Here is a 72,089-nt window from a genome sequence, read left to right as displayed (position 1 = left end):
GCCATTTTGCTCCTTCTCACCCCACCCAACAAAGTAAAAAGAGATCTGGGAAAAAAAAAAAAAACTGATTTTGTTTACATTCAAATTCATGAACAAAGGGTTTGGCCTTTAATCTCATAAAGTCACAATGTTTGCTTGAAAGGACAGCTCCTCACACACAGAACAGGCTGGTTTAAAAAAAAAAAAATGAGTAGTTAGGAGGGCAACAGGACCCTTTTTTGAAGTAAGAAAGATGGACCAAAGAGGTAGGTTTGTACAGCTCTGAGTCCACTATTTTTTCCTCTCTTTTTATCTCTTTTTATTTTTCTCTCCAACACTATAAATCAGTTTTCTGAAAAAAATATTAACAACATATCTGGCAATGAGGCTGATGACATTTTCATGCTCACCTTTGTATATTGTTGCTATCATATAGTATATTCTCAGCATTGTCTGTGGGCTCATTTGTTTCCTAATTTATTTGGAGAACAGAAAAACTGCAAATATTAAAGGTAAAATTAAAGTAAAAATGAAAACTGGGCTGAAAGGCGTTATCTTTGGCTTGGTGATGCTAGCAGATAGACAAGATAAAATGTCAGATTAATAATACAGTACTTCAAAGGGCAGCAACTTATTTGAGGGGTTAGGAAGCAAAGTCCATTCTTTTTTCTCATAGTTTGTGGGGAAAAAACAAAAAAATCAGATTTACTGGGAGCACATGTAGCGTTTCTCCACATTGCCTGTGAAATGGAGACACCCGAAGAGAGGGAAGAATGGGCTGACACAGGGGACATTGCTTCAGGTGGCCACACGTCCCAGGGATGCCACAGAGGTCTGGTTTTAGAGGGACATAACACCACACTCTAAGTGTTATGAAAGAAAAAGCTCAATTGCATCCAGGAACAGGTGGTCAACCCCTCTCAAAATAGCACCACTTCAGTGTTGAATTTCACGTCTGAAACAACTGGCTCACTGTGTTAATAAATGGATAAACCGGTGTGATTAGAGAGGCTGCATCCCCAGGACACATTTAGTACAAGGCCAAGGCCCTTTGTTTTCGTCACGCAGTGTGCCATTTTAGATACCAGCCCTAATTGGGGATTGACTGGCAGCATTAACGATAAAACAATATTCCAAGCCGAGCTCATGACTTGCAATAACTGAATACCATTTGTGGGATAGCTCTGGGAATCTCCAGTGTGAACACAAAGTCCTGTAGTTTTCTCATTTAATTAAATTTAAATCTATGGGGACCGACAGCGCACATCTCGGGCTTATGCTTTATTTTACTTGTTCTTTGCAGCTTAATGTCACTATAAAGTAGTTTTAAATCAACGTGCAGTCTTAACTGGAAATGAAGCTGACACCTAGTTACCTTTAAATAAGGATTTTTACTAATTGCAACACTGAGTATAAGAAAAATGTCTAAGATGACATGTAGTAATAAAACACTGAGCAGTAGCACAGAGTTCAAAGACACTTTATCATTTCCTCTTATGGGTCACTTGCAGTTGTGGTTGCCTGGAATTTTTTACTGGAAGGGTTCACTTTCACTTGGTTTTAATGTTGCAAAACAAATCGTTAAGGGGAATTTCCTACATCATGCTGAAAGTTGGCCTTTCGGGGGTGATCATCTGGCTTCTAAAATACCTCAGACTTTTGTAAGTTAAAGGGGAAACTCTTCTCAGTGCTGTTTTATGAGCAGACACCACTCCTAGGCATTGGAATGAGTTATAAGTACAGATATAGATACAGATATAACTATATCAATAAAAACATACCCAGAGCTCATGATTCAATACTTCTTTGAGCCGGTTTCAGCTGAACCATGTTCCTGACCAGAAGTCATGTAACTCTACAAAATTAGTCAAGTTGCATTAATGCAACATTGATCAGAAATAGTGTTAATTGCTAAATCTAGGACCATATAAATTTGTATTTCTGGGCATGGGAAGCTAGCATGGAGTTGTTTCATGTAATACTATCATTTTTAATGTAGTGAAACCCTCCAAAAAAATTCTCCCAAATCCAAATTTGGCTCCATAACAAGCTTCTAAAATCCCAGTATGCACATAGACACTTGCTAGAAATCAAGACAAGATGCTAACACATCTGACAGTTCATTTCCACTCTCCATGCCATCCCCTCTCTCACCTCCTATTTACTAATTACACTGCTCATGATCAAAACGAACTCTCCACTGCAGCACTTGATTAGGGCTTTTCCTGCCATAGTAATTTCCCATTGGCAGACCCACTGCGGTAAGAGGCACGAAAAACAACAAGGGGCTATTCCTGGTTCCCCTGATCACCTGAAAATTGTGGGAAACTCCTGATGGGAGTCAAAGAGAGATATAGAATATTGAACATGGAGGGGGGCAACTGAGAATAAAGGTGGTGAACAAGAACAAAGAGCAGCAAAACCTGGTAAGAGAAGAAGTAAGCGGAGAGGAAAAGTGGAAATTTACAGCTGATGAAATAAGGGAGGGGTGGTAGAGATAAAGATGAAATGGAGAGAGGGAGAAAGGAGGCAGCAATGTTGCTTTGCAGAGATATAATTCCCAAACACTTAAAAAGAAGAGAAAATATCTGCAGATATACAAGGTAGAACAGACCTTTATAAGGTCTAATTAGAGGCAACTGGAGCAGGCAAGTTATTTAGCCACTGCAATATGCACTTCCACAAAAACTAGGATTTATTCCTGATTTTGAGCATTCTTATTTGTTTAGCAAATAGCTATGATCTGTCTGCCAATCCACATCACCCTTCACCGCAGGTTCACAGACAAGATAACAGCTTTCCACTTTTCGTTTCCTCGTGTTAAATTGTCAGCAAAGCGCACATCCTCCCCTCTTCCCAGCCTCCTGTCAAGTCATGCATTACTTCGTTCTTTTTTCCACCTCCGCCCCTGGTGCGTTATAGGCTGGTAGCTCAAGTATTAAATGGAGAAGCAGCGATCTGGTTATAAACAAGATAAAGGGAAGGATTAAAATTTTTTTTCCCCTATATCTCAGGCACTACTTTAACTTGTAAAGGAGAGATTGGACTCCCCCTTCTTTCTCCATCGACTTAGGAATAACCACCTCATTTTGAAGAATATGCACAAAATAATGGCAATTCATCCATTAAAAAAGATTAGACACAATATTTAATGACTATATTTGCTAGAGAGTAGTGAGAATCATATCAGTTGAAGGTGGGAGAATATGGTGGAAAATTAATAAATTACACTATAATAAAAGGTGATGTCAAAGAGCAAACAAAGACCTTACAAGCTAAGGAGTGCTTGAACTGAGTGCTTTTGTGGGCAATGTTGCTGTTCTTTCAATAAAGATTTTCTATTTTTGGCATAAAATATAAACCGATGTCACAACAGAAACAAAATGATGCACATCTGATGTAAAACACAAAACAACCTCTTTCTCTATGGGCTGACTGCTTCTCAAATATTACTTAGCATCAAAAAACACAACATCAGAATTTAATACCTGCCTACAGAGAGATTCACCTCGTCTCTGCTCTCCCAGCTGATTAATACCTATATACAGTCTGAGCATCGCTCTGCACTGTCCATTTTATCCTCCAAAAGCAGCCACGATGAGGTAACAGCACATATTTGATACCTGATCATCACAAAAATATGAGAACACTTATCTAGTGAAATTCCCAACAAAGAGAGTGTCAAGCTAATAATATCTAGATGGTAACAACACGGTTTGTTCTGTGTGAACACATTCTTCTATGATGCATCCAATATTAAGAAGAAATCATTCTAATCATGTAAAAACAAACAAAACCTGCTCCAGGACACCATTTATAAAAAAAGTTTGGTCCAAAATAGTATAACACAAAGATGGCATAATGTACTGACGTTTGCAGTTCTACTCTGACTCTCTTGGGAAAGACTAATATACTGACATTGCTGCCCATAATTCACACATTTTCGATAGCAGTAGAAATGAATGGACTCTGTAAGGAGTTTTAGGATTTACAAAAATATAGTTTTGTCAGCCTTCTTTGGAGGCTTAGATAAGATATTTTATGAAGAAAATCGTAAGATACTTAAATACAGAGAAAAATTACTTGATCAGATCTATTTCTTTCTTTAGTTTCAGAAATAGGATGTATTTTTTTTAGGTAGTGTATTTAGGGCATCTCACCTCTCATCCTTTCTCTCCTGTGTGCCGTTATCTTTCGTGAGGATGATCTGCCACAGCAACCTCTTCTTCAGACCTTCCCTCAAAGTTCAGTGCATTGTAGGGCTAGTTCAGAAAAAGTGTTTATCCTCTGTCTTTTCTAAAAGGGAGTCCAAGAGACAATCCAATTATTAGAAGTATATAATGAGTGTGTGCTTGTATCTGAAGACTTGCATTTTTTGAACAGTATTCATATCAGGGACAACCAAGTTTTCTATGAAGAGCAAAATACAATTTTAAAAACAGAGGTTAAAAAATAATTAGGTCATTCTTAGAAGACAGCTGATGGTATTTAGCGTCAACCTTGACCACCTTCTCATTTCCATCTTACAGGCCTGTTAGGGAGCTGGCATATGTTGGAGCTGACAAAAACGAAGGTTAATACCCAACAATAATGGCTGGAGATGGCTTGGAAAGCAAGCAAAATGATACATAATGCCATGAATAATGTACATAGCAAATTCCACCCACTGGGCTGAAAATGCAGGTGACTTCAAAAGACTCAAAAAGTGCAGTTGAACATTTTGCTGCAAATTGAACATTTACTTTTAAACTAGGTACTAGTTTGGAGATACAGAAACTATGTTTGCTGCCTCACAAATATAATGGGTTTCCACTGCATCCAGATTTTGCTGTGTCTTCTGAACTGAACAGTATGATAGACATGTTTGTCATTTTCTTTTTCTAGGGCAAGAAAACAGCAATAAAAAACATTGCCACTTTTCCTATTATATCAAATTCAAGGTTTCATAACATCAGTTTGCAATAATAAAAAACGAATCTAGTATCCAAGCACCAAAGCCAAATATGAACACGTTATATTACTTTCAAAAACATTCTCCTTATAAACCATTGCCAATTAAATCTCAATATATTTGCTAATTTCAGAAACAAGAAAATATTGTTTCACATTGCTTATTTGTGTGTGTACACATTTCTTCTCTTAAAAGTTGATTTGTAATTACTGTGAGTTTTATAGCAATTTGGAGGTAAGATACAGCGGCAACTTTGTACATCTTTGTATAAACCTTTTTTCAGGTGCAGCATCTGTTGCTGTAGCTGAGCTTTAAGTACATACATATTTTCAGGTAATGTTTTCTCATCCGTAGCAAGGCTTAATTTGTTTTCATGTTCCAGATCTCTCGCATTATTTAAAATATCAGATGATTGCATAGCTAATTTTGCAGTTAACAACTGGCCTTCCTACCCTTTGTGAACGCAAAAGCTGCATTTCCATTCTTGCAAAAAGCCTCGCGCTAATCTCATCCGAACTTCTCAATGATGCTGTGGAGAAGTTGTGCTGCTTGGTTTGGTCTCTTGCACAGAATGTCTTAAAATAAATAAAAAAATAAGGTAATAGGACCTTACAATCTGATCATTAACATTTAATAGCCTTTAAAATGTTTTCCTTCCTACAGAGGATGTAAAACTCTATTCTGTAATGAACAACAAAGGAAGCGTGATGAAGATACAAGAAAAGAAGGAGTTTCCAGAGATGGTACCTACATCAGAGATCTACTCAATTCAACATTTAATTGCTAATTCAACGTCTAATTGCTCAGCATCACGTTATGTACTTGTGTGCGAAATACTGCAGTCAGTTCAAATGGCTTTCGCAAAGGCTTCTTAATGGCGCAGTTCCCTTCCTAGCAGTCTCACTAAATCTAATTATTACAGATGCCATCTGGAACACCAAACAGATATGAGCAGCCTCCCACCACCCACAAGATGTTCAGCTGCTTTCTGAGCAGTCCCAGGACCTTTTTCTGGACACCGCTGGGTGCCTACGAGGCCACCAATGCAAACAGCCAACATGGCAAATATATCAGCTTATTATTACCTGTCCAAGATGGTACAAAGCAAAGCCCCCCTTAGTCCTTCCTCTGTGGGGTCTGGAGGGGGGCGTCACCTCCATGACACGGTGCGTGACCCACCATGGCTATCAAATGAAACTTTAATAAGCACTATTTTCTCTCCATTATCATGGGTAGAATATTATGTCCCCATAAAAAAATCGCAGAGTAAGATCCAGGTTCGCACTGGTCAGCCAATTTATATTATAAATTAGATATGCTAAAACATTTTAAAACTTAGGATGGCTTGGATGGTTTTGGGTCTGTTTCAAGGAGGATTATGCAACCCCCTGCAAGCAGGCAACATTCCTAGGTGCTGTGTTACACCTTCCAAATATTAGAAAGCATTTAAGAGGAGCACAAACCATAAGCGTTACAGGTAAAGGAAGGCAAAAAAATGTTCACAATTTGCTGAGCATCAGTATGTTTAGATATATCTGGTAGTCTCTGTGTAGCAATTTATGCTACAGCAACCGCAGCATATAAACTGGTTTTGTATCCAATTTAAAAACATGAATGTTCCATCCTTACCCTAGAGCTTAAAGACAATTTACAGAAGTAGGGCAGTATGAAGTATTGCTACAATAAACCGTTGTTTTACTTCCCTTTTATAGCAAAAATTAGGGGAACACTGCAACTATTGTCAAGTCTTAAAATATGTTTGCAATAAAATAGAAGCCAGTGGGTTTCTTTAATTTCAAAGGTTTTCTTCATTATTCAAAGGCCTCTTTAAATCTTTCATAGATTCAGATGCAATTTTTTAAAAGAAACACATAATCCTTTGGGAATTAATATAAGTCTCTTGCTACTGCAAAAAAATGGGCATTGATGTTGCTTCTATATTTTTCTCATGGAAGGAGAAGGCATTTTAATCCTTCAAACAGTTTCTTATTGGTTCCCTTACACTGGCAGAAGTTTGAATAGATTATAAATTCTTCTAGAATCAAGGAAGAAACACCTTATATGTGGTCATCATGAATTAATTTGAAATTTACTGTTGGCTCAAACAAGAGCTCTACATTTTGATTCATAGAAAGTTACCATCTCTTTCATCATATAAAATTTCTTTTTTAAAGAGTGACTATCCAGGATACACTGAGTTTGTATAGCCAAGAACAATCACTTTCATTGTTGTTTTCAGTGAATAAAAAGAATTAACTAAATGTTGAATAATACATATATATGTTGAGTTACCATCTTTTCCTTACCTCCCCTCCATGAGAGAAAGACTAAGCAGGTCTAAAATGTTCAGGATAGACTTTTTAAATTATCAATAAGCAGCTCTTCGCTGAATGATTAGTCCCTCTGAAAGCAACAGAAATACCAGAGGATTAGTGTACAGGACTGAGACTGGCAAACTTCAAATCCTTAGACCCTTTGGGGAGCAGCACCGCAGGTTTAACAAGCCTGGATTTGGTGGCTTGGACACATCACAGACACAGGTGATGGCTGTAGGTGGAAAGAAATCTCCCTTATTGGCATTAAAATCTGTGCGTGCAATTACAAATTCATCTCCTGCTTCTTGTGTGATGATGAGGAATGGAGAGAAGGTATTTTCAAGCTGTGTAAACTAAAATAATGGAGGGACTTATGAATCTAAGAGTGGATTTAGTCAAAACAACCCTGTAACTCCCTCAGCTCACATGGGAGTCACCCTGCAAAGAGCCAAGGGGATAGATGTCTCTTCCATAGTCTGCAAACCCTGAGCCAAATGGTCCTTAGACAAAGAAGCAATTCCGACCTACTTTTTGGCAAGCACAAGTGCTCCACACATAGAATCAGAGAACATGGAACAGCTGTTGATGTCCTTGCGTGAAGCACTTGAAAGAATGAGCTGTAAACAGAGAGATGAAAAGGAGAGAAGAGAGGAAAAAAAACAGTATAGGAGTTGACAGATATTTGGATTTTAGTGAAGCATTTGACACTGTGTCATGAAATCTTAATTGAAAAATTAATTCAAGTCAGCTTGGCTGGAGACAATTGTGTGTGGATTGAATATTGGCTAAAAGACAAATGAAAAAATTTATCATGAACAGCTGTGTAACAAGATGGTTGGAAATGTCCAGTGGGGTGATTGTTAGTCTGGGTTTACTTTGTATCTTCATTAATGATTTAGAAAAAAATACATAAATAAGACCTTAATGAAATGCACAGATTAGGCTCATTCTAGATTTGAAATGTCAATAAGGACAGTGAAATACAAAGGGAAGGATAAGAAACATGGATGGAGCATGGCCAAAAAAGATTCATCAATAGAGTACAAATATTTTCTTGCAAACAAAAACCATACAGCCAATCAGAAGATGCACCATTAGAATAAACAATGTAGGAAACTGAACAGTAGTGATGGATAAGAGTGTTGGAGGATGTTACAAGAATTATAAAAAATATAAGAATTATAAAAAATTTTATTAAAAATAAAAATTAGTATTAAAAAAATAAAATGCAAGTTTAAGATCCAGTGCCCTTTGCATCCAATGGAAGTTCAGCCATGGACTTTAAAGGATTTTGGACATGGATGGCTGTCACAAAACAAGGATTTTCTGCAACCTTGTCATGGTCATTGCATGCAACTATGAGAAATGCTCTCCCAGAAATATGTTAAATTGGAAGGAAATCAGAGAAGAGACAGAATAAAAAAAAAAAAAAAAAATGAAGGTTTTTTTGAGAACTGAAGTGGGAAGAAAAATGAGGAAAATTAAGCTGTTATAATTTGGCCAAATAGTGAATAAGCAGAAACACAATAACAGCTTTCAAGTGTCTGAAGACATAAGCTCATAGAAAGGATAATAATTATTCACTTTGTTATATGAAAGTACAATTTTAACAGGTAAGGGATTTTAACAGGTAAGGGATGAAAGACATTTGATATAAATATCAGGAAATGCAGCATATTAAACTGTTGAATAATAGAAGAGTTGGAAGTCATATGGTTTGGGATTTTTAAAAATCAAATTGAGTGCCAGCTATTGAAATGCAGAGAGTAAGCTTTTCTATTCCCCACGATGCTATGAAATATATCTGTCTTAAAACGACTCATAACTTCTTCCAGCCTCTTCCTGTGCAGTTTCCATATGTTTTCAAGCAGGAGATGCAGAAATAGCATAGGATAAATTGTTCTCAATAATGAATAAATGCTCTTCATATCTTTTCATCACGAAATCTTCTCTTCTACTTTCACCCCTCTCTGATTAAGATTACAGTCTTTTCTCAAATCTAGTATTCGTGCCAATATCTTAAAACTGCTTTGCTCTGCTTGGAGGCAAACAAGGCTTCACTGTGATAGAAAATGGGGATCTTTGCAGCAATAACCCAAAGTTTTGTTAGTAATTTTTTACCATGATTTGTCTTAAGTTACTCTGTCTTCTACTGGAAATAATATCTACAGGTGATACAATAATAAGACTTATTTTCAGAGATTTTTTCTTCTCTAGCCATATTATTTTCTTTTTTTGTTTTGTTTTTAAAATTATTGATAACACTAAAGACCATTAGTAAATTTGTTCATTTGCATGTGCCCACTCATTCACATAACAACAAATTCAACTCAAAAATATTAAGCAAAGAGAAGCTGACTTTTATTCCATAAGACAGTTCATGATAGGAGAGGCAGCTATTTCTATTCAGCAATTTCTACCATTTTCCACCCTCTGTATTTTGGTTCTACCAAATATCAGAAGCAAAGACAAATTTTAGATTAAAAATAAGGGAATTTTTTCTTCCATTATGAAAGAGGCAATTCAAAATGCAGATAAATATTTGTAAACTTGGGAAATAACAGTTCTTACTTAGTATAATTGATCACAAGTTCATTCCTTTTTATATCAGCGTGACTATTTACACTAGTGGAGGATCTACACCGCATCACATCTCAGTATGTGTTAAAGTACAGGACTTCACTCACAATAATACCATTTTTAATCACCAGCAGTAGACTTAGGCAACATTAAACCACTATTTTTAGACTTTACATACTACTACAGTCTACAGCAAAACAAATTAAAAAACAGCTCCTGGCCATTTCTGACAGGAGTCTGTCTTGATTTGATAATAATGTAAAATGAATTGTGGGTTAAGGAAATACTGGGGAAGGCTTGCCGCGTCTAAGTGTAAATCACATATATTATCATATAGACAAATGTTTTCTACATCTGCAATGTCAGAGATATGTATGCTTAGAAAATTGACATATCCTGCACTGCAGGAACAAGGATCATAGATAACAAGCTGAATATATAGTGTTAGTATAATGCTGAGAGAAAGAGCAAGGACATGACCCCTGAAGGCACAAGGACAAGAAGAAGAAAAAGCAGGGAAGCGGTGGCACATGCCCATGCAGCATCGGGGAGACAATGATCGCAATGATCTGTTTAATTCCGCCGCCTAGTTTCCAAACTGATAATGAAAATGTTCAGAAAAAGGATGGCAGGATGGCTGGAAAACATGTTTTATAGAAACAAAGTTACAAAACTGAATGCACTTGGTGAATCCAAGCATAGTTTAGGAGATGACCTTCTTGGCTTGAAGTCAAGGAAACACCGATGTGAAAAAACATCTAATAGTAAGTTATTAAAACCAATTAATCTTCTGATCCTTATACAAACTATGGTAGTATCCTTGACATCAGTGAAGTCTTGATATTATGTGAGTCAGGTTAAGTTAGTAGTGGGAGGTTTCTGCGCTGTAGTTTATCCTCAGATAATTTCAGTCAGTGACTGCTCTGATTTGCACTTGTCTGATAAAATATTCAGAAACAGTCCCAACTCAGACTCAAATAAAATTCAGGCTTGGATATGTGGACAAATTATAAATTCCTGAAACTAAACAGTTTAAGGCTCGTTAAGATGAAGAATTAACTCAAAATGAAAGGCAAAAAAACCCACACCATAAACTGTAAAATACTCTGACATTCTTCAAAACTGAAATTCTGTATTTCTATGCACTTGTATTACGCACTTAAAAGAAAGAATATGTTTTATTCCTTGCCAGGTCTGCTCTTCTACTTGGAAAACATTTATTCTGTTTCTTGTTTACACTGAATTTAGAATTAACTTGGCTGTTTTTGTTGAGCAAAACCAACCCTGACTTGTAATAGGCATCATTTTATCATGCCAAAATATCTTGTGTAAAAACATAATGTGAACACAGTTCTTGGAATTAAGCTAGTTAATAATTACTATGCAAACAGGTCAAGGATCAAAAGTGCCAGCAAAGTCTTGCGAAGCATCTGTAAATTATATTTCTAAATTACAATACTGAAAATCAAAGCTACCTCAATATATATAGAATAAGCCTGATATCCACAGGTGAAATATCACAGTCTCAGTGAACATTTTTCAGACTAATAATCAGAATAAGTAACTCCAGCAACCTTCTATAAAATAATACTGTGTTGGCAAAAGTGAAGTATTTCTTAGGTGCAATAATATTTATTTTGCGTATTACATAAACCAAGTTATGTTTTCTAAATACTGTAAAAACAAACAGAAAGCCCAACTCAGATGCTCCAATCTGGTTTACTTATGAGTTTGTCATCCTGAAAACCATTTTCCCTAAGAGCACAGGTCAATCACACACCTGCTGCACCCACCAGCTTCACCCAGACCTCTGCTCATGGGAGGTTCTTTTGCTATGCTTTAGCTCTTTTCAGCACAATATTATTGAAAACTAAAAATACACGTGTATCTTTACACCTTAAATATACATACCTTTAACATCCCAGAACAATGGTGTCACTGAAGATCTAAAACAGGAAGATCAGCTGATAGCAACTAGAAGACACACCCAGCACCCTCTCCTTCAAATGGCCACTTGTTACCACCACAATTACTGGCGTTTCCAGTTAATCACTAGCATTAGCCTAATTAGCTAAACATGATTCAGGTGTGGCTGTGCCTACTTGTGCTGCAAACACCCATTTGTAGCTTATCACTGAATGAAAAGTGGCTCCAGTCTCTCCCAGTAGTATAGGTTGAGCTTTTTAAGATGCTTAATGTCTCAGTTAATGGATTCAAGAGCAAAACATCAACCTGCTCTTTGACCTGTGAATTATTGTGTGAGCTGCTGGGGTAGGTCGAAGGTTATACCCAGCTTAACTTCTTTGTGTTGCTTTAGGCGGCCAAAACTCCGGACATAAACGGCTCAGACTTAAGAGTTTCTAATGCGGATGGCAAATACATCCAGGACTGAGGATACAATCAAATGACAACATTGTGGATTTGCTGAGAACTGAACAGCAGAGTTACTTCAACTTGAATTCTTTTTCAGGTATTTTTATTTCTGGAGAAAAAATTGAGGGTATTTATACCATTAGAATACTCACAGAAAATACCATTTAAAACAAAACAAAAAACAGTTTTACTTTTCATCAGAAAACTGGAAGTGGAAAAGGAAGCAGTTCAATGCCACAGCCGCTATATGACCAGAATTACAAAGCCATCTCTCAGTCCTGAGAAATGAATAGACATCCCACAATCATGCAGCAAAGTAATACCAAGCATGAAAATTGAATAAATGACTTAGATGGCTACTCCAACATTACATCAGGTTTTAATGCTTCTTTATTTCTGATAAGAGCAACGTGGAATTTAGCACATTTCGCTCAAATGACAAATCGACCTTGTGAATTAAAACTGCGAAAAATTAAAGAAAAAAACATTAGATCTGCGTCTACTTGTTATGGATCTTGGAAAGAATTTCAAAGCAAACAAAAAACTCCAGTCCTATCAGCAGCTATAAAAACATGCGATAATAGGCAAAAGTCTCTGCAAAGTGGGAAACACACAGATGTGTAAACAAAGCTGGGCAGAAATGTGTTTTCTTCAGCTGTTTACCAAAGTGTCATTAATTCAGTACTTTATTTACATATAAAAAGCAGCATACCTTGTGAGTCATGTGGTGTTCCTGGCTCTTTCACCTGAAGCTTATCTGACACCAGGGTAAAGAGCAATTGTGGATATTAGTAGTTTGGCTACTTGGCAGTTGGTTCTTGGCCTGAAAAACAAGAAAGAAGTAGCAAGACAGGAAAATCAGCTTTTGAGGTTAGTCCTTTTTTTTGTTTCCCTTTCAGGTGAAAGAGCGTTAAAAACGGGAGGGGTGGAAGCACTGATTTAAGCAGACAGGTTAGAATAAATAATCAAATACGTGCTGCTTCCCCCTCCCCCCGTTTCTGTGCTAATTTGTCGTCGATGTCATGGGTCTGACATTTTAGGGGTAAATGATGAAAGCAGCACTGGGGGGGCTCCAGGTGCTTTGCTGTCCTTTGGTCCTGGACTCTGGACTGTCTGCTCTGTAAAGATTGTCCCTGGCAATGGACCAGAGGAGCTGCCGGGTGCTCAAACCTGCAAATCCCACAGCGTGGGGCTGGGAAAATGAACTGAATTGCACCTGAAGCCTGAAAGATGGTGCTAGATGTACCTTGCCCTGTGCTTTGAGCTGTGCAAAGGATGGAGAAATTATGTTAAGCTGGAAACTGTGGGTTCTCCTCTGTGCAACCCTGAGAGAGAATTAACTATTTACTGATGGCTAAAACCAGCCTGTTGTCATTCCTTTCTATACTCTTTATTGTTGAAAATGCAAAAATGTGCCATAGGCGAATGTTAAATATGTTGCAATACTTTACTACTATATTTTACAGATAAATAATCTCATCTTGGACAACCACAAAGAGGTTACAGACACCTCAGTGTCACACGGGGGGGCACCCAGTGATTCTTGCAACTTGGAGAAGCAAATGCAAGGAGGTTATTTGTACCCAGCTTACATGGGGTCGCCCCTGCGCAAAGGGGACTGATGTAGGAATTAGCAGAAAAAGACATCATTTAAAATCTGTCATGGTCAAAGAAATAAATGTCAGCCCTAGAACCGCACAGTAATATTGGAGTGAGAATTAGCATCAGGTTGAGTAAACTGAATGAGATAAAATTATGCATCAGTGTGGAATGAAACTGCATGTACTCTTTCCTCTTTAAAGTGTTATCAGGACATCAAGGTGAAATTAAAATGTTTTAAATGTCAGTTGCTTGCATCTCTGGGGTCCCACTGGGAACTTTCCAATCATCAAAAATCCAGCCATAATAAATGCACTTAAAATTACACCGCAGTTTGCAGCCGTTTCTCTCTAGCTGACAATGCTGTCAGATGTCTTTTGTGCAAAGCATGCTATAAACAGAAGAAATAGAGCAAACACTTCCCAGCTGATTTCCTGCTAGTCTGCTTGCACACAACAGTTGGCAATAAGGTTGATACTTCAAAGGTATTTCTCTTGGCACTGCAGATTAGCAAAACCCGGATACTGAAGTTTACCATCGATTGACGGTGCTTTTCCAAAGAGTTGTTTTTTTCTACTGGGATGGCTGTGGACTTTGTGGGCTGGGGAAGCTCCTCCAGCACAAGGCGGTGGTTTGCAGCTGATCCTTGGTCGCAGCTCACCAGGGCGCTGCTGATATCCTGGAGCTTTCGCAGTTACAAATTACAGTTATTAATGTTATGTGGCTGACAGCTCGCTGCTTGAAGCCCAGAGAAGTGGCTGTTCCTTCCTTGGCTTCCTCAGCACACACGAGTTGTGCTCAGCTCCTTCCCTTCTCCCCTGCCTGTTGTCTCTCGGATGGCACCTGCAGCAACAAGAGACGGGCTGTGGCACAAATGAAGTTAATAGTTAGCTGATATAGTGGTGAGGGCGATGCTGCAGGTAATCAAGCTGATTAATAAGTGTGATCCTGCAGCAGTGGTTAGTTAAATCTTTGCATCCTTCCTGCTGGGATTGATCTCATTGCACAGATTTGCTTGTGGACTGTCAGCGTTTGTGTTCAGGTCTTTGGATCCAGGAGAAGTCAGACTGCGCGGGGCTCCCTGGGCTCTTTGTCTTTTGAAACTTTGTGTGAACATCTCTGCACTTCTACCTTAACTTGCATACTTGTTTTAGCGAGCAAGAGCAGTAAATCATTGCATTTCTAAGAATTCTGGAAGATAAAGTTCCCAGGTTTTCTTAGTTGTACAACCTTTAGTAAGTCTTTCATTTCTACACGTGTTTTTCTTTGGCAGAACTATGAGTGTTATACAGCAACTTTCCTTCCATGTTTTTAAAGTGGCTGGTTTTAATTGGGCTGTATTTTCCCCTGAAAATCTTTTCAGTCCATATGGAATTACACAAAGCAGGTTGTTGAAGAGATAAATTATCTGAAGAAGTTTCCACGGAGCGGGGGGTGTGTATTGTGGGTGCGTGCTGTGGGCAGGGAATGCGGTGGTCTCCCATCTCCAGCCAAAGCAGTTTATTTGTACCAAGCAGAGGGGAATAGTGTTGCAAAGCTGCAGTGAGAACAAAAACAGGAGAAAAAGAAATAGTCTGGGTACCAAACACCTCCTGTCTCAGGGCAATGCAAAGAGGCATCGTTCACAGACCATCTAGTGATGATGCTGAATTACCACCTCACTTACTAATAACACACAAGGTCTTGATATTCCTGTCTCGCTCCACGTCTTCCCAGCCCTACTTTGCACAACCTGCCCTGCTTTTATTTCCTTTGCTGTTTTATCCCTGTTCCCAGAGTTTCTCTGATTCAAGAAGTTATCTTTCCTCATTTTTTTCCCAACCCAAAACAAAGCTGCAAAATAGACGGGGTTGTTGAACCCAGAGGGAAGAACCCAGTGTGCTATAAACCCAGTGAAGAAGGCAGAAGCAATGACTCTGAATAGTCCAGTGCCCTTCTCTTTCTGTGTAGAATAATTACTTTTCCAAAAGTATTTATTTCTCTTTTTTTTATATCTTGGCTCTATCTCTTTTGATGGGCCACTCTCCACCAGACTGATTTCAAAGAAACAAGATGAAGTTTTAGAACGGTGATAGGCTGGGGAATATAAAGTGCAGATTGTATTTTCAAATAAGCACATCATTCTGCAATGCTGAAAACATTGTGGATTCAGTTTCTTTTTTCAAATAAGACTGTAATAACACAGTTACCAGCACACAGTTTACTGCTGTTGTTGATGACTTCTGGACCTGAGATAGCGAGCCCTGTACCGGATCAGAGTAGCCAGGGAAACACAGCAGAATAGCTGGAAAGCAGAATTTACATCTCAGAGGACTTCCCAATATTCCTGTATTTTTGTTTATCTCAAACTATCATGCAAGCTTATTTGGTTTTGTAATGTCAAATCAAACCAAGTCACGCACCTAGGGACAAACAGTAGAATTCAACAGCTCTGGTTAATCTACAATAGTTTCATCGGAGTAGCTGTATGGAAATAAGACATGAAAAATAACATATTGATGTACTTGCTAATAATGAGGAACATATTTCTGATCCCTTTGCGTCAAGAGTGATGCTTTCAAATAGGGACAGGGTGGACAAGGTTTACTTGAATGATGAGGGGAAAGTAAATTCTTTGCTAAACCCAAAAAGCCAGACTGAAACAGGTTGGCTTAGCTTAGAAAAATGACATAGCTGATGCAGTTGTTTCCTTCATATAAGTTTAACCACACAGAAATATCCAAGTAGGGGAAACATAATAGGAAATTGTAATGCTCATAATACAAATAATTTTGGATACATTTATTCAGGAAATGGGATCAAGATTTATAATCACAAGTGACTGAGATTGTTTAATGTTCTTCTAATAGGAGTAAAGTGGGCAAGATTATGCTAAAAGATTGTGCTTAATAAAGTAATGAATTAAATAACAAAATTTCCTATAACAGAAGAGATCTGGACATGATGAGTACAAAGTGTTAAGAAATTTTGCTATACAAAAAAACATGTTGTGAAACAACATGTTTAAAAGGAAAAAAAATGGGCAGAAGCTGAGCGCCTGCTCCAGCAAACAGATGCTTTTGGGATTTTTACAGTTAATAGACTTTCCAGCTCAATTAAACTGTGTTCTTATCAGCTAAGTATAACACTGAGGAATCTAAAGAAATTGAGATGCTAAATTTCTAACAAAATAAACCAGTACCCTCAGCCTTACCTTAATCCGTGTATTTGAGAACAAGGGTAAGGAAAAGGAGATACTGAAAAAAATTGTAGATGTCCTTAGCAATACAAATAGAATTCAGGGGTACTTTCTGAACTCCTTTGTAGGTGGATAGCAACTGTTGATTTCCATCAGTTCCTCCACAGGGACCATTAAGACTTAACAACTGCTAATCTTATATTGAGAATAGAAGGCGAGTGTTTTGTATGAGCCACACACAACCTGAAATAAAATACAGTTATTGACTTTATTTCTACATGATACTCAAAAGGGAAACTGTACCATATAAGCTGGAGAGGCTTCCAATCACATTTTTAGAAAAAAAACACCTATATTTTAGGTATATAATAGGCATCATTATTCATGATGCAAATGAAAATATTACATAGTCATGTATATCAATACAAGTTGGCGTAAGGCAACTGATTTTTCTGAGATCATCGCTTCATCAACTGACAATGGAAATTAAATGTTCAACTTTGTTTTCTGCCAATTCCTCCTGCCATGATGCCTAATTATGAAATACACCACCAAGACAAGTTTTTGGCTGAACTGACTGTTAATCAATTTATGCTCTGAGTATTCATTATACTCAGTATTTTTATCTTGATATATGTGCACAGGATAATTGAGTCAGATTTCTCTAATCATTGTGACCGTGGCAGCTTTTCAGCTTTTGAGATGTTGCACAGTTGAAAGACTTTTGCTGGTTTTGCTGGTGAAAAAAAGGGCAGAACCAGGTGTAAAACTGCTTTTACACTTTTCAAAGGTTTTGCTGCCTCGAAGACATTTCAGTTGCGCTTCTTCAGAATGTTTTCCACGTTTTCTGTGATGTGATTGAAAGTGAATTCAAAATCAGGAGGATGTGAAATAACAGCAAACTTTTTAACTGCACTTTATTTTTTTGCTACCGGTCGTCTGCAACACAGTGACCACTTTTGGCTGCTTTTGAAAAAATAAGCAGAGATTTTTACTGAGTTCTTGTTTAGATGATGATGATGATTATGATGATTATTAGTAAGATTTAAACAACCATCTCTGAATCCGTTAGTGTCTGTGTTGGTAGACTCGTTAATCTTCATCTGCATGAAACTTCATCTACCATTTCTTCCTATGGGGAGAGGCTGAGGGAGCTGGGCTTGTTTAGTCTGGAGAAGAGGAGGCTTAGAGGTGAGCTCAGCACTCTCTAGAACTACCCGAAGGGCAGTTCTAGCCAGGTGGGGATTGGGCTCTTCTCCCAGGCATCAGCAATAGGACAAGGGGCCATGGGCTTCAACTCTGCCAGGGGACATTTAGGCTGGAGATTAGAAAGCAATTCTGTGCAGAGAGAGTGGTCAGGATTGGAATGGCTGCCCAGGGAGGTGCTGGACTCACCGGCCCTGGAGGTTTTTAAACTGAGATTGGCCATGGCACTTGGTGCCATGATCTAGTCAATGGACTGGAGTTGGACCAAGGGTTGGACTTGATCTCTGAGGTCTTTTCCAACACAGTCCATTCTGTGATTCTGTTATTCCAGTTGGCTACACTTACTGGAAAATGAAATCTATACTGTTTACTTCCATGCTGAACATCTGCATACATCCATGATATAACGTAAACCTTTAAGATGGAGTTTACTTGAAATTTTTGGTACTGAATGCTATTCATTCAGACATAATACCAATGATTTCCACAGAAGCAGCATGGTTCCCACATTTTTTTCAATATACAAGGGAAAAATAAATTTTATCTACTTTGCAGAGCTCCAGACTTACTGGCTGGTTTAAAAGAAAAGAAATGTCTTTGTTCTGATTTATGAGCAATCACAAGTAACACAGACTCTCCCCTTGGGATATTTCTACTGAAGTGTAACCACATTGAGATCAAGTTTCCTCTGATAGTCTTGTGGGTGCTGTTACAATTAAAACACACAGACTTGGGAGCCCAATCCAAAGTGAGCAAACAGGAGTATTTGTTGCAATAGAGAAGTGGAGATTATTTGCTGGGTAAGCCAGTACTTTTTTGCATTATGCCAGGGATTTAGAGTTACAAAAGTCAGTCCCAGCAGTAAGACTTGAAGCACTCTGTATTAACCTCTCTGTATGTCAAGAATTAGATCTTTTTCTTCTTTGTTTTCTATATTTCATGAATAGGTTTTAATCTGTGGCCTAAATTTACCTTTTACCCTGTAGTTTTTAAACTTCCATAAGAGGCTTTGGTGATGGGTTGTGTCATAAGCCTTCTAAAATGACAATTGAATGACCTCTTTAGGTTTGCTTTTAACCTTTTTGTTGGCATTGAACAGATCTGTGGGGCAAGATTTTTAACCTTTCCAAGCAGGAGGGATTTTTCCCTATTTCCTGACTTTGTAAATGTTCTGGAGTTTTATATTCACATTTTTCACCTCTTCTAAAACATTGGGCTTGACATAGTAGTGGTTGCTCCTCAGTAATTCAGACAGAAGAAAATCTGCAACATACAATTACCTGACTTCTGAAGGGACACATTCACATCCTAGCTAAACAGAGGTACAGAAGCATTCTATAATAGTGCTACTGTGATTTTTTCAGTAGCTAAAAATCTGGTTGCATCCTTTGGGAGACTATTTTAGGGGAGAAAGTGACTGTGCAGAACATCATCTGCAACTCCGGTGTGATCCACAAGCCAGGATGGTACCAGGTCCCCACTGCGAGCTGAATAACCTGAGTTGTGTTTCTTGTGTTGGATGATTCCTGATCCAGTGTATTCCCACTGAGGTGAATTAAAGGAGTCTTTGCCCCCTCTTATTTCTAAGCACAGCTAAAAGCTGTTTTTCTGGAGTACTTTGAGGGCAGACACAAGACTGTAGCTGTTGCATCCATCAAAGGCAAAGCACAGAATATGGAGAAGCTGCTCCAGCACCAAGCTGAAGAGTTGAAGAGTAGCTGGGGAATTATCCCAAAAGGTTTGACTGTGTATTCTCTTCTAAATATTCCCAAATACTTAATGACATGGGAGTTAATATTAAATTAAATCATCTCGGAGTTATTCTACCTAGGTTTAAAGACTTGGGTTCCTGGTTTTGGTTCTGTGGGCTTTTTGGTAATTTACAGGGGGAGTATAGGAAAGATTTATATCATCTCCCTCTGATAATCAAGGTTTATACCTCCACTTCTTATATTAATTTGAAGAGTATGAAATTAACTGTCTTTTTACAGGGTAAGAAAAACCAGGAATTCTTGTGGGGTGGTCCTGTCCCTCGTGTCACAAAGTTCCTAAAACCGATCTTACCTAATTATCTAGTTTTATGAGGGAAAGTATCAGGATCCAGCTTTGAATCTTAGCCCAGTTTTCTTTATACTACTTGGTGTACAACTAGCAGGTGGTGACTTCAGAAGCAAACTGAAAGCAACTATTTTTCCAGGGCTCATGTACTTATGCAATGGATCTTGTTGCCAGATGTTCCGGATGCAAAATGTTTACAAGGTCACAAAAAGTTCCTGAACAAATTTAAGGAAGAAAAGCCTCTGGGTGGCCATAAGATACAAAAATATCACCTCTGACTGAGGCTTATTTTTTGCTGGCTGGAAAGTTTTACTTTTATCATTATATGTTTAGCCTGCTCTTCCACTTTACTTTTGCAAACTTCCCTGACATTTGTTGGTCTACATTTGGTCTCACTCAGCATGAGGATTCTTATGCATTCTTCTTATGTAACAGTTCTGTTATTTAATGGAAGATGTTATTACTTCTCTGCAGGTAACATATTTCTTTAGTCATACATAGTGGAAAAGTAATTTTGAGTCGCATCACTGATGTGATCAGTCCTGTAGAAAAAGGTCTATCTGTTCTTTTTAGCGGTGATTTACTTAGAAATTCTGTAATGGGGAACCTGAAAGAATTAAATCTATTTAGAAATCAGCAAGAAAATAAAAAGATCAAGTATAAAAGGGTAATCTGACAGATATTCTGAAAAAAATTACGGTTTAGTCCAACATGCCAGAGGTGCTTATAAGGTTCAAAGGGTTAGTCATGCAAGTAGCATTGAGATTCCAGCTGCAAACAAACCTGGTGTCCAGCATCTTCATCAATCTCTGCTTATTCAAGGCATCCTCTGAGGTCTCTCCTCAGTACCCTCCTGATTTTTGAAGTAGTAAATAATTTTGAAAAACTGAAATAGTCTGTGTAGGTGGGGGGAGACGCAATAGTGAAAATAAGCTGCAGTGATAAACATTAATAGATCATTTACTGGAAATTGTACTGAGTGCAACATCAACTCCTGGATCAGCTTTGCAGTGTTTGCATCCTGAGCCTGTGCAGATGGGTTACTTATTTTTATACCTGAATTCCACAGCCAGCAAACACTGCCAGTGGTTTCCAAAGTGAGACAAAGTCCTATGGAAAATCCTGAGCTGTAAAATCAAAAGGAAAATGAGTCTGAGGCTTGTTTTCTTTCTGGTTTTCTGGGATTTTAGGGTCTTCCCAGCCGAAGACCAGCCATGGGATGAGCACAGTAACGTAGCTCTGTGGTGATGTGTGTTGCTTAAGGGCAACAGCACAACCTGGTGGTTTATGGTTATTCTAATGCATCACATCAAGTATCTGCACAAGAAAACACAGGACTTTCCCTTCCCCAGAAACCAGTTTATTGCCTGTAGAGAACTGATCCTGTTTTTCATTAAATCATTTGTAAAATACTGTTTTACCTGAGGTTTTCAGAATAAGTAGAAAAGATTAGGTTGCAGGGACGTATGCAAAAAGATAAATTAACAGGTCTCTTCCTTTCCAGCATCTATGATTCTGAAACCTCGAGGCAGCGCTGTGACGAGCCATTTCATGTGGTTTTGTGCTGGATGTGTCTGAATTTTTGTTCTAAGGTAATAGCTAGAAGCGTATAACTAAAAAGAAAAGCTTGCAATATGCACTATGCAAAAGCTGGAAAAAAAAGACAAAAGGAAAGTGTGTGCAGCAAAAAATACAAGTTTGTCTTGTTTGCTTTTTCTATTATGATGAAGCCAAGCAAAGTATATAATGCATTTACATAGGCTGAGTATTCAAACAGAAATAATAATATTTATTCTCTTTTTTTCTGTGTCTTCAGGGGGATGTGATGTTGGTCAGAGTGTATCTTCTGATGTGGCAGTGAAATGAAAAGGGTGCCGAATGTGCTCAGATAGAATGTTCAAATAAAGTTAATTACATTTTCTATTTTGCTTGATTCTGAAGGATGGGCTATGTTATTAGTAGTGATGCAGCTGGCACTGGTGCGGTTGCTGAACAAAACTCTTGCAAACCGCGTATTCAGTTCATTTACTGATCATACAGAATGGGCCAAAAGCCACTAGATGTAACTAGAAAGACAGTGCTAGTCCAATGATGAGGCTGGTCCTGAGACTGTGCAAGTATTTATTCTTCAGGCGGTGTCAAAAGAGAGACTCCTCACTCCTGCTTAACTTGATAGAAAGAACCCTTCATTCCAACCTGCGTGGGTTTGCACCTGAGGGAAAAGGTGTCTAAATAGATGCTTACCAAGGCACTGAAAGGCTGAAGTGCTCTGAACCAAAAAGTAACATTATTTTTATGTAATGAAGATTCTTATATGTAATGTAGATTCTTTACTTGTCACCACAAGTAAATGCTGAGGTTTCTCATTGCTGCATGTTTGTAGTTTAGTCCTGTTGAAGGCTGTATGACTTACAAACCTGGTCCAAGAAAACACTTTAGTTCACATTGAAGTATGAACAGCACATTTAAACTTACACTTAAAATACGTTACAATAAATGAAACTTAATATATATGAACTGTAAAGTGTGCTGAAGTTTACAAAAATGCTTATTATTCTGCTTTAGTTTATTATGGAGGAAATACTTTGTTACATAAATAGGATAAAACACTCCAAAGACCAGGGAAGATATTTTTGAGGAGCTGTACAAAGAGCTTTGGAAAAGGGTAGAGCAGGAAAAAGAAAAAAAGAATTGTTTTCCTTTCCTTGAGTGCTGAATTAGAGGACAAAATGGTCGAAGACTAAATCCTGTTGCTCACAACCTTTCCCTATAGTCCACTGAACCACAGGCAGGTGATGTGATACTGGAGCAGATAGCGCTGATGGGACTGGTCCTCCACTCTGCATCCCCTAATGCTTGCTGAAGTTATGCATATTTTAATATTAACCAAAAATTTGTCGGCAGCAACTTAATATACTGCTTGGGGACATCTGCCAGTCTTGACAATGGGTACCAAACACCCCCTCAGAGAACAAGCATGTACCCAGTTGTCATGCTTGGGTGAAAACAGCTTCTTGGTCTCTTCTCCCAGGCAGTCAGCAATAGGACAAGGGGGCATGGGCTTCAGCTCTGCTGGGGGAAATTTAGGCTGGAGATTAGAAAGCAATTCTGTGCAGAGGGAGTGGTCAGGCATTGGAATGGCTGCCCAGGGAGGTGCTGGACTCACCGGCCCTGGAGGTTTTTAAACTGAGATTGGCCATGGCACTTGGTGCCATGATCTAGTCAATGGACTGGAGTTGGACCAAGGGTTGGACTTGATGATCTCTGAGGGCTTTTCCAACCCAGTCCATTCTGTGATTCTTTTTCCCATGTGAAATGGAGGGAACAGAGAAGGGTCCGTATTGTTTCCACAGTGCCATTCGTGCCACCACAGTGAGAGCTGTATCAGTGTTTACAGTAGATTTAGAGGGTGAATCATCTTTTACTCAGAGGAGTAACAATTCTGTAGTAAAAGCTTAATGTGTTCCCATATGTGTCCACCAAATTGTATTCTCATTGCTACAAATTTCATGTTAAATTATTTAGGTCAGCTTAAATTTGGAAAGCAACAAAATAAACACCATTTTTGGCTCATTTACATGTCTGTGATTATTGTAAAAAGGGTTTGCTTCCTAAATTAAAGTGATGCAAGCAGTCTGCCAGGAAAATGAGCAAAGATATTTTTTGTTATATTTTTGAAAAGCTGGCTGTAACAGTCATTAATCTAGGAATATGTAGGCATGTGGAAAACAAAAATTCTGATTTATTTTAGAGTACACTGGATCTGTGGATGCCCAGGTTTGAAATGTCATAATTTTCCTTTGAGCTAAATAAGAGTCTTTGCCTAATGGTTTTATTGTATACTGTTGCACACATGGGGAGGACTCTTTGGTACCATACATCTTTAGAGCTCTTAGGATTCGGTATATCAATACCTGTGATCCGGTGATTAAGAACCGCCTAATAGCATGCATTGTCAGGATACAGAGTATCGCATTAGAAGCCATTAATAGCTCCATCCTGTGCACTGACGTGATGTAATATAGCAGCTGTCTGGTGGAGAAACTCTCAAGGCATCCTGGCTGAGGTGGACAGGGTAATAACTGCGGTGGGCACTGGAACGTCGCATCGTGACAACGCCTGAGCCCCTTCCTGCTCCAGCACTACAGTAATGCCAGGCATGTTCTATATAGTGCTAAAAATCCACGTGTTAACTGCTCCATTTTTACTGATGTTATCTTGTATTCCATGCCAAATATCTATAGAAACTGAGTTAACGTGAGCAAAGATGAGGTTTATTCCATGTGACTTGGAGGCACCATGGGGACAACAGGAGCTAGCAAGCAGATGCTTGAACTCCAAGTCTGGATGACTTGTGCTCAGTGCCTGCCCTCAGTCTACCTCTTCTTTTACTGCTGCTGAGATGCCAACTCTTGTCAAAGGCTCCAGACTTCATTTCTGGCTGACCCTGTCTCAGTCAGACACCTCTGTGTTCTTCAGTGCATGGGAAGGAGCTTCCCACAAGCTCTTCCCCACAACTTTGTCACCTTCTGTTGTCTGACATTCATGTGGGTATTTGCTTTATGTGCTGACAAATGTTACTTCGTGGCTTTCAGTGTGTGTCCGTCTTTCTGCTTTCATCAGTTGCCACTTACCTTAAATTGAAAGGTGGTTTTGTTTGTTTGTTTTCACTAAGGCTGCTCATAGCTCATCTGCTTGCACATCCCATTACATGAAAAGTCCTGATCGTGACTGAAACTCCAGGTATGGAGTTTGCTCTGTGTAAATATACAATATATTTTCCCTACAGTAACTTCAAAGAGATCTTGATAAATATCTTTAACCAAGTAATGAGGCAGAGGTAACACTGGTTTCTGAAGTGCCACAAATCTGTAAATGAAAGTTGTTTTTTGGATGTTTGCTATGACAAATGCTGGTTATCGTCACTGGATTGGGCATTTGCTGCAGTGTTGCTACCATCTCCAGCAGATATTTGGTGTTATCTTACACTCGGTGACTCTCACATCCATTATTCAAGTGAGATTGTTGGCTTTAGCAGGGTGTATTTTCCCCTATAGAGATCTTTGGGTGAGGAGGAAGAGGCAATCTGTCTGGCTTTCAGTCATTTTATTTAATAAATAGCTGTTGAGATGGAAGAAGAAATTATGTGGACTCTGCGTATGTAAAAGAAATGGTTAAGAGGGAAAATCTCTGCTTAATACACATAAACCCTCAGCCCTTTGGTAGCTTGTCCCATGGCTATCCCATATCCAGAATGCCAGAGGTACTGAAAGACAAGCTCAAAAATCCCTCCAACTGCTTATGGAGGGGCTGTCCCCATGTTTAATGTGGATTGCTCAAGGTTAAAAAGTTCTTGGTCCTCAGAACAGACACCAAAGCCCATGTAACCAGAGCTTGGAGCTGCTTATTTGTATTGATTCTATTGACTCTTTCTTTGATCATCCAAAATAAATGCTTATTTTGATTTCCTCTGGCTCCTTTCTGAAGGCTGGTATGTACTGGTTGTGCACAGTCCCATCTTCTGCTTGCTGACCAGATGATCTTCGGGTTTGTTTGCAGCGATGATTTGGACATTTCTGGGTGAGCATGTTGGCACAGGGAGGTGCCCATGGCAGGCAGGGCAGCCTGGTGAAAGCAATTACAGAGCCAGTTCTGAGGATCCAGTGGTGTACACACACTGCAGGGCTTCTTTCTTTTTCCCGTTCCCAGTTTGTCTAAGCTCTAGACTGGTCCCATAGACTGAATCAGGTGCTTAGCCCAAACCAAATCCCTGGGGTCCAGGCACCCATCGCTGAAACATCTGTCTCAGCATTAGCTTAAAATCATTTGCATGGTGGCATACTGGGATTACTTAAACCCAAAAGGACAATAATTTGGGAAGAATAGAAAAGAGCTGGATCCACTCACTTACATTCCCTTTGGTCAAACATCTTGTTTTCTGTCTGTTCTGGTATAATTAACTCAGAAACATTTGATAAATTTTCCTCTTTGCCCATCTTCTCTTGAAATAGCTTCCAGGATTCCTCTGATTCAGCTCCTTTTCCTGTTTCATGCACCAATACTTAATTATACAGATTTTCACTGATTGTTTTCCTTATTTCATTTTGCTGTTTTATGGCTGCTGTTAACATTTATTAGAAAAACTATTTGTTTTATTTTTTTATGCTCTGCGTGTAAGAACATCACTGCACATTTTTTTGGAAACATTGCAAATAGCTGACTTAAAATTGAGGGAGTGGAATAAAAGGAGGAGGAGAGAAAAGGCAGCATAGGAGTGTTAGCGAGTTGCCTTTCACTTTTACACGGTTAAATCCTAAACACTGTTAAACGCTCTTTCACTGAGGAGGACAGTTCATATTTGATATAAGTACAAGTGTGCTTAATCAGAAAGGCAACACCACAGGCACTCGCATTTCTTTGTGCAACATTCAAAACCTTTGAGGTTTTCATCAGCTGGTAATGGGATTATTTATTTATTTATTTATTTATTTTCCACAAACATGAAAATTAAAATCACTTGAATGTTTTCACTGAGCAAGTATTAGCCATTGCACTTTATTCCTCCAGCAGCACTGGGAAATAGACTGATATGTTATTAAAGCTGTGCTTATGCAGGATAGGTATCAAAAGGCAAATCCTATAAAACTAAAACTCCCTTGGCAGCACCTGCCTGTGGGTTTTTTCCCACTTCGAGTGAGTTGCTACTTCGACCAAAATGAAGGCACAGGGTCCTGTGCCCTGTTATTCCGCCTGTGCCTTCTAACTCCATTTCCAGACCAAATCCTCACTACAACATTTATTATGGTTAATTATTGTGCACAAACGATTCACAGCTGTGGTGGTGGCTCCTGGCAGCTCTTGGACTTGCTTCTGTGAAGTGGTTTTCCTTCCCCATGGTGTATCTCCCAGCTCCAGAGCCCAGGAGAATTCTGCAGTAACTTCTTTTGATGATTGCCTGTGGTGACTTTTAGAAAATGCAGCCTCTAAATCCCATGGGCCGATTTCTGTTTACTGTGGAAAATGGGTGGAAATACAGCTTTTATGCCAGATTAGCATCAAAACTGTCTTCAATTTTTAATAATACATTGAGAGAGAACCTAGCACACTGCAGCCATGAAATTGTGGGATTTCAAACAAACCAAGAAAAACAGTGTTTTCAGGTTCTGGGTGTCTGAATGCAATTCAGTTTTCCTTATGATCTTGGGCACATCTTTTAATTTCCCTGCATCCCTGGGTTTGATAACTTAAATAGCAAGTCTTTCAGGTTACAGACCATTGGTGCAGTTTGTACTGAATCTTCCTTCAGGCAGAAGTGAGAGAATGAGTGGAGACTCCTAACATTCCTGCTAAAAATCCCTCTTGTCCCCAGCTGGGGTCCAGCAGGTCTGCCCGTGGTGCTGTGTTCTCTGTCCGTGCTCTGAAGTTTTCCTTTCCTGTGTCAACCTGCTGCAACCCCTGCTAAGGGAAAATACACTTATGGGTTGTTTTTAAAATGCTGCTACATGGTAAGGTGAAAGGGACTGGGAAAAGTCAGTGTTGTTTTGGGCTTGTATGATCTCCTTGATGCAAAAAACAAAACAACAACCAACCAAGCAAACAAAACATCAAAACAACCCAAACAGAAGAAAAGCTGAGTTTATGGGGTGGATATATCCATCAGGAATCTAGGTAGGGCAAAATAATAATGAGCGGAATATATTGCCATTAGACTAGCGAAAATTACTGATTAATAATTCTACCCTTTTATAAAATAATGTTTCTAATAGTTATACTTTGTCAATGTTTTAAGGACACTGTTGGAATCAAAATGCCACCGATATTTTGACTTGTATCCTTGAACTTCATATTAAGTACCGTATTTTGAACATCATACTACCTTTAGGTTAATATTATGTACTTAATATATAGTAAGACCTGACTTAACCACTAAGCCACCTGTTCTGACATCTCTATATTTCAAGCAGCTGGCAGTGTGATGAATTACCTGATATTCACCAGTCACAGAATCTTCCTAAATAAAGTTGCACAGATGTTTGTAATGAGATTTTTCATGATAAACACCTAATTATTTCCACTAAAATCCATAGTTGTGACATGTACAGGTGCTGTGACCCACTTATTGGCAAGTGGACTAGGGCATGGTGAACTTACTTCCTCTATAACTTCCCACCTGCAGGTCCCAGCAGGTCCTGGTGTGAGGCTCAATTCCTTCACTCCTATTTCCAATATGCTGGATGAAATTGAAATCTGAAAACTGTAGTGGCTTAAGCTAAACCTCTGAACATCTCTACAGTATTTTTCGTTAGACATGTGTATGTCTCTTGTGGGTGCGGAAATTGAAAGATGTGGGATCATATTAATGATAAGGCCCAAGATAAATAATGAGATTTGGAAGAATAAGGAAGAGCTTATAGATGTAAATTCTACTTAACAGATTCAAATGAGCTCATTTATCCATCAGACTTCTTAGTTATTCACAGAGGTTTGGGTATGAGAGGACATATTATTATTATTGTTGTGAACTTCACACTGCAAGCAAGCTTGGTTATTCAGGTATCTTTACATACTTTTAAACAATTAGAGCTTTACTATCCATAAGAAAAAAAGAAACAGATTTCTTCTGCAGAAATCTGCAAAACCTAACTTAAATTAGCTTTATCATGCTTACACAAGATTTCAGCTCTTTGCTGACACTCCAGTTTTGCTTGTTTTCTTACAAGCTAAACACCAGGCTATAATAATGTCATGCAAGACATATTGTGTATACATTAATCATTTTTTTATTTCCTTTATTGAATCTGATCCCAATATGAGACAAAATACTGAGCTATGTAAGAGTACCATAAGGAATTAGGAGCATGTGAACATTCAAAAGAAATAATAACCAATTAGAAGATGAGGTTATTATTATGTTTTCTTATTGACTCTGATTTCTACAAGAATTTTCTAAAAGTACAGACCATAATTGTGCTAATAAAGAGGAAATTATACCAAACTATAATTAGAGTAATGAGGAAAAAGGTACAGTGGATCATAACTGAACCAATAAGAAGAAAATATAATCATGTTTAATGGCTTATATGAGTGTTAGTGTCTTCTGTATATTTAACAAATCTGCATCCATTTTCATGGTATGTATCTAAGACACCTTTCTTAATGTTATCAAATTATCCTTCAGATGTATTGTTGGGAACTTCTACTAGTCCTGGAAGGTCCTCTGGACTGAGGCTGATTTGAAAAATCAGCATAACAACAGAATTTCGGATGGGTTTGACCATCAGCTACCATCTTCTGGAGTGACACTTAAATTCACTCCAAGGTTTGTTCAGGGTGTCCCTGTTTTACATTCATAGGTGTACACAGGTGTTGTCTGCAGTACCAAGTATGAGATTTGCAAAACAAATACAGAAAGAGAAAAAAGGTGTCACCTCTCAAGGCCACTGTATTTGAGTAAGTACCGTGGAAAGATGCTCAGCAAGCAGGGTATCCTCAAAAGTAAAGGCAGTGATTTATTTCCTAATGTACACAGTAGAATAATGTGAATGAAAGCCCCAAAGCTGAGCATCAGTAGTTTCTTGCTGCTGCCGAGATTCTGTCATCTGTGGTTTTTACCTGAAAATTTCACAGCTTGCAGCTTTGGTGTTTTTCGCTCAGAGTCCTTGAACTGCAAACTGTCCCCATCTCAGCAATCTTACCCCTGTCTGCAATTTCACCTTTTGTGCCTCGTACAGCTTGAGTTTACATGTTTTCTTCACAGCTTTTTCTCACACCATAGCAGTTTTCTCAGAGGTTCAAGCCAAGGTCACGCAGATGCTCAGCATGGAAACTCAGCCTGGGATCAGAGATGGCTGAACCCCCTGAGGAAGCTTAAGGCTGGAGTTGAAACAAAACCTCCCCACATTTTCATACAAATGGCATTTTATATAGTTCAGCTATAATTTGTCTTTTGATTTTCCTCTCAGCAATTAAACAAATAAGAATGTTCACTACTTTTGCATACCATTAGCATGTAAATATTTCCTCATGCATGCACACTTCATATGGGATATTCTTTACTGTGAAGCGACATTTGCAAAGCTTTTCAGACCAGTTATCTTTACAGGAGCCCAGGTGCTCGTTCTGAGGCTGTAAATGACTTGGAAAGGCAGGATCAAATTTGGTGAATGGGTCTCTCCACGTGTTAATAGACCTTGAAAGCTCAGAGGGCACCTTGGGAGAGAGGCACGTGTTTTCCACTAGAAATATCTGAGATACACCTTTTCCCAAACACTTTTGTTGCTCATAAGTTTCTCAGCTCTGTTAGGTAAGTCTTGAAGATAACCCAGAATATGAATAATTTAGGACATTAATAAGTGTAAACATCTGCATATGCTTAAGTAATACCCTGAAGGGCAGTTTAATAATGAACAAAATCATAACAGAATTGCTTAATATTTCTATAATGCATAGTATTTAAATTCTCTAAGCTTCTTAGCCCACTAAATGCCAGTCTTTCCTAGAGCTGGCCTTTGGTTTCATTTCTTAAGAGACTGGGACATCTCTCTTATCAAAATTCTTATGTCAGTGTGAGATCTGTTTCATATGTACACATTAAATAATGAAAAAACACTTTTCTCTTTGGTGGTGATTTTTAAGAACCTTGCCTTAAATAAAAAATTGCATGGCCTCAAAAGAAAAATAAGTATTATAAATAGGTAGCTAGATGGATAGACATTTAAAAATACCAGTATATCTACCTCTATATGTGTATGTATGTATAACAGCTCATATATACACATGCATACATATCTCTGTACCTCCTTTCAATCTCCCAAAGGAAACTGAGAAAATGTCCACTCTACACAGAATTACTAAAGGCATTAGGTGTATTTAATCTCTAAATTTCTTGCAGGCATTTTTAGTAAGCTAAGTAATAACTAAAATAAGTGTTTCCTCTCACAGCACACAGTTGCGAAACTTTAATTTATATGTTAATTTTTTAATTAAAGGAAAAATTATAGAAGAGGGCCTAGTTTTCTCAAAAAGTACAGCATAATAGCCTAAGATTAGACTAAAGTATAATAGTTGAGAAGTATAATGGTCTAAACAGTCTGTTCTAATGCCCCCCTTCCCTGAAGGCTTCCAAGTAGCCCCAAGGCTGTACTTGGTGTTTCCTACCACCCAAAATAAACTGAGAGAGTTTATTCACTTACCAAGTGGTCACCTTGTCAGGGTCCACAGAAATGCTCCACATTTCACATTTATTAAGTGTACCTGACTCAGAGGAGGCTGTTTCGGGTGTCTTGGACACGGTCAAAGGGAGCAGAGAGGGGGGGTGGTGGCAGCAGATGTAGGACAACACAGGCAATGCTGGAAAATAAATAAAGCCACAAACAACATTTTTAGTGGTTTGAGTCTCCTGCTGTTTCCCTACTGCTGAAGGTAGTGATGAGGGTTGAGATTACAACAGTTTGTCATAAGCATCAGATAAACCCTATTTAAAAGTGGCCTTTAACAAGATTTGGAGGTTATAATTCATTTCTCTAATGTCACGGAAATGAAGCAAATGCATGTCGCCTGGCCATGTTTCCAAAAGTATTTGAGGCATTAGACAAAATCAATGAATACACACGTCAGAACATTGCAAACTGCCTTAATTTAAAGAGCACAACTTAACATTTCCTGTAGGAAACTGCACCTGGAAAGTTTTGGTCAGCAAGAGTTGCCACTAGAGTTGATTCTGAATTAATCCTATTTGGTTATTAAATATTTTTATTCACATTACAAGCATAACAATCTTGGCTAAGAATTCTGAATTCCCAACTAGCAACCCTATTGAACACATTAATACTAAAAGCATAGGGGTTTAAAACCTGGTTTAGTTTTAGACTGGGACATGTTCTCTCCAGTGGATTAGTCCTTGCAAATGTACCTTTCAAATGTCTGATCCTAAAGGTAGACTGCAAAATCACTGGGAAAAACTAAATGACCACGCTTTCTCGAGCTTTTCTCTATTAAAACACTATTTCACATGCTAGCTTTTAAAAATCATTGGTAGTCTCCATGTTAAGGTCTATAAACTTCGTACTTTTTATTTCTGCTTTATTCCTCTTCTATGCATTGCCAAATATTGCTTTTGTGTAATTGAAACAGAGCTGGAGTTTGATTATTAAGCAGAGAGGAAGTAATTGTCTTCAGCTCTAACGGGGCGAGCAAAGGCTCTTGGCAGAAGAAAACCTTAAATTGTGGAAACTTCGGGGTTTTTTTTCAGAGCAGTGCTGGTGAGCAGATGCTGCTGGGGACCAGCAGCCTCACCAGCGAATTGGCTTCATGTGGTGGCTCAGAGATGTGGGTTTGATATTTTGTAATGGGTGTGTATGTTATTTATCTTCTCCTCTCCTCTGTTCTGCCTTCATTAGACTGGCTTTACACCTGCTATCTGCCACAGTCAAAAATAACTACTTATCTTACAGCGAAAAGGAAAGTTTGAGATACTTTAAAATCGTGCTAATCTTGACTTGCACAACAGCAAAAAAGCACAGGTGAGATTGGTGCTCTAAGTAAGAAGACAGACAGACAGGATTTTATTATACTTATAATTGTGTTTATTTTTCTAGGTTATAAAGTAGTTTCTCCATGCTACGAGCAAATCACTGCATCTTCCATTTGCTGTAGGGGCTCATGCCCAGTTCTCTCCAAAACAGCTTTATCTCCGTAGCATTTCCACATCTAGACCATTAGCCTTGGGCAGATGTTGGATCGGAAGGGACGGCTGCCTGCAGATCAAGTTGCTGCTGCCAACTCTCGCGAGCTCTGTGTCAGAAACAGTTGATTATAATGTCAGCACTGTCCAATTTACGGGCTTAAAGCAGCAGCTGCACCCTTCATTTTCCCTCAAGTATTCAAAGATCCTGACTCTTAAAAACTTTGTAGTTCTTGTAATAGAAGTGGGGTAAGTGACTCTCTATTTACGCCTCTCTGTCTGCCAGGATAATTTACAGTTCAGCTTGATTTGCACGGGGATTGTGATCTTTTAAAATGTTACGCTCTGCCCATTTGTTGCTCTCTTGGGAAAACTCACTCTGCTCTGCAAATGGAACGAGTAACCAGGCGTGTGTATCAGACCTTGGTATTATTTAGGGGATCCTGGGCTAAGTAAATTAAGCTGAGCTAGAAATCACTTACTAATTCAACCATCTTTTCTATTTAAACAGTGATTATATAGTCTTGTGTATAGATTTTTTTGGCTGGGTAAAGATTTGCAAGAAGAGGAAGCAATCATTGAGATAAATTGTGTTCCTTTGCTGAATAAGAATACAAAAGTATAGCCTGTTTAACTTTTGCTGGAGGAAACTACTACAGAAGCAGCTTTTTAAAGTGTGCAAATACATTATGTGATGTATCTCTGCTGGGTTAAGGTTGATGAGCTAAAGGAATCTTCCTACCCTTTTACTCTCATAGTAGTTATTGAGTAATGTTTGTTTTGCTCAGTGTGGTTTACGTTGTTGAGTTTGTATTAATGCAGCATTAAAAACCTTATTAAATGTAATATTTGCCATACATTCAAGGTGTAATAATAATCCTCTGTCACTTGCTACTTTTATTAATATTAGCAGAGTAACTTGAGAGTAGATGAGTCCTCTTGTTAAGTAGTGCAAAAATTCTGCATTTTTCAAGCTTGATCTATTGCAAGATTTTTCTTTAAAATGCCAATTTTTCTTTAAAATGCCACTTTTTCTTTTGCAGAGCTACTTTAAAAGGTACAGAATTTAATTTGTTATTAGTATCTTTTTCTTCCTAAAACTTGTGTCTTAAAAGGGTCAAAAGTTATACCTTTGTGTTTTGCAATGTTACAGTGTTTTCCTCCCATCCCATTCCTTTTCAATTAACACGAAAGTGCAGAGGTGAATTAATTTTAATTACTATTTAGATATTAAGGCTTTACGAGCTTTAATGTCTTGTTTTTCTTAGTGTCATTTCCTTCAGAATGACAATATTTGAAATACTATTTCCAGTTTGTTGTTGTATTTCGGTTCTGGGTAGTGTGTTAGAACTATGTGAAAAAAGACAGTGTCAGTGAAATGACGGACTTATAGAAATCCCTTCTCCCATCTCCCAGTGCTGTGCGTTGGGTGCACACACACCCAGCTGTTATACATCCCTACTCTTTACATTTCTCACTCCGGTTGCCGTGGCTGGCTGTGAGATGTGCTGAGAGCTTTGCAGCAAGCTAATCTTTACATACGTTTGTCACCCAGCTCTTGAAAGATTTTATTATGGGAATGAATGAAGATTAAAAAAAAATGACTGGCACACAGAGAGAGGAGGTACCCTGTTTCCCCAAAAATAAGACAGGGTCGGTATTAATTTTTGTTCCAAAAGATGCTTACTGTTTTACATGTATAGCTGTCTGGACACTATTTAAATTGACTTTTTTAAAGAACTGTAACTAGGGCTTCTTTTTGGAGTAGGGCTTATATTTTGAGCACCCTCAAAAATCCTGAAAAATCATGCTAGGGCTTATTTTTGGCAAAACAGGGTAAATGCCACAAAATGATGTGTGCCTCCTGTATGAGGGATGCTGGAGGGAGCCTCTGCTCACTCAAACTCCTTGGGAGTTGCTGGACCACGTGTGTTGTCCAGATTGACTCCTCACATCTCTGAAGTTTAGTAGACATGGGGGCATTTGCAGGTTTCTGTAAGACAATCTGAAGGTTAGGTGGAGTGTTAGACCAGCTCTGAAGTCTATTGCTCCCATGCACCACCTTATCTATTTTTTTTAATAAAAAGACAAGAGCTTAATGTTCATGTTTTCTAAAATTTCTCTATTTTCTACCTGTTTATAGAAATGCTAAAAATATTCTCTCTGAAGATCCCTCCCTGCTCTTTTGATGCTATCTCAAAGTTAGGAATCTCTTTGCCTGAAATCATCCTTTCCCCCTCTTGCATTTTTTTTTAGTTGATTTTCAAGAATACGCAAACAAGCAGGAGGAGCTCAGATTAGACCACAGCTGTACTTTCCTCAGCAATTAGTCTCATTCCTTTTAAGGACACAAGTGCTCCTCATTAACAAAGAATGGCCTGTTTAAAGTGGTAGGACAGAGTACACTGTGTACAACAGGGCAACAAGCAAAAAATAGAAGGAAGCTTTGTTAAGCATTTTCAAATATGTAAACCATAGAAATGGGTTTATGCAAATAGTCTTTGACTTTTCACTTTGAAGGGGAAGATATGGGTTTTTTATGATATATGAAATGTCTGGGGTAAATAGGACTACTATTAATAGTGTGCTTAAATGTGGTACATAATCAGCATCTATACTGTTACCTTTAATATTAATAATCACTTTAAAAAGTTCTCAGGAAGACCAGGCCATACTTAAATTATTATGTACCACCTACATGTATTAACACTCATTTGCTTTTTAGAATTTTAGAACATTCTAAGTAGCAGAATTACTTGTCATTACTGTGATGGTTGTAAACTTGGTTATGTTGCATTAGAGAAAAAAAACCTTGTAAGAAATGTTTCATTTAGGTCTTGTTGTACCTATTGACTGTGCAGTCACCCACAGGAGCTGACAGACTGACAGTCAGTTCAGAGGTACTTCATGTACTTGTGAAAACACATTCTGATCTTGAGATATATGAGTAGGACAATGAAGTCACCCAGGGCTTTAGGTTTATAGCAATGCTATCTCAATGGTTTGCTTCAGCCAAGGCATCTGTGGTGGCCTTCCTGTGTAACCTCATCTAGGTGTTCCTGCTCTGGCAGGGGGACTGGACTGGATGAGCTTTCGAGGTCCCTTCCAATCCCTAACATTCTGTGATTCTGTGACCCAAGCACAGAGTTCAAAACTTCTGCGGACCTGGAAGTCCTTGGATTAAAACTTGACTTCAAGCCTGTTTTCATCATTTAAGGGATGCAAGTTTATGTGTGGAAAAATGTGTCTGGTGATCTTTGTTATTGCTCTTTATTGATTTGAGAATACAAATTGCCAAAGGAACATCTAACAGAGTAATGTCTAGTCAGGCATGGCATTTTCCATCACAGATCATAAAGTGTCCTGCTCATCGTGCCAGTGGAAATGCAAGTGGTTAAGCTAACTGAAGCAGTCAGAGTTTGCTTATATGACTTCACCTTCTCTGGTCTGGAATCTTCAGTTCTATGTTTTATCCAAGGACAGAATTTTTCTGAAACACTGTACCAAATGCTAAATACTAAATACAGACTTTGCAACACAACTAAGAACAACTTATTGTTCAACACTGCTGAGCTTTGCACAGCAGCACCATATTAATTTCAATGCCTTTGGGATGACCTACAGCCTTTTTGAATAAATAGTTTCAGCTCTGGTACTAATATGTTGCAATACTAATTCTGAATTTCTTTTTTTCCTGTGCTTCAGGCATCATGATTTGGACAAAGGGTACAGGTCTCTATACCAAATTTCTTATGTGGCTTCTTCTCCTGTATATGTTCATCAGGAAGGTAATGCCTGAAGAGAACATCATTACAACCAGGAATGGCAGAGTTAGGGGAACAAACCTGCAGGTACTGGGGGGAACTGTAACAGCCTTCCTTGGAATACCTTATGGACAGCCACCCACTGGCAGACTGAGATTTCAAAAACCAGAACCTCATAAGAAGTGGTCAGATGTTTGGGATGCCACAAAACATGCGAACTCTTGTTACCAGCTTATAGATACAACTTATCCGGGATTTCCTGGAACAGAGATGTGGAATCCAAAAACTAACCTCAGTGAAGACTGCTTGTATCTTAATGTATGGATTCCTTCTCCCAAACCTAAGAATGCAACTGTCATGGTGTGGATATATGGCGGTGGCTTTGAGACTGGGTCAACTTCCTTACCGGTCTATGATGGCAAGTTTCTGGCCAGGGTAGAAAGAGTCATTGTAGTTTCCATGAACTACAGGACTGGTGCATTAGGATTTTTGGCTTTGCCAGGAAATCCAGCAGCTCCTGGAAATGCAGGTTTATTTGATCAGAGATTGGCACTTCAGTGGGTCCAGGAGAACATAGCAGCGTTTGGAGGCAATCCAAAGAGTGTGACTATATTTGGAGAGAGTGCTGGTTCGGCTTCTGTCAGCTACCATATCCTTTCTCCGAAAAGCCATGCTTTATTCACAAGAGCCATCATGCAAAGTGGATCCGCAAATGCCCCTTGGGCTGCAATAACAGCAGCTGAAGCCAGAAACAGAACAGTGGCTTTAGCTAAACAACTCCAGTGTCCCACCAGCAATGAGACAGAACTAATTCTCTGCCTCCAAGACAAGGACCCAAAGGATATACTGGACAATGAAATTTCAGTTTTAACGTATGACCCTCTTTTACAAATATATTTTTGTCCTACTGTGGATGGTGATTTTCTCACGGATATGCCAGAAACATTGATTGAGAATGGCCTTTTCAAACAAACACAGATCTTAGTTGGTGTTAATAAAGATGAAGGGTCAGAATTTCTAGTATATAGAGTCCCAAGCTTCAGCAAGGATGGTGATGGCTTGATCAATAAAACAGAATTTGAAGCAATTTTAACTCTGTCCTTCCCAGAAGCAAGCCAGCTTGCAATAGAATCAATCATTTTTCAGTACACAGATTGGGAAAATGAGCAGAAGCCAGAACATTACCGTGATGCCATGGATGATATCGTTGGTGACTACAACATAATATGTCCTGCTATAGAATTCACCAAAAAATTTGCACAACTGGGACACAAGGCATTTTTTTACTTCTTTGAACATCGATCCTCAAAGCTCCCTTGGCCAGAGTGGATGGGAGTGATGCATGGTTATGAGATCGAGTTTGTGTTCGGATTGCCCCTAGAAAGAAGAGTGAACTACACCAAAGCTGAAGAAATCCTAAGCCGGTCCATGCTGAGATACTGGGCAACTTTCGCGAAAACTGGGTGAGTTCACTGTGGCAGTTTGTTTGATTGGTCAGGGGGAAGAGTTTAACCGTTTTGGTGGCGATTTGAAGCCTGACAAGAATGTTGAGAAAGGATTAATTGTTCAGCTATCCAGAACTCCTGGTTTAGGTCTGATAAAAACACTGCCTTAGTAAAATAAACTCTTGATGTGTGGCTCATGGTATTGGACAAGCTTAAGAAAACAATCTGTATCCACCTATCAAAGCAAATCCAAAACATTTTTTTTCCATGGCAGCAGTTGTTACAAAGAATGATAATGGTTTCAGGTTTTAGAAACCAAATATTTCAAAGTCTGGGAAAGAATTCCAACAGTAGTAGGAGGGACAAAAAAAAAAAGCTCAATTTGCTTTAAGAAGTAATTTGCTCAGAACATGCAGGTGGATAATAAGAAGCTATGTTATGTTCACATGATGAAGTGATTGGAATTGCAGGATGTTCTTTTCAGAAAGCAAATCTTCCCCTGTGTACTGTGTATAATCCTGGGTTTCACTGAAGCTGATGAAAAATCTCTCACTATTTCCATTAGACTCATCTTTAAGGGAAATATGTCCTAAACTGTATAAGAAGCAAATAAGCATTTTTCATTTGAATGTTTGAAAGGGATTAAATGCAACTCCTTATTCAGTCTATTTAGCTGGAGTCCAAGAGAAGTGAGACAGCCCCCGCTCTGCTTGGCTGGGTTGTGGGGCTCTCAATGCAATAGTCAGTTTGAAATGAAAACATTTCAGTGTGGTAAGAAAAACAGCCGCTACTACAGTCACGTACGATAAGTCTCAAGGCTACAAGCCTGATGTGATGGGGAGGAATCTGGTCTTCTCAGAAGCTCAGTTTGTACTTGCTCCTGAAAAAAGTACCTATATAAATATTTGTACCTGTGAAAACATGCTATCAAACACTTAATTCATGTTTTTAAAATGTTTAACTTAAATTTTAAAATCCTCCATAATTTTTTCTTCTGTGGTAGACTTTGCCTTAGATTTGTGGAGGATATGTGGATTTGTAAAGGCTGAAATCAAGTTTGGAACAGGATCTGTTTTTCTTAATACACTGGAAATCAGAGGAGACTACTGTGGTCATTTAGTCTGTATAACCTTGTACATAATACAATACACAGGTGGGACTTAAACATTTCCAATGATGGAAAATCCAGAACAAATGTTAGTACATTGTTTTAAAGCTTAATTACATTTAAAACTGTTACAATTATAAAAGGAAGTTTTGTGTCTGGTCTGCATTTGACTAATCTGCTTCTCTGTTTTCCAGGTTCTGTGTTTTCTTTGGCAATTTCTAAGCTTTATATTATGATTTGTGTTCCATATAGAGATAATTCTAGGGTCTATTCAAATAACTCTTAATTTTTTTATTTTTTTTTTATTAAATAAAGCAGGTTGTACTCTTGAGTCTTTCACTATAATGCATTTTTTCAAGTCCTTAAATAATAACTATTCATCTTCTCTAAAACCGTGACTCATCAGCTCCTTGTTGGTACTTTCCTTGTTGGAATTAACAACTGTCCTCCCCAAAGAGTCCTAATTAGAGATGTCATCCATCCCCTCTTTTTCAACCTAATATTCCCCTGATTACTTGTCTGAGTAAATATTATTTGCCTTGACCCTGGTGTTGTACCAGGAGCTGCTGTGATCTATTCTGACCCTGTTGTTCCCTTTATATATTGAAGCCTGTAATTTTTTTTACCATAAATGAAGAGCATATTAAAACTCATAAAATTACTGTGCAAACAGCTATACTCATCACTGCATAATGTCTTAGTACAGGTTTTATTCTTGTGAAATTTAATTTAAAGTTTTGTCTATGAGTTCTTCCTGCTTCCCTCTTTACTTGGTGCCTGATGACACCACTCCATATGAATTTGCTGTGAAATACCAAAGCACAGAGGAAAGCATTGAGCAGGGCTGTATGTTCTGGAATTGAGCTGTGTGGTTGATTTATCAATGCCAAAAATGCATCTGATAGATTGCCAAGATGAAGTCTGCACAATGAGGTGGGGTAAAACTTGGTCACAATTCCTGCATCATGAAGATGTGCTGTGACAACATCGTTTTGAAACTGGTGTCACCAGGCCCTTAGCAGAGAGCAGACTGAGTGTGAAGGCTCCTTATTACATGCTGCAGCTTTAAAGTCTGCCCTACAGGAGTTTGCAATCAGGATCTTATACCCGAGATACCAGATCTTTCCATTAAACAGAACTATTTCTTAGTGGGAAAAGAGAAATTCAGGGCTATATTAGATTTTGCACCACAATGTTTACATTTTTGTGATTTCTGCTGGATTACACACACATATTTTGTATATATAAAATTTCAATAACCTGCTGTGCAAGATAGAGTACATTGTCCTTGTCACTGTAGCTAGCTAAAATTAGACAACATAACGTACATTCACATTTAAGTTTAAAGAAGACAGTCCCATCATCTAGTCTGATTATCATTCGCACTATAATTAGATTAGCCTAAGGATTGAATTTCAAATGGTTTCCACAGCAAACCACAAATAATCCCTCCCTGTGCTTCCAACACAAGTATCAAAAACGTCACTATTATGGTAGACAATACAATAATGTAATTTATGCACCAGTTAAAGATCAGATCAGTATTAACCCATTATATGACATTTTTCTCATCATCCAGAACACATGCCTTAGGCTCTGTAACACATTTTTCATAGTGTATGATTAGTGGGAAAATAACAAAAATTGTTAGCAAACCCAAAGGTAATAGCTGATACTTATTTTCCCGACACTTTCAAGCACAGAAGCAGCATTTATAAAGAATGGAGGAAGACCCATTTGACATAAAGTTTTTAGTAAAATCTGACATGATCAAAGTGCAAACATCTGAGGGGAAAATTACCATGATATCTCCAGTAGATGAAGAGAAAATCAGCCTAAAGATGAAAATCAGAAATATTGTACAGCACCATTTTTAGTGAGGGCGTTTGACCCAATATTCTAATGCACAGAAGTACAAAAGCACAAGGGAAGGAAGAGCAGCCTGAAAGGTGATAAGGTAGAGTCAACAAAAGCTGAAAGAAATTGGTTTTCTCCTGGTACTTTCTCATTGGGAGGGACCAAGAGGTGACTCAGCTCACAGCAGCTATTTCTCAGAAGGGGTTTTCATGCCCATACTTTGATCCTACTGATCTCTGGTTTTCATTCTCACATGGGCACTAGGAATAAAAATGATGACATAGAAAGTCAAAGTTATGGTCTGTAGCAGCATTTTCTGTTTCTCAGAAACAACTAAATGTCATGTAGAACAAAAGAAAATATGTTAGGGAGAAAAAGAGAAGGGATTCCTTCAAAGGATGCTAAGAGTGTACTTGGAATTCTTAATTTCTACATTTCTCAGTAAACAAAAGGAAATTGTCAGCCAGCTCAAGGGTTTCCTACTCAACCATCATCCCCATCAATAGCTGATGCAATTTTCTAAGCCTCAAGGCATTTTTTATTTCACACCCTTGTTAAAAATAAATAATAGTGATAGCTGACCATTTTTGCTGGAAAATTAACAGGGATAAAGATTTTCAATTTCAGAATATGAAAGGGGAATGGGTAATGGAAATTTTCAGTAGGAGCCAGGAACAGGCATTTCATCTATGAGGCTTGAAGTTAGATGCTGGCTTTATACACCAATAGGAAGAACAACATTGTCATCCCATCCTCAAAAGTCCCTGTTCCACCAGCAAGGGAAGAAAAAACACTTATTACTGGTGCTGTCTGAATAAATCAAGAATAATAAACTATTTGGGTTATAGGAAAGAATAGATTCCAAAACCAATCTCCTTGATTTCCATTTTGATTTAAAATTCTTCCAATTACACTGACCTAGTCTATCTTCAGCTGATTCTTGTATTTAAGAATATAACTAGTTGAATATCAATTAGTAGCCTTAAAATCATCTGATAAAATGTCAGACATCACCAAAATTAGACAGGCAAATAGATGTGACCAAATTAAATTCAGCAGAAAACCACAGTGTGATATCACATGGAAGGGGCTGGATCAGTCTCAGTGTGATTGCGTTCGTGTATAGGTAAAGTTCATTTTAACAATATTAAGTTAGTTTTCAGTGGCCTTCTCCTGAATGCTTTCTGGCACACTTTAAGTTATGGCCGTGCTGAAAGAATTCAAATTTCTCTTTCTAAATACTTTTAAAATTCATTTCTCTGCTGCACTTTCGTTATTCTTCAGAAAGCTTTTGAAAGTAAGCAAGTGACACTAACGGGTACTATCAATCATAAGCAGCAGAATGCTCTGCTAACTCTAGTAAGAGAAAGTTTTATTTATCCTGGAAAAATATATGGCATCCCAGATCAGTGGTTGCTAGGTTATGCCTTTTGCATTACTTTATTCATTAGATTTGGTAACTGTATTCTTCAGACGCGAGTGACATAAAGTGACAAAGAGACAGACAAATCAGATGAGATGAAAACTCTAATAAGAATGTAGTGGTACACACAAAGATAATATTTTTAAGGCTTTGTGAAAAATGTTTCAGATAAAAGGAAACTGGCAAAACTTGTCTCACTGCCAGTTTTACAACTGCTGAAACAAATCTTTGCAGCTTTTTCTATAAAGTGAAGCCTCTGAAATATTTCCCCCTATGTTTTAGGGGAATTTGTGAGGCTTTGATTGTCCCACTAAAGCTCTGAAGCACTTTGCTTGGTTATTATTGCCTTTCCCTGATGTTCCTCTGGTAGACATATAATAAATTCCAGTGTTTTTATTACCGACTTATCACATGTTTATAGAGAGTAGTTTCAGAGCAGTGGTAAGAAAAACAACAGCCTCATATAGAGTCCACACAGCAGATTGAACTTTGGACCTATACACTCTGTGTATGGAAGGAAATTAATATACTGGAGAAAAAACAAACTCTGACCACTTCTGATTTTCTAATACTTCAGAAACTAGGAAGTTCTATGTACCGGTCAACCATTTCATGGTAAGAGATTTACTGTGGGTTGTATTAATATTTCTTCCTGAAATTGGCCCTTTGACAGGGAGAGATGCAGCTGCCCAGGTTTGATGGACTCAGACAAGACCTGGTGCTGGTCCTCCCAAGGTCTTCAAAACAACCCAGAGCTGTAGCTCAGTGGGACCAGAAGGAGGATTTCCCTGAGGCTGCTGCTTCTGGCATCTCACATTTATCTTGAATAAATCTTCTATCATCTTAACTAGTGATTTGACCACATCAGGTCAAGAATCCAGAACAGATTTCTGTGCATCAGGTAAAACCTGAAGGAGTATAAATGCAGCATGGGAGGAGTTTCAAAGAATACAAAAAGATATACAGAAAGTCTTCCCTTCCCATGTTAGGGAAAAGCAAAGCTTTAATTTTGACCCCAAAGAGTACAGGCATTCTCACACTTGTTCTCTTTCACAGGAATAATTTCTGAGCCATGAAAAATATTGGGGAAATCATAATCATGAACAACAAAAAAGTCAAATTTTAGGAAACTATTTCTCCTTCCCTTTTGGTTTTTGGGTTCTTAAGAGTGACTCATCTTCTTTCCAGGGTCCATATATGTTGTTATATTCAGAATCGGTAATGGAAACACCTTTTCAGCAATCTATTTGGAAATAGAGCATCATGGAAAAAATCAGTAACTAGAGACTTGCATTTGGCAGCCACCTCTCTCTCCCTGGCTTGCAGACTGACAAGCTGTCATTGAATTTCAAAACTGAAAACAGGAGTATTTGATTCAGTCATCTTTTGAAAATAGGTCTGGGATACACATTGTTTAGATTGGCTTAATATTACTACAAATATTGCAAAATTACAAGAGGATGTTGTCTTAGTTTCCATATGTGCAGCAAATGTGATTCTGTCCATATAGATTTTGTTCTCTACAACAGACAAGTCATATGACAATTTTCAAACATGACATGAGAACATCTATTAAGGAAATATCCAAATATTGTAGGAGTAATTGAATGAGACATAAAAGTAAAACCTGAAACCATAATGCAAAGGTTTGCCTTAAATGTAATGCTGGCAAAGCTTTATAGAAAGGGGTAAGCTCTAATGTAATTGTCAAAGGCTGTGGAATCAAAATCACCAGAGATAATTCAGAGTCCTGGGACTGGGCAAGGTGAATTCCCTGTGTCTGCAGTCAGAGACGCACAAACATACACACACAGCCTCAAGAAAATAAATTACAAAGTGAATTTTTGTACAATTATGCTGCCTTTGACTGACCCTGTACAAGAAGAGAGGGAAATGTCCCGGATGTGGTTCCCTGCTGTGCCCAGGACCTGGCACAGAGCCTACAGGGATATGTTTTGGGGAAAGCAGAGGAATGCAGAGATACAATTGTTCCAAGAGTTGAAATAAAATCATAGGATGATTGCTACCTCAGATTTGGGAGTGGGAATAAGAAGCCTGCATGGAAATAATTTAGTGTTTGATGAAAAGTACATGAGTAAGGAAGATGGGACGAGAGGGAAGTGTTAACTGATACAAGAGGCTAAGTGAATGAATAAAGGCGCAAAGAAGGGAGAAAGGACAAAAAGAGAGGGGAAGAAGAAAATGTCTGAGAGACTTGCTAACAGTGAAATGAAGGAAATGAATGCACAAACTTATTAGGAGTCACATGTAGGACACATTCACTTATAAGAGTGATACTCCTCAGAGATAAGGTAGGATTAGGGGCTGCTTTCCCTATATCATAACTTTTGCAGACATGTGAACATATGGTTGCAAAAGCCACTGTGAAATTCTAATTAGTGCTCATGTGCAGTTAATCCTCTTTTTAGGGGCACTCTTCTTCTGTGCTGCTTTTCTACAACTTAGTCCTTGTCTCATCATCAAAAGACAGAAATTGAAGTTTAAAAGGTCCACAAACCCCATTTTTCCAGGTGGTTCTGGTACACTAATCTGAAGTTCTACTGAGAAATTTCCCATGAAGAATGGAAACCTTTTGGTACACGTTTTAATTTGTTCCCCAACGCAGCAGATTGGCTTGTTTCAGGGTGGTGGCAAAGGGGAGTAAAGAGGAAATGAGGAGCAGCAGAGGTTACCTAACACTCTATTTTTGAAGGTAGCTCAATACGGTCTTTAATTTTTTTTCCATCAGCTGCAAGAGAAGGCAGTTGTGGGTAAATGTAGTTAGCAATTTAGTCACAGGATTTGTGACACTCTGTCCCCACAAATCTAGAAGCTGCACAAGCAGAAATCAGGCATTTCATACTTATACTTAGGGATGTTACAAAATTATATGCTAACAAAGATGTAAAATTAAAGCTGCCATCGTCTGCTTTCCCAGACATCTCTGGCTGCCATCTGTGTTCTCTACCTTTCCTTGAGGGAACATAAGACAACTTCCTGATTTCATATAATACAAATTCTAAAGCGCTGCCTCAAATTTACACCAGAGAGACCCTTTTTCTACTAGAGCTGCTGTTCAAATACTGTGATTTTTATTTTAACTAATGAAGTTTTAAATATCTGCCTCTTGAATGTCATTCACCATGATGTTCCCAAGTAAGAGCCTCCAGGTGAATTTTCTATATAACTGAAAATGCTTAGAGGTTTAAACAGTTGTTTTTTCCTAGCTATGAAGTAGTCTGCATACTCCAACTTCCAAAAAAGCCTCCTCAATTTTGAAAGAGAAGGACTTTGAATAGACTTAGATATGCTCCCCTGTTTACATATTATTTTTTCTTGAGAGCACATCTTTCATGACTGTCAGTCCAATCTTTGTATTTGGAGATTTGCCTCTTGGTGTAGTTCAAATCAGATCCAGAGGATGTTATAAAGCTGGCACATAATCTGAATGTGTTTATCAAAGAAAGTTACATGATGTCCACTTGTAAATGTTAAACCTATAATGGCTTTATAATAGAGATAAGAAAATAACTTAATCATATTTTTTATTTATAACCATTTTATTTGGGGGTTTATGAACCCTATAACTTCTTATTCACACTTCTCATCATGAAGTATCAATGATCCTGTTCCAGAGAAAGCAATAACATATTCATGCTAGTGAAAGCTGCCTAATGGTTTTATTTATGGGACTGCACAATTTGGCCTAGATCATATGGTAGTTGGGGTTTATGACTCATGCTCTTCCTACCATTTACAAGGGCGTGGTGTGATAGGACAAGTGGTAATGGCTTTAAAATGAAGAAGGGTAGATTTAGATTAGATATAAGGAAGAAATTATTCACTGTGAGGTTGGTGAGAACCTGGAACAGGCTGCCCAGAGAAGTTGTGGATGTCCCATCCCTGGAAGCATTCAAGGCCAGGTTGGATGGGTCATTGAGCAACCTGCTGTAATGGGACGAGTCCCTGCCCATGGGCAGGGGTTGGATCTAGGAGATCTTTAAGGTCCTTTCCAACCTAAACCACTATAATAAAACAGTGGCAGTACTGGAAAATACCACAGAAATGCTACTATGATGAAGTCCATTGAGACACAATGAATCTAGATTATTTTATTTGGTGCAGGGCTATGTGGAACATCCGTCTTGAAAAGAAATCATGATTAGGGCAATTACAAGTGAAAGCAAATCTTAAACATTATATCGTAGTATAGTATCTACTACACAGTCTGTATTGAAAATTTTGTCTTTAGAGATAAGGAAAGCATTGAATCCATTTATCTAACTATTTCTGAGTGTCTGGGAAGAACTCGATTAATGGGAGAAAAAGGAAGAGATGGAAACAGCAATCATATTCATGTGAGTATAGTATTTACTCTTTCTCACAACCAGCTGGGCTGACGAATTTTACCAAAGCCACTGGGAATTTAAAACACAGTATTAAGAGCTCCATGGCAATAAAAACATTTTTCTATTCCTTTACAGAGTCACTTTAGGTTTGTCCCAGGGAGCAATTGTGGTTAAGATACTATGTAAGTTAATGTTTTTCCAGGTCATGAGAAGAAGTGAGGTTGTAGAGGAGATAAGCCAGTATCAGAGGATGAGTAAAAGGGCAAGTATCATGTACCTTTCTTGTCTGCTTATTCTTTTCCTTACCTTCTGTGGAAGTTACTTCCTCCTTCAAGGTCTAAATAGGGTTCAGCACCTTCTTCCATATCCGAATAGCTCTCTTCAACCTCTACAAGAAATATTAAAAAATATAGTTTAATCTGATATAATGTTGCAGCCCAGATTTAAAAAAAAAATATTTATATATATATAAGTTTGAAAAGTGGGCCTTGAAAACTAAAACTGACACCATACAAAAGAGCATAAGGATCTTACAAAATACTTTCTTTAGAATAAAGGACTAAACCTTTCTCATGTCTATTTAATGATATAATATGAACTGTGAATATTCACACCAGAACCTCAAGTCCTGGAGAAGGTGTGAAATCATCATTGTGAATTCTGTCCAGGAGGAAAGAAACTTCTTCTGTAAACAGCTACAGGTGTTTCTCCAGCTGGGACCTGATCCAAAGCTTTTGGCGTCAATCAATCTGTTCCATTTGTTGGGATTTGGATCAGCCCCTAACTAGTAAGCTGATTCACCTCAAAAAGTGCTGGACTGGTCTTCAAACATCATGCAAAATAACACATCAGACACAAGACATGTTAAGCAGAAAGAATAAAATAACTTTGAAAATTCTTTACTGCTTATCACGATACAGAATTTAAACGTGTAAATGACTGCAACTATGTGTTCTATAATACATACATTATATTAGACACCTGTCACATTCAGCTTAAGGAGACTGAGCATCACACTGAGTGATAAGTATTTCTTAAAACCAGACATGATAAAACATATTTTTGGTGATTTAAAATTGTCTCCATACTAATGTCAAAATTTCATGTATTTCCCTGAACTGAATTTAATTTCAAACCTTTCTAAGTCATACCATTAGGCTGAAGATTATTGAGTGGTTTGGGGTTTTTTGTTGCTGTTCTTGGTTTTTGTCTTTTGTTGTTGTTTTTTGTTTTTTGAGATGTACCATCTGAGATATTGTGGGATCTCTGAATGTCATTTTAGGACCATAGTATGGACTTGCTGAGAGGACATGGTCTTCATTATTAATTAAAGCTAAATTTAGAGAAAGGTCTGGCCACGTTCAACTTTATCTGTTGCTCAGGAGAGGACATTTTAACTTATTTTCAAGTTTCTCAGAGCAGTGGGACTGCTGTTCCAGACGTTGTGTGATAATGACGTCTCATCATATACTATAAAGATAGTGGAGTTTGGGGCAGTGGTTCCTGAAATAGCACCAAGCTTTCTTTACTGGAACATTTTCACAGTGGAGGACACCTATGTGCAGAAGTGCCAGCGTGGGCTCAGGAGGTTGAAATTACACAGCCAGGGTCTGAAGGGCTCATTAGCTCTGGCTCGACTGACCCAGCTCACTGTTACTCCTCATACCAGAGCAGACTCCAATACAGGAGCCAGGGATTCGAGGCACTCAGCTCGTAAATGCATTGCAAGCATGCCCAAAATGTTAAGGCAGAACATCCTGGATTTAAATTTCTCAAATAGTATATATTATTTATGGCCAATACCTCAAGAGCTACCTTGTCAACCCCTTATATATAGCAGGAATTCACAAATAAGTAACAAGACATGCACATGCAACAATCATTTCAACCTGATGGATGCTTCATGAGGTTGTTTTGAGCAGAGCACAAGACGACCAAAAAAGCAGCAGCAGCTTGTTGCTTCATTTCCTGAAACTGATATCAGTTGTAATAGCGCATGCCACAATAATTTATAGTTTAAGACACACAAGTGCTGTCACCAAGCTGGAATCTGGAAGGAATATCCTGAGCTTTATTTAGCCTGTGAAGGTGTAAGAAAGACTAGACGCACAGGTTGTTCTCCAGTTTCTGTCAGTTAAAAAGTATGCTAGCTGAATCCTACAGGTTTCTTCAAGGATCAGCAGAAGAAATAACATTTGCCTACGAGAAAACTTGCAAAGCAGTTTCCTTTTGCTGTGGATCTGGGGCACTTCATAGTCACTAGATTATTAACTTGTGTGTGATCTGTGAGAACCGAGCACAACAGAATATAATGAGCTTTCCATAAACAGCTGCTTAAGAAAATTAATTTGGAGGATTTAAATCTGCAGCCTCTCTCAGACTTGTACTACTTAATCTTATGAGCACTTTCATTCCTTACAGAGGAAATCTGAGTAAGGCTCAAATGGCACAGAATCAGGACCAATGATTTTGCATTATATTAAGGAACAAGTAAATGAGGAAGATTTAGTTACTACAGATTTTCAGAATCTGTTTACTATCTTGACACAAGTATTAAATTCTAATAAATAAAAAAATGGTTTAAAATATGACCAATTTTTTTTTTCTTAGTTCCCCTTCATAATGTCACAACAGCACAGGCCTGATACCCTGAAAATGCTCATGCCATGAGGCTGCAAGGAAGCTTAGTGGTTGAAACAGATAATCATGGATGTTTTCCAATCACTCAGTATTGCACAGGCTGACAGTACCCCTGTCTGAATTGTCACCTTTAGGTATGGTAGTTTTTAGGGCTTGTTTATTACAAATGGCACCACTCATCCTTTTCAGCTGACAGATTAGATAGCTGCTGTCTTTCCCATTAATATAAAAAGATAAAGACCTTAAGAGAATATTTAAAAATAAAACATTAAGTGTGGCAGCACATTTGTACAGAGGGTCCATCAGTTCAATAAATAGGATGGTTAGTGATTAGCTGGTATTAGGCAATACTCTGAAGACCTGTCTCAAATGAAAACTAGCAAGGTAACTTGTTATGAGGTATCACGTATAAAGAGCACCAACTGGTAGCAGTAATGACATCAAAAGTAATACATGTATTTGTGAAATGATAGTGTGTCAGCTTTCCAGTTCTCTTATGTAGGGGTGCCACTTCCCCTTGCCCTGTTATTCTAAATGGGCCAATTAATAAACTTTGTATAATGAACACAAAGGTGCCCCTGTCAGCTTGTCTTTGCTTTTGCAGTTTCTAATAACTGAAAGCCTCAAACTATACAACTGAATGTAAAGATTTCATCCAGGGAGTCCTCCAAACCATTTTAGCAGGTGATAGACTATTAATTGACTTGGGAAAATGTTCTGAGGGGTAACTGTCTGAATTTCAAAAATCTAAGAGTAAACTCATTATACTAAATCATATATAGGTGGACCCAGTCGATGGTGATATGGCATCAGATGTACACCATGCAGTGAGAGGTCTTCAAATTTATACAGACCTCAACCTGTGAACAGAAAACTTACACAGTAATTGGAGCTACTGCAGATATTTTTACAGTTAACAAGTTTTTTTACAGGTGTTACAGATATTTCTTTATCCTTTCCCTTGTCAACCTTTCTAAGGAAGTTTCCAGAACAGGTTCATTTCCTTTGTTCCAATAGCCAGGACTGCTCCTCAGGTTAAGAACTTTGAGTCTCCAGCCTCACAGCCCTCTCTGGTGCCTACTTAACAGCGAGTCATCTGAAACTAATAGCCTGGTATGAAGAAACCGGCACTAAGCCAAATTGTTTGAGGGTTTGAGAAGATTCAACCAGTACTTAACAGTAAAATCTGCTCTGCTTTTTAATAGGACTGGGCTGGAAAGTATCTGTTAAGATACCATCCTTACACAAACATACACTGTCACTACACCATTGTCCCCCTGAGGATCACGCCACCGCCCAAAATTGATATTAACCTGGCAGTTGTTGTTGTTGCAATGAGAAAATGAACATAGGTATAAATATCATGCATCGTGGCCTTTAGAAATTATGCGAGACATCTGGATGCGTTTGCCTGACTAATGCCGCAAACACTTCCCGCCCCTCTGCAGCGAGCGGTGCCTGGTGCTCCTCGTCAGCTCTCCTGCTAATTAGGAGTGCCCTTCTGTCCAAATGAGAGGGTAAACAACAAAATGTTTCAAAAAGACAAAAACCCCATATTTTGTCCGCTTGGATTAGAAAACATAGTTTGATTTGGTATGTTGTTTAGTGCCAGTATGCTTAACAGAGGCATTCTACCCAACACAGCCACTAATAAAGCAATTGTAAAACAGAGGTAAATTTTTAGCATGTAAGCCTCATGGCCTTTTCTCAAAGAGTATGATATCCCTGACTCTCTGAAGACAACAGGATCATTTCTTGAATGAGGCACCAGCAGCAGAAGCTCAGGCTTTGGCCATGCTGCAGAAACGAGCACAAAAGTCTGGCATAGCCTGGCCCTTGGAGGAGCAAGATTTAGAGGCCAGAGTTTTGATAGGGTCTTGTCACATAATGATGTTCTCAAGAAGCCCTTACCATCCTATAATTTTTTTTAAATCTACCTGTAGCTTCATTGAAGCGAGCAGGTATGTTTACTTGTGGTGCAGTGACAGCTTAATTTGTGGTACCAGTTGCTAGATTGGTGTCTTTGTTGTATACCACAACTCTGCTTCCAAACTCTTACTCACTGAAAGCAGCTGTTGATACTATAGCCCAGCTAATGTCTTCTCTGCTTTTTGTTCATTCTTCCTGAACCTTGGATTTCTCTACCCTGTGCTTACTCCCTTTCACTTGGCAGAAAAATGTATATAGGAGACAACACATCCAAAATTTACAATGCCATAGAAAAAGCAGAACATTATGTAATTCCACAGGCACAAGGATTATTAATTTCATTCACTCCTAGCAGGTTTTATACCTGTACTGAGGTGCTCAATTGTTTGCAGGGGTGGAAACCACACTGTGCTGCTGGCAGCCCTCACCCGTCTGCTCTGAAGCCACCTCGGGTACAACTGCCTGAGCTTTGACAGCTCCTTCTGATTGCAGCACAGACACATGCAGAACCTTCCCTCATCCCCAGAGCTACTCCTGGGGTGAAAGACTTACAGCATTGCTTCTTATTTGATGCTGAGCCAACTATTTCCATGATTCTTAAAGGCTTTGCAATGCAACTGTGGAAAAATGTGCAATAGACAGGGTTTTTGTTGCTGTTGCATTTGCTCTAAGGCCATTCTCCCTCTCTGTTTCCTTGTGCCCATGGCAACACACTGTAAAACTCTATCCCATGAAAAACAGCTGATTGCTGGTACTGCCCGATAGCTACCAGAAAGCATGAAAGCTGATAAAAAATGGTTCACATTTACTCTCTCCTCCCTTTAAGCCAGCTGTTTAAAAGAAAAAGGGGGGCAAATTGAAAATGAACAGCAGCAGTTACAACCTGGGTGAAGTCAAAGTCACACTGAGGAGGAAAAGGTCTCTAATTTGATTTCAATTCATGCTGCACAGGGGAAGCAGAGGGTGCAGCGGCATTCTCATAACTTTTCATTAATCTCAGCGGGCAACCGGTTCAGCTAACGAGACACATGCCAGCAGAATGCCAGGCTGGTGACAACCTGCAGAAGGTACAGAGGAAGAAATTGCTTTACGGCGAACTTAGTGTCTTTGGTGGGGTTGGTGCAGCCCTGTTGAGAGCAGGAGGGAGGCAGGTTGTGCATGGAGAGGCCATGTTCTGCTGCTCCACACAACACGGAGGAATGAGCTGTAGGCAAACAAGCTCTTCTCAGAGCAGGTCAGAGGGAACCAGCTGCAGTAGAAGAGACAATTAAGAGCAATAACACACTGCTCAGGTGAAATTAGTGTGTGCATCCTCACAGGGAGCAATATCTCTATGAACAGCTTCAGCCAGGCAGAACAAATATTTGTTTGTCTGGAGGAAGGGGCTACTGGGGACTAGAAGTAAAATTGTGTTTCAGCCTGTGAATGTCTTCATGAGTTTGGTTTGGTGTAATTCATCTGTGTTAGACGGCTAAAATGATGTGGGGTTTGTTTTTCTTTTCCTCTAGAGAAACACACAACATGTTAACCTGATCCATTTACAAATAAAGCAGCTAAATAGGAATACAGTGAAAGCCTGGGACAATCTAAGCTAGCATGTGGTACGGTTAGCATTGACAACACTCATTAGGAAGGTAAATGGTGCCTAAAACTGTTTTCAAGCAACTTATCAGAGAATATTTTTCTTTCTGAGCTATATGAAAACATAACTTTGCAAAAGAATCTTTGTTAAATGGTGATGCCACAGCAAAGTGAAAACTATTCAGAGCTCACTCACAAAAATAAAGTGAATATTTTATGGGTACTTTATATCATGAATGATTACTAAAAGAAAAAGACTTAGATGGTGAATTAAATTGTTGTGTTTATGTGTTTGATTAACTGTCTGTAAAAGGAATGCTATGTAACAAACATGCAGTGAGCTAATATTGCATTTCAAGCTATATTGCTTTTATAAAAGAGAATAGTAATCAAGTATATTTGTTGTGACTAAAAGAACTATATTCAGGTTGTTGCATTTTCCATCTCAACCAAATTAACTTTCTAAAGTTATTGAAGATGAACATTAAATATACAGAAATTATCAATAAATAAGCTCCTCTAAAACCTTCTTCACTCCTATGTCAAATCTAGTATGTTTAAGATAAAATGAGTCGAGAGAATTAAATGTTATTCACAATTATGGACGTATAATACCCAAAATGGGAAGAACTTGATCTTAGTAACAGTAAGTAATTCCAAGCAACTTCCACCGAGCACAAGATTAAAAAAGGCTCATGAACTTCACCAAGAGCACCCATACGTATAAAGGTAGAACATAAGAGCGGCTTTACTGGAAACTGAGCTCAAAAAGATACCCTGTTTTTCAACTTAATGAGAAAATAAGTTTGGTTGCCTTAAAGACATATCTTAAGGAATTATTTCATTAACTATAAATGAGCTGCTGTACCACTATCAGAGAGTACAGAGAGTCCAGTGCATAACTTCAGGGCTTATGCAAAGAAAAAAGTAGCTTAAATAATGAAACATTTTGTTTACACTGAAGTTTAAACACAGGTGCTTTTGTGTTTTTTTTGTTTGTATGGGATTTTTCCTTCCCTCTTACATTTCTTCTCTATGAGTAATTCAAATAATTGTATTTCATAGTTGCTATAAGACTTGCTCCTACAAACATTAAAATCCATGTAGAAAAAGAGTTGGTTTCTTTCTATTCAGTGAAGCAGGTCACATTTTCCCTAAACAAAATTAGAGTCTTTCCTGACTGGAGCATATAGATATGGACACAGGTCAAAGAAGAGCGATTAGTGTTTAACAAGGTAGATCCATCCTGAAGACACATGTCCCTTTTGGGACACGTTCAGGCCCCATTGACAACACTGAGGTTGGCAAAACTAGAACGTACTGGAGAAGAGTTGACTAAGTAGTAAGAGCAGATGAAAGAACAGAGGTTTGAGGAATTGATAAAAGACTATAAGATAGAGGTTTCAACTGAAATTTTGAGCTTTGTTTTGGTAGAAGCGAGTTTCTATAATCTGTCAGCAAAGATTGTCCATCCAAACACAGACGGACAAAGAAAAGGTTGTGCAGTGTATTGGATTCCTTTCTGTTCAGGAAGGATGTTCCCACAATACTTTCAATTTTCAATATGGATGTTATCATACTTTGAGTTTGGTGCAAAGAACAGTGAATTTTGCAGCTTGTTCTGGGCACTGCAATTCCCATCATGAAATTATTAGCAAGAAGGAATGAACAGTGATTATGATAGAACAATGAGGTTATGAATATGCCTTGTTCTTACCAGTTAAAAATTATACTCCTGTGATCTGCTTTGCTCTATTTTGGAGGTACTTTTTAACTTGGGAAATTTTCAATAATGGTGTTAAGAAGAAAATTCCTAGAAATGCAGGGAGAGCGTCACAATCAGAAAGTTCACAAATTCCAAAATGTTGTGTTCTTCTGACAGTTCATTCAATCATTTTTAGTAAAATACATCTGTAGCCATTGTGTAATCCCCCCCACACATGTAAATTATAACGTGGAATGTCATGATTTATTTCATAGCATAAAAGCTGTTAAATGAGTACTGACAGCACCATTAGCGTTTTGATCTTGAACTGAAGTGCAAGTCAGCTCTGCTTAAGTCACCATTCTCATGAGCCACAAATAAATGTGCAGTTAAGAAGGGTGCCACAGGTTAATCAGAGCTGAATTAGTAAAGAAAAATTAGTAAAGAAGTGAGCAATTCAGGAAATGACATGCTGAATCCCTTACTCTAACATCAGATTTCTGTAACCAGCCGACACCTGGTGCTAAAGACTCCAGAATAAAGCAGAATACTAGAACACGGGCAGAAAACTTGGTTCATTGTGAAGGAACTAAGAGGTATTGATATTATTTCAACAGCTGAATCTTGTGTTCTGGTTGCTTCCACCTACACCTGACAACTTGTTCCCACTCTTGGGAAGCGGAACTCAGGCGGGCCCCACTGTGACCTCTGCTTTTGGGAAGAGTCCTGGGGAAAAGTGAAGCAGAGATCACCAAATTGACTTAGCTAATAGTGCTCCTTCATTTATCCCACCAAGAATCAACCAATACAGTTGTTCTGCCCTAAACCCCAGATTCCTTGGTATCAGCCTCTAGAAAATAAAATTAGTCTTCCTGCTTGCACTGCAATAAGATATTTAATTTATATTCTTAACTTCTTCTGAGCTAACATAAATTAATACCTTAAACAGTCACAAATCATCTTTTCCTGAAAGTCATATTTAGTTTCACTTGTTCCCTATGCAATGCTCCTTGTTTTGTTCTTCCTCCACACACTTGAACCAATTATTTTTTTATCTATTAGATACTGCATATTGTCTTTTTTGGAGGGGAAAAACTAGACATCTGTCCCTAGAACCTTATAAATTCTGTTGTATTATAAATATTTATCACAACAATTTTAATACTGACAGCTGTGATCCTTTAACTTGCAGAGCCTGTTTTATAAAGGGCTGAGCACTCTGTATCTCTTCCCAGTTTCCAAAAGATTAGAGATTGCTCATCTTTGGCACTCCACTGCTGGGGCTCAGCGTACTTCAAGGAGGAACTGTTCCTTCCTAATAAAGAACAATTGTTTTCTCTCCCAATATAGCTGTCATCCAAAGTTTAGACAGTATTTTTAGCTTTACGTGCTTTTTCATCTGAGCTATTAAAGTCCAATCTATTATTTCAAGCTAAAAACATAAACCACTCAGCCTCCTAAACTGGTTGGTTAGCTTGCTCTTGAGTCATCCATAATAATTTACAGCTTCCATGAGAACTTCCAAATTCAACAAGTATAGTTTGTATATAGTTGTTTATTAACTTTTCTCCTGTAGGTCAACTCAGAACATTCCAAAAGGGGAATATAAATAATTTTCTTTTTTTCTAAATGAAGTTAAATAGAAGATACCTTCCTTTTTCCCCTGTTGCTTACAAAAGTCTACTTCAGTAATTCCAAACTGAAATAACTGTTAAATAAAAAACAAATAATGCTTTATTGTCATGCTGAGGTAATTTCTCACTCCAAATGGAATGTTTCTTTTCTCATTTAGAACTCCAAATGGGACCTTGGTTAATGGAACAAGATGGCCAGTCTTCACCAGCACTGAACAAAAATATTTGACATTAAATACTGACACTCCAGAGATACTGACAAAATTACGTGCCCAACAGTGTCGATTCTGGAATATTTTTTACCCCAAAGTTCTGGAAATGACAGGTAAATATGCTTTTGGAGATGCTTTTATATAACTTTTGCAGAAGGATTATTTGCTTGATATTAACACAATATTTCAGTTTAAATCTGAATTTCCAGGAGATGCTCAGGTGTTCGACAAAACTGCCCGTGTTGTGGTGAGGGTTTAATGTGTCTAACATTATGTGCCTAAGATATGTTTATGGGATGTTATATTTGGATAATATTATCTGTTATTTATGGGATTATATTATTATACAGTTAATCCACAGAGGATATTAAGCACGTCATTGTTGCCAAAAGGGGATTCTGTTCCACATCTCATAAGAGATTGTGTTCTATTTCTAGAATGTCAATCATTGATAACAACCAAGAGACTTCAGGATTTGCCTATGCAAAATAGAACTGATTTGTACCTGACCGTATACACAATGAGTTCATGACATTTCACTACCCAGAAAAATAGAAGAGGAAGTTTGTGTCTTTAAGCTCAGTGGAACACAAAGGACTCAGGTTTCCTTTAGAAACTCCATGTCAATGTCCTTCTAAAACCCAAACAGACCGAGCTTCTGGACTTTAAAGGAATTGGTTTTATGAAGTGGTTTTGCAGCTCTGAAGCTTCATTTTGCAGTTTGACTGAGGGGACACGGCAGGGGGAAGTCTTAATTTCAAACAATAAGATACCATTTCTAAATCTTAATTAGTAATTTACATGCTTTCTATAAGATTCTGTTTGAATGTTAGTCTTAAAAATATGTAAAATTTCACAGTGCACAGATGATTCTTTTGGAAATAATTTATTCCTACAACTGCTCAACTTTTATCCCCTCTCAATAGATATTTTTCAATTAAATCAAGAGAAACAAAATCAGTAGGTAAAATGAATAATTTATAAAAGTGATGCTTTGCCACGTGTCTACATCTGTCAGTCCTTGAAATATTGTAGCAGAAATACAGTTTTTTTCATTTGTTCCCTATACAATCTTACACAATTCTGACAAAGAAACCTTAAAATTCTGCTTACAAACATGATCTAATACTTTGTATTGTAATAATTCTCTTCACTGGAATATTATTTTGGATTTCCTATCTCCTTTTATGCCCAAAGGACAGTGCATGCCATAAATACATGTATTTTCTCATTTTCTGAGTGTCTATCTTTTCTATTACTTCTTCCATTGAAACATTCTTAGAAAAAGAAGGTTGCTTTAATAGGTTATGATATAAGATAACAGAGAACAAGAAGGGAATTTTATGTTATCATTATTGCAAGTTATAGTTCAGATAGACAAAGTGGAATTATATCAGGTAGAACTTTAAGAGTACAATCAAACTGACTTATTTTGCAGAAATTGCCTGGGGATTTCTCATTGTGCCAAGAGGTCAGAATTTGACATGAATGTGCTCGGTAATGAACCACTTGCTTAGTTACTGATCCACTCCTGGCACAAGACTTGTTATCCCTCCTGAGGTCCTCTCAGCATATAATGGCCAACTCCAAATGTGTTCAGCATCTGAGCAACCCTGTTCCCACAACAGGCTGGGTAAGACAGGTTCCTTCAGGCAGTTAAATGGATGAGAGAAGAAAATATTTGGTCCCTGCCATGTTTACGGTTCAAAATTTTCCATTTTCCTCAAGCAACAAAATCTGATACGTTCCAAAAAAATTTGTCATGGTTACAGATTGAGAAAATTGATAAGAAAGAAATAAGCCTCACACGCTAACAAAACAGTAACAGCCACATACAAAATATTGGCCTATATATCACAAGTGTTTTGTACAATTTTGGAAGATTTCTCAATGTTTTCCTCTTCGATTTCAAAATATAAAAATATAATTGAAGACCTGAGTCAAAGCTCGTTGTTTTGCATCTAGCTTAATTATAATATAATCATTAACCAGGTAAACTGGACCTAGAAGTGCCTTACACAGGCTCTCAGTTCCAACTAGACACAAGCAGAACTTTTTTCTGATGACTTGCTTCTAAAAGAAACACACTGAGGGAACAGTAAACAGCAAGTGACTCTTAAGTAGCTTTTAGAGCAATCATATGTTAATTACAAAAGCATCTATGTTAGGTTTTACTTCCTTAACACAATCATTAATGCATCTAGAGCCCTAACTATTTATATATGCCTGTTGCTTTTTGATTATAGAAAGCTGCAGGGAGCCGAGCTCTCCATTTGTGTTCCATTACTATTTTTGTGTGCCTAATACATATTTTATTATTTTATATTACTGCATCATACATCGCCTATAGAGATCAAAGTAGGTAACGTAAATACATTATATTTTAAAACAACCCTAAAATGATTTTCAGTGTGGAGATAGAGAAAAGTTGAACCTCTTGAGCAGTGAATAATCAAAATGATCGTATTTAGTATGATCTTCCAAATAATATCTGGATTCCATGGAGCTAAATACTCATGGTAGTAATATTAAAAAAAAAATGTGACTAATTATAAAATTCACCAACAGAATTAGTTTTCAATTTCCATAGAGTTAGATTCTGTATTCATTATGGACACAGAAAAGTGAACTAGTCAAAAATAACCCCACCAATACTACTGCACCTACTGACAAAACCAGACTGTGCTCAGTGCACCTATGGGGAATAAAATATGTACCTTAACAACCTGATTTCTTTCAGACTTCAGTACCTTGCATCCCAGGTCACAGGAGAGATAAAAGCCCTTACAATATTTCATCTCCCAGAGAGCTCTATTGACTTTTGGAAGAAGAAAATAAAAACCAAAAGTTAAAAAGAAACCAATCTTGAAGTCCTTAAAAATACATATACCAAAAAAAAAAAAATATATATATATATATACACACACACATACTGTTGTGGTTAAGAGCACACTGATATTTAGAGTGTTTGATTAAGAACATTGAATAAAGATACTGAAGTATAGATTCTATTTGTTTTTTCCTCTCTGAACATTTGTGTAGAAACTATCCCCATGAAAATTCACAGCATAGATAAATTCGTATCGTTTATCGTACTAATGAATCAAAAACTTTACAGGCACCCACATTTATGAGGACAGAAAAAATGATTCCAGCTTGTCATCCCTTAATAATCATACTATATTGTAACAACTACATGGCCTTTGTCCCAATCTTAATGTTAATACCACAAAAATACTTTTAAGATTAGCACTTTATTGGCACATCTAGCACTTCAACAAATGATGGTATGGACATAAATTTAACTCTGCTACAACACCATTAAAGGGCTGGATGCCTGTGTGGAAAGAAAAGAAAGGCCAGCTGTCTGCGCTGACACTGCCAGAGAAGATTCCAAAAACATAAAAATAAGCCAACATACACCACACCTTTCATTTTTTTTGCCTGTTATACTGGGACCTGAGCACTGAGGTGTTATTCATTGCCTATTGAAACCTCCCCTTCTCTCCCTGTAAACTTCCCTGGGCTCTGTGTTAGGCTGATTAGTATTACTACAAAGTTTGGGATTGCCTAAATGACTGCAGACAGCAAAATCAGCTCCCTGTGTTGTTAGCTGACTTCCCCACTATCACATTGCAGTATCCACTGCTCTCAGCTGTAACTATTGGTCAAGTAGAATTCTCTCTCCTGTCAGCTCATCTAAGTCACGGGTGGTTGCTTCAAAGAGATTGATGATGTTGATGATAATGGGATGCATTGACTTGTGACTTCAATTTGGATCTTATCACTGAAAAAAAAAAAAAAAAAAAAAGCAAACAAATGGGAATCCAAGTTCTTATTTCAGTGTTTTCCTTCCCCCTTTTGTCTTTTAGATTCATAATGGTGGCTACTCTGTATTTCTCATCTTTCTCTAGCTGACTCACTTCTTTGCCGTGATCTTTAAGTAGTGCTGAAATGCTTCATTAATCTATACTCTAGAACAGTGGCTTTTAATGGAACATGTGTGTGTAAAGGTATTCCAGTTTCTGTCTATGGTCAGACTTCAAGCACATCTAAACCTGAGTAAAAGAGAAGGAACAAGGTATTTTAATTCATAAGTGGAGGCTTTGTCTAGATTAATAAAACTGATACCCATAGTCAAGAATAAGACAAGAAATGCTGTTGAGGCATTTTTCTCCAAATGATGCTATTACTGTTTCATACACCCATTTGAAATATGTGGAAAATTTGGTCTTTACCCAAGACCCCAGCTACATCTTTAAATTAAGAAACATGCAAAGGCAAGTTCTTACAGTCAGGAAAGTAAAATGTTGTTCATGGCTTCTCATAGTTCTGCAAGTCACATCTGCATAGCTTAGGAATCAAAACATGGTTTTATTGTTACCAGCATTACCAATCTGCTTTGAGTTAATGACAATTTTGGCCTGCAAAAAAAATGTTACAATTTATCTTTGATCTATGATGTAACAAAGCTTATTTATATCTGTCAAGTCTTAAAGCAAGACAACAAACCATGACAGATGCTCTCTGTTACCCCTCACCCTCCCTCCACCCTCTCCTTTAGATCAGAAGAAGGATAAGGAAGATAAAGAGAAAGGAAAAGAGACATAGACAAAACCAGGATAACATCTTTGAACTCGGGCAAGAGGAACATAGCTAATTTTTTAAACATATTTGTTCTTCACAATTTACCTCTTGACTAGAAGCAGAAGTATAGAACCTCCCCATGAAAAAGTATCTTAGTTTTATTTCTTGTCTGCCTGAAACCAAGAAGTAATGTAACTCTCATTTCAAAGTCTCATTAAACTGCCATCTGGATTTCTAGACCAAAACGGTTTGGAAATGTTGAGCTAAACTGCAGATAAGCAACCAAATTACTGGATGCTTCTCCAAACTTAATCTCTGATTCTGTTAACTGTCTTTCCAGAATATTTTCTCTACTGATGTGTAAAACACAAAAGTATTTCATTTTCACATAACCAGCTAAACTTGCAGCACTGGCAGATCATAACAAAGGAGGAAATGGTGTATTTATGGAGGGAAAAGGTCTGTGCTCCACTGCAGCAGAACATAAAGTCAAAAGAGCATAAAGAAACCATGGAACTGTTTTCTCATGAACACATTTACCGATCTTTTTTTGGAAGCAAGATATGTCAATACGGGACACCAAGATAATTAAGTCCAGAATGAGTAAAGGCATTCACAGGTTATATAATGGTTTCTAAACTTTAAGAAAAAGTCTACAACTGATCCAAAATAATAAGCCACAGCATGTGATAAAGCCTACATATGTAATATTTCCTTTGGTTGTTGTATGGCTTGTTCCTGCAAGGTCACTGCATTTCTCCCTGGCATTAGTTACCTTTTGGGACTGGAGGAAGTGATCCCTGTCTGTAAAATACTCTGGGAACCTTGTAAAATGATCTATTTTTATTACTCTTCTCATCCTCACCCTCTGCTCTGATGCCTATAACAGATTTGACAATAAATATTGCCTTGGGACACAGAATTAGCTGGCAAATGCTTTATAGACTCGAAAGAAAAGAGAAGATGGTTTCGCGTTGACACAGCACACATTTTACAATATCCTTCTCCAAACTTCTGCCCCTTACGCGTTAAACTCGTGGATTTATTCCATAGTAGGGCAAAATCCTGGCTGTTCACTGAAATCCATTGAAACCAAGGGCAAGGCTACTGTTGTCTTGAACAATGCTTCAATTACACGGCATCTTCACAAGCCACTATCTCAGTTTGCATATCATAGTGTGCAGGGTGTGTGGGTTTCACTGTGGAGTGTGCTGAACCAAAGGAATATTTGGAGGATTGAAAAAAGTGGCTTTAAAATGACAAATTAGATGGACAGAAGCATTAGCCAAAGGCAACAACCCCATACATAAGTATATTTATTATCCTGCAGTGTTCCAGGACAATAACTTTGCAGTCTTTCCTTCCCAATGTAAAGTGTTAAACACTAAATTTTCATTTTTAAGAAAGATACAGAAGACCATCCTATGCTGTATTTGGAGCAAGTAACGTTGATAATCAAAATTATTTTTCAATTAGCATATAAAGAGATTCAAATTTAGATTAAATGTAACCCATTTCATGTTTTACAGGAAATATTGATGAGGCAGAACAAGAGTGGAAAGCAGGATTCCATCGCTGGAACAATTACATGTCAGACTGGAAAAATCAATTTAATGATTACACTAGCAAGAAGGAAAGATGTGCAGGCACTAATTAATGTGTTTACCCTTTCCAGTATGTCTGTATTACTGTTCATCAGATAAATATACAGGTAGCTTTCTAAGACATCTAGCATTAAATATATTATGCAGATTTAAAAGATGTTATGGATATAATTTTGACTCCCAAGATCTTTCATTTATATTTTTCTTCTTATCTCAATAAACTATAAGACATTCATATTCTTTGAAGCTGCACTGTGTTAAATAGGACTATAGAGATTAAAGTCTGAAGATTCATGATGTACATATTATTATAAACACTAGCTGCTTAAATTCACACCTCAAAGAAACAATGTAATCTGTTATAGAGAAATGGATTTTTTTTTTAATAGAAATAGCTGTGTTTTACACTATTGCCATGCAAAACACAATCAGTTTTAATCTTTAGCTGAAATGCACTACACCTAAACCTCACTTCAAATATAATTAAATTGACATAAACATAAATAGATAATAACTTCGCTGGACACACACCCCAAATGATATTTTCTTGTTAGACCAAACACTTTTAAGACCGCCATTATAGCCCAAATCATTTCTTTTTTATGGCCAAACGTGTAAGACAAAGCCATAGGTGGAGAATATTCAAGCTAAATCATCGGCACTCTGCGTGCAAGTGCAATGGTGAAACAAGCCAGAAAAACTGATGCTTCTGCTGTCCTCATTTTCAAGGAGCAAAGACCTACAGATCGACAAAGCAATGAACTCAGTTTTCCCCATTGGTTTCAACTAGTAAATGATTCCACTATGGAGGTGAGCTCCAACTATGATATGTTCTTCTCAACCAAGTTGCTTCCAAGTCAAGGGGCAACCCCACATTTACTGGAAAATGATGGACAAGTTTTTGTACCTGAAGAGGAGTATTGATCTGTGTGTCAACAGGTTCATCAGAAATCAGCCATGAAAGTCCTGCTCAGCCAGCTCAGCAGGAGAGTTGGACCTGGCTGCAAAGCCCTTGGTCCTCTTGGGGACGATTGGGAAGGACATCACTTCAGACGGACCTTGTGACCTTGCTGGGAAGGACCCAGATTTTTAATGTGGTCAAGTGAGCTCTGGCTACCATGCAAGTAGGCATCTCCTGGAGCCCTTTCTAACAGATTCAGCTCAAGTAGGTAGAAACTTCTGAACATAACAAACCAAAACAAATAAACCAACAACAGCAAAAATAATAATAATAACAAACAACAGCACAAAACCCCCCCCGCACACACCCACACACAAAAACCACACCATGAACACACACACACACACACACAAAATCCAAACCCACAACTCTTGGATAGTTCTTTCTACTTCCCTGTTTCTGGATGGGGTTGGAAGTTGCATGCCTGAATAACACCTTAATAGGAGCTGCTTATCACTGGCCCAACCGGGAAGAATAAATGCCAAAAATTTGATAAACATAAGGAGCATGTAAAAGCAACAACCCATCTCATAAATAAATTATCGTGAAGCTTTCTGTAAATGTAATAACATTTCAATGCATCTATTTTCTGTTCTAGTCATTGTGAGCTCTTGCAAAATTCCTTCTTGAATTGAGTAGTCTGAAGAGATCCATATAATGAACAGAGAGTATTCTCTTTCTGGCAGTCACTTTGTCCACACAAGATCAGTGCACTGAACGGATTTTCTTTTTTTGCAGAAAGGCCAAAATCTGCAAGAAATGATGGCTTATCATCTTTTCAATTATTTCTGAGAGAATACAATCATTTCCTGACTAAATTATGGTAAACCACCTTTCAGCACAGTATTTCCAAAGACTACAATCAAACCCACACAAACAAAAAACCCAATCATTTATGAGCAAGCTGATTAAAACTTGAAATTATCTGGGATTAAAAAGCCCTCTTTATGCAGCACTTCATGTTTATACCACAGGTAATTAGCTCATTACAAATATTAGCACAGTTACTGCTATTAATAGATTAATGGAGAGCTGCGTCAGCCTACAGTGTATCGGGTATTTATCAGATATTCCTCATGCTAGTGACGAGCTACTGAAATAAAAAGAAAAGCCAGAAGGATGAGCTTTCTGTCCATCACTGAGCCAGTTCTGGCACTCCCTGATTTATTTATGGGTTGTGCTTCATAGATGTGATGGGTGCTTGTCACACCAGCAACACCCAAGCACATTTAAAAACAGCATTTGTCTCTTTTGATAACTACTTCTTAGCCATATTTAACTATCTGTCTGTCTAATCAGCCTAATCAATGGGGGGAAAAAAAATCTGAGCTAATTAAAATACAAAGATAACCTTTGGGAAGGGCAGCTCGCAAAGCAGTTTATAAAATATTTTGCTGGGAAGGTGTCCTCTGTGTTGTGTGCTAGGCTGGAGAAGGTCTATATGAAGACTGATATCCTTTCCACAGTATGTATATGATGCCTGTGATGTTCTTTAGAAGGAATAAGGGTGGAAGGAAGGGGAAAAAGCAGAATAAAACAAAGGTTAAACCACTTTTTGAACTGTGGTTTTACTGATTTTCTTGGTGTGAATAAATTGCTAGCTTCATATTTTTTCATATGCTGGGAAATAATATCTCCATTTATCATTCATATGAAATCAATATATCACGTAGTCATATATTCATATACCACACTCATGCAAAAGTAGGAAAGCCTTAAGTACTTGGATGTGAGTAGCTAAGGTAATGAAGAGTGAAGAAAGATCAGTCCACATTGTGGGTAGCTTCAAACTAAAGGTCAAACAAATTTATGCTGGAAATTGTTTGAGGATACCGTGTCATTGCTTAAAAAGATATTAGAGAGAGATCTCACCCAGACCTCACTGAAGATGCAACATAGTTGAAGTTCTCTTTTGGCTCAAAAGAGGCAGAAACTAAGGTTTTTGTGTGAAACCAGAGAAAATGTGTTAATTCTTTCTTATCATTCTTGATATCTGAAGCAAGAATTCTGAATTTAGTGCCAGAGTTGGTGAAAGATTATAATAAAATGAACCGCAGTGCCAACAAAAATGTTGGCATTAAACCAGTTGTCATTAGGTTTATAAGCTACCAGCACACTGATTAAATTCTAGACATTTCACACATATTTTAGTGACAGTCATAAGAGGACTGAAATCAGAAATCTCCCAGAAAAACCTCCATTTAATTAAAAACACCAATTCTTGCATTTTAAATATTTTGTCTAAAGGAATTTGGGTTATATAAGCTTTCAGGAAAACCTTATTTCAGTGACATCCCATCTGTGTCTCTGTGGGGGTGCTGAAAAACGACAGAGTTGGGATGTTCAAGGTACCTGCTCTAGGTCTGACCTGCAGAGCTGGACCAGAAAGGTTGAAGATTTCCAGCTTTGAACAGGGGTCCTCAGACCAAAAAGGTTTTCTCTAACAGAACTAAAACCCCCAAAAAAACTTCCTCCTAATTACAGATTTTACACTCTAGCTTGGATTTTTTGGGACAGGTGGTTAGTCCTTGCTGTGTTAAGCTCTGGCCATTGCTCTAGGTTTATCACACTGATAAAGTCAAATTTCTGTTTAAGTAGAAGCCTGAATTTTTGGCCCTTTGTGGTCACTAGAGGCTCAGGCTATTTGTAGAACAGATATTAATGCTCTATAAACACAAAGATACATGTGCAGAATCTAGATCTTCATGAGCAGACAACTCAGATGCTTCTGTTAATAGCAAGGATATCAGCTCACATTTGGAATCGTATCTTTGCGACATAAGGAATATAAGTATTTTTTTAATAATTAAGGAGAGTGTTGGAGAGAATTATCTTAAATTATGAAAAACTGATGGAATCGTCAAAAATGTATATATATTTCATGATGTACAAGCTTAATATGACCTCTATAGGCCTCTCTAATGTTTCTATCACAATGGATCATCAGCAAGTGATTTGGCCCATTGTCATCTGCAGATATCACCTGGATTAATCTGAACATAACAGTGGAGAGATATGTATTTGTCAATATCATGACATTTTCTTTCAGGCTTGATTATGGCTCATGCCTCTCTACTAGATCAGCACCAGTTCTGCAACATCAGTAGCAGCTATTTAGAGGGACGTAAGAAACGTCACTGTACTGCAGATACACCTGCAGCGTGTCCAGGGAGCAAAGAGCAGCCTGTGCTGCAAGGGGAAAAGAAAAAGCAGCAAGGGGGGAAAAAAAGGCGTTAAAAAAACAGACTATGAAAACCCTGCACAAGCACTTTTGCCCCAGAACAATCAACAATTGAAGGGCTTAGTACTGTACCCAGAGGTATTAAGTATCCCAGTCTCCCTGTTCCGATAACTCCAGCCAAAAAAAACCTCACTAGATTGCAAAACAGGTTTAGGAATTTGACAGTTATTCAGAATACGGGGTGAGGAATGAGGCCATCAGGTTTGGCTCAGGCTTGGGGGCTGCTATGGAAAGCGCTGGTGCCAGCTGACTCCTTTGTCAAGCTTTTCTCTTCCAGTCCCTGCAACTATGGGCACTTGCCAAAAACTGACTGCTCTTGGCCATCCAGAGAGTCTAAACCAAGCACCTGTGGCAGAGATATGTGCAGCTGGATATGTTTACCACAGCTGATCCATCTCTAGTACATGACACATGCCTGTTGATTTACTCCAGGAGCAAGAACCCATTAGAAAAAAACCAAAAAGTTCCTGGCTGAATTACAAGAATTTCTCATTGCTGTTTTTCCTTGGCCTCATCTGTCTAAAGTTCTAGTTGGGTTTTCTATTGCTAGGTGATTGCTGCTGTATAAGGGTGAAGACATCTCAAACAAAAAAAAATAAACCACCATCAAAATAGGAAATTTTAGATACTTTGAATATCGTATCTATGGGAACTACAAGAGGTATGTGGAAACTTTGGGCACAAGGTTAATATTTAACAACCTCGACTTGGTTCTGTGAGCTGTGAGAACAGTGGCTTTAAAATCACGTCTTTTAGAGAATATACATCTATGCACACACACACACACACAGAGTAATATAAGCGCATCAGAAGCTGCTTGTGAACAGTATATTTCCAACCTTTGCTGGCAACACAGAGGCTTATATGTTATTTGTTTTATGTGCTTTCAAAGTGTATCTTTTTGGTTTTTATTGAACAACAACATGATCACAGGACTTTCTGATATAAATCAACACCTCAGCTAAATTAGTCATTCACAGTTAAAAGTTCAAAAGCTTTTACTCTGATTTCAATTGTTTTTGGACCAAATCTTATGAACAAACATAATTAGCCATTTTGAAATGCTTCATAAGACAAGATAATTCCTTCCTGACCCCTGCTGAAATCTTGAAGCATGAATACTGATTATCTTCTTTCAGCACGTAAACCTTCCAGCATTTTGTTGATAAACTAGATTAGTTGCACTCATAAAAAACTTAAACTCACAGACTTAATGACTACAAAGCAGTGATGTGAATCTACAATTAGCACAGGTGTGAATTTTTGAGAGGCTTTTAATTGGATTGCAGGTGAGCTTAAATAAGGCTTCTAGGCAGAAGTGCTGGGCTGAGGGGGGTTTAGTGACATAATGATTTCAGATAGTTTGAGGAGAATTAGGAGGAAAAAGGCAACTTAATTCCAGCACAAGGTCTGTTATGCAAAAGTGAACTATTCAAAAGTTTCTGCACTGACAGAATCACATCAGCTTGAGGACACTCGCAGAGGCTGTGAGGGTTGGTCTGTTGGGATTTACTGAGCCTGGTCACTACAGATATCACCATCATTTTAAAAAATACTGTCATTCTGGTAAGGGATCTGTACATAGCCAGGAAATTATTGTTGTTTCAAACCTTAAAAGTATCTAGTCCCTCTAAATCCATATATTTGCCTGGAAAAAGAACATCAGCTTCTGATCTTTCCAACTCTGCTCTGTTTTAATATATGCTGCAGTTGCAGGAGCTAACATTTTAGCCACTATTCGTAGAACAATGTACAAATGGTGCAGGTGGTTCTCACAGTTTGGGAGTGCTGTGCTTAATTTCTTTAATTTATAAAGTATTTATTAGTCCTCAGTTATACTGAGTAGTGGTGAAAGTGTGTAGGCAGAAAGCAGTTATCTCCACACCTCTCCATCTTTCAAATTAAATTCCCTCTTGCAGCATGTCTAATCACTTCAGGGTACCTCATCATCCTCTCTCTATTACAGCCTATGCAGCACCATTTCTTGCAAAATAGATACATTTCAAGTGATTTTTTAGACTGATCTTATTTTATTATCTCACATGTGAGGTAAGTTAGGGTATTAACCCAGAAAGGCAACAAGAGATGTGACTGGTCATGTATCAGGAATTGTTTAGGAAGGAATTCACATGGACCTTATTTAGGACTCTTGGAACCAGCTGGAATCACACATCCAAAGTGACACTTCTGAAATATTAAACTCTTCCCACTCGCTAATTACAGAACTACAAATTTTATAGATACTGCTTACAGGAGTTACATCAGTCAATAAATAACACTAACCATGTCTCATTTTTCCTGGCTTAGAACCAATATATTAACTTCTTTTAATTAGGAGTTAGAATTGCAGAAAAATATTGTTTCATCATCTTTCAACATATCTTTTGTAATCTAGATGTTCATCTCATTTCATGTTTTGGTTTCAGTGTTACCGTGATTTGGATAGCTGTATTTTTTCTCAGCCTCTGCTCTATAAAGAGCTTAATCTTATAGCTCTCACTGCAGGTGTAATCCTGGTTCCAGGAATTATTATTACAAACCAAAACTGCAACTATATACTTATGTACACGCACTTGCCTCTATTCAACTAAAGTTTTATATTGCATCAGTCTTTGGGAATGACCTCAGCACTCCCATTTTTAGACTTGTCAGTGACTTTCACTTAACTAAAGTTTTGTCATTGCCTTCAGTAGAAGCACAAGAGTTCCTTTGACTGACGTTTTCAATCTTCTCTATCACTTAGTAATCTACAAGGTGTTTACTATTTTTTTTCCCCCCCTTAATGACAAACTAAATGGGAGAATAAAGCTGTGGACAAACTGTATTTATGTACTCCTCTTTGGTGGAAAATCCATTAGATGCTAACTAAAAATGCCACTAAATTGTTTACTTTGCCTTTTATATATTTCTTTTATGAAAGGACTCTCTCTAATGAAAGGACTCTGAAAAATCAAAGCAGAAACCAAAATTATCCTCTGGTAACCCCTGGCAAAACTGGCACACTGAGCTCACCTCAGGGTTCTCTGCTGCCTCATCAAGGCTCTCAACAGATTAGATTAATTGTGCCATAAATCTGATCCACTGTAGCAGTTCCCATCACTATCCCCACTCAGATAGGGCACGTATTATTAAATATATTAAGATAAGTATATTCAATTACTCCTATTTAGAGAGGGGTATTGACAACCAACTGCTTCAGGAGCTCCCAAGCCTGTGACTATCCCCTGTGGGTCCAGAACTGCAAAGAGGGATCTTGATCAAAACTCAGCCTACCAGTCTCTAGTCTGAGTCTAAGAAACAGCCAGATTGGACCCAAGAAATGCAATTTGACAACAATTCAGAGCAAGGAAGTCAATAAAGAAAACCTCATTGAATTTTTTTCTCTATCCCAGGACACAATAATGGCAGATTAACAGCTTTAGCTACCTCAAACAGTGGTAAAACAGCAATAGTATGAGGTTTCTTGCAACGCTTCATGCTGAAGTCAGTTAAATGCAGGGTAAAAACAGGGTCTTACCTATGTTTTCCACCTACTTAACCTCTGCCTGTGTCCCATGCTGCCAGCCATAGCAGGAACCAATGCTTGTGACCCAGAGGGCTGATGAAAACAGGACTGAAATCCCCACTTAGGGAGAAGTCTCACCCTTTTGGTGAGTCAGCACTTCAGGGGACAATTGGAAACACCTGGATTGCCAGTAGCACTCCTTCAATTTGACCTCGTTATTGGTGGGGCAGCTGTGCTGTAGCATGAAAATTGTTGGTCTTCCATTGCCAGACTTTTGAAGCTTTTTGAATCACAGAGGGAAGAAAAGTCACTCAGGGCGATGGAGAGGATTCACGGAGTCTTTAGCCCAGGATGTCACCCATTCCCAAATAAACTATGTAATTTATGTTGCTGTAAGAATCAAATCTCTGCAAATCACACTCTATGTTATTTCTAAATTCAAAGAAAGCTTCCTTGACCACATAACCATCTACTTTGGCCACAGTTCCTCCTGTTTCCCCTTGGTATTACAAACTCCTAAAAACTAGGTTACACACTGTGGCTCTACAGTGAATTCATGGCATTCGACCTTCTTAACTCCACATTTATAAAAATAGATGAGTCCATTAAAACCCTTGTTAATAACAGTTCTAGCAAAGCATACATTGCCTAAAGCAATACAATTATTGGTCGATAATTCCCCTTTAGCTGTCTGTATCACTACTGCTTTATTTCAACATTTGACTTCCTATACTTTGACCTGCTAATTATCTTTTTACCTTCTGATCCTTTTTGCAATTCCTTGGCAATTTGATCCACTAATTACAGTACTCATATTCCCTATTTTCTGTAGAACATGCTTTTTTTTTTTCTGACCCTCTTCACCTTCATACAAATACCATCTTTCCGTAGGGTATATCTACTAGTGTAACTATATATTGATAACAAATATTGTAATTAAAAGTACCCATAAACTTTCCTTGCAATCCTTTGGAATTCATGAAAATATCTTAATAGTTTGTCGTTGACTTAAATTTCGATGGAAATGGGCATCTGTCTCTGGTAAATTCTTTGACACTCCATCTTCAATTACCATAAATTCTTAGATCTTTTTCAAATGTTAATGAAAGTTGGTTGTATTTCCATTCCACAGACTACATTAAAATCATGGTTTCTGCCATGTTTTGGATATATAGTGTAATCCCCCCCATGTTTTCTGAAATAAGGCTTTTCTCACTTTATGAACACAACTCATGAATTACTGAATTTTCTGCATTGCCAATTTCCTAGTCTCTTCCAAGACAGATGTAGACTTCGAGTGCAACATAAATATGGTTTAGATTGACAGAATTTTAGCAAGATAAACTCAGGCTGTTAACTTGCCCCGTGCAGAAATGATACTGCTACAGGAAAGGGACATTTCTGAGTCTGGGAAGTGAAGGTTTGGCAGTTGGAACAGCCTCGGTGTTTGAAACCCAGATTGCATTCATTTATTGTGATCAGGAAATATATACTTTTTTTACACTGAGGGTGGTGAGAGCCTGGCCCAGGTTGCCCAGAGAGGTGGTGGATGAACCATCCATCCCTGGAGACATCCCAGGCCAGGCTGGACGGGGCTCTGAGGAACCTGAGCTGGTGAAGATG

The 72,089-nt window shown here is 38.1% G+C and overlaps 1 protein-coding gene across 1 annotated transcript; it reads left to right on the top strand.

The window, feature by feature from the left end:
- Positions 1–33,066: 33,066 nt before the first annotated feature.
- BCHE (butyrylcholinesterase) lies at positions 33,067–62,935 on the top strand. The gene is made up of 4 exons (XM_082056129.1): positions 33,067–33,170; positions 36,627–38,148; positions 56,515–56,681; positions 62,685–62,935. The coding sequence occupies exons 2-4, from the start codon at positions 36,632–36,634 to the stop codon at positions 62,810–62,812; spliced, it is 1,812 nt and encodes a 603-aa protein (XP_081912255.1). The 5' UTR covers positions 33,067–33,170; positions 36,627–36,631; the 3' UTR covers positions 62,813–62,935.
- Positions 62,936–72,089: the final 9,154 nt, after the last annotated feature.

Source organism: Streptopelia decaocto, assembly GCF_964273445.1.
Source record: "Streptopelia decaocto genome assembly, chromosome: 6".
Lineage (NCBI taxonomy): Eukaryota > Metazoa > Chordata > Aves > Columbiformes > Columbidae > Streptopelia > Streptopelia decaocto.
The sequence above is the reverse complement of the archived record's forward strand: the minus strand, read 5'-3'. Positions and strand labels throughout refer to the sequence as shown.

What these genes read in the sequence shown, in the direction of transcription:
- BCHE (XM_082056129.1), top strand. Translation starts at nt 36,632, where the DNA reads ATGATTTGGACAAAGGGTACAGGTCTCTATACCAAATTTCTTATGTGG. An exon ending in GCAACTTTCGCGAAAACTGG is followed by an intron (nt 38,149 to 56,514) that starts GTGAGTTCACTG and finishes TTTCTCATTTAG; the next exon opens with AACTCCAAATGGGACCTTGG. An exon ending in CAAAGTTCTGGAAATGACAG is followed by an intron (nt 56,682 to 62,684) that starts GTAAATATGCTT and finishes CATGTTTTACAG; the next exon opens with GAAATATTGATGAGGCAGAA.